A 72,089-nucleotide genomic window follows, 5' to 3' on the forward strand; every position below is an offset into this window, starting at 1 on the left:
ACCGCGTGGGGAGAAACGCAGGCGAGGACGATGCTTGGAGGGTTTCCACTGGGTTTTGGGGACTGTTAGTTGGAGCTTCACCTGTTGCTAATAAAACGAGACTGTAGGAAACTCTGCTCTGCGGCTGGAGCGCCCATGCCAGCTTTGGCTCGGCTGGCTGGGGACCACGCAAAACCCAGCCCAGCAGCAGACGCAGAAAACGAGGAGAAGCAGGAGGGCTGCTGGGCTGGAGCGGAGGGGAAAGGGGGCTGTAACGCCCTCCTCGGCCAGCTGCAGCGCCCGGCTGGGCGCCCCGGGCCCCCGGCAGCGCGGGAAGCAGGGACGTGTTGTTTGCAGCCTTACAGGATCTTGGCTTATAATAGCAATTGGCGCGGAGTCATCCTTATCAGGCAGCACATTAATCTTAATTAACAGATCGACAGCAGCAGTTCCTCCCCGCCGTTCCCCAGGGCATTCGCAGCCTCTGCCGGCTTCCACGGCGCAGGGCCACGGCACGAACCGCACCGCTGTTCCCAGCGCCCGGAAGGCCAAATCCTGCGCGGAAGGGGAGCGCCGGCTCGGCACCAGATGCCCCACAGCCCCTCGGAGCCGGCCCTGGGACAAGGATCCGTCCCAGAAAAGGGCAGAAGGGGGATTATTGCAGCTGCTCCTTATCCCCAGCCCGAGGGAGAAGGGACAGACCCGCCCTGCCGTGTTTGCCTGTGCCCAGAGCTTAAAAAAAAGTGTGTGTGTATAAATATGCACATGCAAATGCACATATACACGCATACGCATATATATATGTATATGAAAGTTGCTCTATGAACACGTGATGGAGCCGCTCTGAATCAGAGCTGCACATCGCCCTGCCGCCCGCACGGGCCAGCGGTGCCCGTGCTCCCACCCCACGTGCTGCGGCCGGGGCCGGAGCCGTCCCTCACCCCTTTACACCGAGGCTGGGTCTGGTCCTAGCTGGGGAAAAACAGAATCAAAACGAGCAAAGCCTCTAACTTTGTCCGTGCAAGTAGAGAGAAGCAGTTTAGGGCCCCGTCCCGCCTGCTAGGTCAAAGGAAGAGCCGTGGCTGTGCCTGGTGGGGGGCTGTCTAGCCCGAAAGCAAAGCCCAGACAGCACAGACCTGGCAAAGCCGGAGCAGAAAACCATTTTTCCAGAAGGAAAAACAAACAGGCAAACAAACAAAGCAATTCCCTTATCGAGGTCAGCACATCCCACCAGCTCTGCCGGGATGATCTAGCTCTACCCGGTAGATCCAGCAAGGCGCCGGTGTGTCCCAACCCCTCTGACGGCTCCCCAGGACGGCCCGGAGCCAGGAGAGGGAGCGGGGGGTGTCCAGGGCCTGCACCGGTGCTGCAGCCCGGCTTCAGGCTGGAACTGGAATAAATAACTAATTCATCAGGAAAGGCCCCAAGTTTGTGCTACGGCCCCTTTGCACTCCTCCCCGCCCCAGGTCCCCCCCGTTACGCCCGTGCACGCAGCGAAGGGGGATTAGGAAGGCACCGCTCACCGGGGCACCCAGGCAGCCTCGTTTGGTCGCCTTGCTCCTCGGCACGGGGCTCGAGCCGAGTGTGGGGGTTCGGGAGGGAGCCCGGCAGAGCTGGCCCGGCTCCTCGGCCCCGGCAGCTCGGAGGGAGCCCGGGCAGAGCCGTGGAGGGGCTGAGTGTGGCACCAGCCCAGGGGCCCCGCGGAGACGCCCGGCCTCGCCACGCCACTCCGTTGGAGCCCGAGGAAAGCGGGAGGAGGAAGGCATCGACGTGACCCCCGGAGCGAGAGGCGGCCGCGGTTCCCGTCCCGCGTGATGCAGTGATGCACTCGGCCGGGGCGGCCCCGCTGGCGTGACGGGGGCTCCCACGGCCGACGCTCGCTCCCGCGTCCGAGTCCTCCTCGCTTCCCTGGGCACCGTGCGCTTTGCTAAAAGAAACATGCACCAACTCTTTAAGACAACTTTGTTGCCAAACAAGAGTTTTCTTTCAAAAAGTCCTAACGTAATAACACTGTGATGCACTCTGAGTTCAAAATATTTTAAAACATGCTAACCTGAAGGTCAGCTCCTGTTTGCACCTACGCTGCTAGAAAAGCAGCCTGGTTTTCAGAGGTTACTTTCAGGGAGTGCTTAATATTTGCAGAAGTCAGACCACCAAGTTAGGGCAAGGAGGTGAGCTTTAGACATTTACTTTAGAAAGCACTGACCTAAGTATTTTTCCAACACGGGGGGAAAAAAAACATCTCAGCTGAAATACCAAGGCTTTAAAAATTAGTTGCTGTTCATGTGCAGTAGCTCTTGTTATTAAAAACATCATAAAAGTTTTACTGTGCTGACTTAGGGTGCATGTTAAGAATCTAGCTTGTCTTGACAGACCATAAAGGAACTTTTATGACCTATTGGGTCAATGATTTGTGAAGAAGGATTTACACAATAGTCCATGGCCGGGATGCACTGCAGGAGTAGTAACGGGCCAAAATAACGTTCCGGATGGAGAGGTGGACCCGGTAAGGTTCGGTTGGGTAAACAATATATATATCTCCAGCATAACTACTTGTATCAGCACACTTGCTTATTGGCTATATAGACTGCGTTGGATCAGAAAGATGCAGGATTATATGCTGAGTGGATTTAGCTGATTGAGTTTTATGATTTTTGGGTCACAAATGGAACTTTAGAAAAGAGTTTTACCAATGCACCAGTTCAGTCCTTCTCCAGGGCTAAAGCTTTGGAAATCAAGGTTGAATTCCCAGTTCTGTGGCTGCTTTATGCTCTATTGCAAGATGTCGGGAAAACATCAGCTTCACCAGGCCAGGGTCCAATCTCAATTACGCTCCTGGAGTAACTCAAGTAAAAGGAGAGTCTGACTCAGTAAAACAATATTAACTTGGAATGACTCTACCAGATTTGTTCTGCATTGATTAAATGGTGCAAATGAAACCCATGCCAAGCTGGTGGCCTTTTACGAATGACAAGGCTCATCTGCCTTCATAAAGCACTTACATCCACGGACTGCAGCATGCACAAGCGCAGAGCACAACTGCACATGGAGCAGTAGCAAAATCCAGATGCGCGATGCAGCTCTGGACTTTGGAAACTCAAGAGAGGGACCCAGCCCCACACGTGAGTGACCAAAGATGCCTGGAAACCACATCAGCAAAGGGAAGAGACTCGTCTTGCCACCATCACGCGCCTGTCCAGACAGACACTGGCTGCCACGGCCGGTTGTGTGGCTGCAGCTCCCATCTGCTGTCATGGCTGGTGTCCCCAGGGCCACCTGAGCGCTCACCATGGCTCTCAGTCCCTGCCAACCCACGGCCCTTGCCAGTACACGTCAGCCACCCAAATTCACTGCCCACGTTGGAGCCAGCCCCAAGGCCGTGATGACTCCATCAGGAGTCGAGGGCACCAAACCCACCTCCAGACCTCCCAGGACCCGGAGCTGCTGATGGCCTGCTTGGCCGGTACAAGGTAGCTCCAAGCATAACCAGGGACAGAGCAGGGCAACGTCAAGCCTAAAAGCAGCCCGTGAGCAGCTCGTCTCGCCTCCCTTGCACGCAGGGGGAGCGCTCCAGAGCCAGGTGTCTGCGGGAGGGAGAAGGCAGCCCAGAAAGATCAAACACTTCAAACGTTTCACTCCCGAGTGGCAGCGTGGGCTGAAAGGAAAATCGTAAAATCTTTCAAGAGCTGGAGGTTGAAGGGCTCTTTCAGATGTGTTCTTACAGCCCTCACTTCCAGTCGGAGCCGCTCGCACTCTCACTGCTCCCTGGTTCAGGCATCTGAAGTGCTTCAGAGGGCTGGAGAAGCTCTGTCCTGGCCCTGACACGCTATCAGAAAGCCTCAACTCGCCGTGGGCGTTCGCACTCCCGCTGGGATCTTCTTGCCTGGAAACACATGAAGCTGGACGAGACCCTTCAGGGCCTCCTCCAAGCACCCTGCAGAAGACCTTCCTCCAAGAGGCCCTCCAGATCATGGCCCCTTTTACCCAGACGAGCCAGCCTGGTGTTTAATGGGGTTGTTTTACTTTGCACACTTCCTTCCCCAGACCTAGCCCCTTCCTTCAACCCCGGCTATCCAGATGGATTGAACCAGATTTGCTGCACACGTGGCAACCAAATGAAATGGTTTCTTTGGCAACAATAATGAAGGCTCTGAAAAACCCTGCTTCCTCTCTCATGTGACTCCAGCAGCCCAGGTAACGCAGCCTGGGAAGCAGAGAAACTGCAAGCATCTGATTTAAATTACTGCCTCTGATAGGAATCAGACATGCACTCCAGCATGCCTGCTGCACGTTTATTTATTTATTTGGGGTTTGATTGATTTAAAGACTCCCTATTGCCCGAGCAGCAGCATGGCACGATAATTCACTTGATCTCTGATTTATATTTCATGTTCAAGTGAAGCAGGATGCTTCTGCCCAGAGCAGGACTAAGCTGCATATGCCAATATTGTGCATCTGCAGCTTTGGAGAACTTACTTAAGCATGTGCCAAAGTAAAAACTGAGGCTGTATTAGAGGGAAACAAGCACATAAAAGCCCTAATACAGGGTCCAGATCTGCACTGGCCAGGGTCACAAGTGGAACCAGGGACTCGCAGCTCCCAGTCCCTACCCGCCTGATGCTGTCTGCAGCTGCGGTCCTCTGCCAGATGCCCAAAACACTCCCGTTTCCCGTTATCTCAGATGGGAATCAGGAGGTCAATGGAGTTAAGCTCCTGTGTTTTCCAGCCTTTCAGGGAGTGGTACTTGGAGACTTGAAGCTTTTTATAACTCAGCAGAAGAGCGTGCCACAGTTAAGACATCTCCCCGGGCTCAGGAGACCTACCTACACTTTCTTTCCCCCGCTGTGCCCTAGATTTCCTATTTGACCCTACGCCAACCACTTAGCGAGCTCCGACTCCAGCGGGTGAAGTAATTGTGCTTAATTAAGTCCCTCTGTGCTTCTGTCTCCCATATGGAAAAAGGATCAAAGAAGTCCCCACGGTGTTTCGACGGTGAGACGAGCGGGGTATCCCGAACCGGGGAGGAGAGCCCTGGAGCGAGCGGCTGGAAGGACCCGGCACCTCTCCCCACCAGCGGAGGCTGAGCCTGGTCCTCTCCCCACGGTGCCGGCTCCGAGGGGGATCGCGGCTCTTCCTGGGAGAGGTGGCTGGAGGGACCCCGGGCGTCCGAACGCTTCCCTGCGGTGCTGGGGGTACCAAAACCACATCTGGTATCGAGCTATTTCCAACCTTTCTCCCTACGTCTTTTCTACAGAAATTATTAGACTGAGCGGAGTTCAAATCCCCTATTCTCTGCTCTGCTTCCCACCTGGAAATACCCTACAGAATTTGAGGAGGATAAAAATAGTAGCATTCAATGGAAACACAAGAGCGCTCTTTAGCAGGTACTATAATCAGAGCGAGCCAAATTCGGAGACCTCGGTCGCCGTGAATAGCACAGTCAGTTGATTTCTTTGGCGGTATTGTTGAATGAGGTCTTAGCCTCATAATTTAAGGGGATGAAGTCCTCTCTAAGGTTTTGACGATTTGAGGTTTTTAGATTTATTACTTTCCAGTATTTTTTTCCTGGAAAGCCTAATTAGACCAGCGGGCAAGGGCTGTTCCCTCATTCCCCATTTTCAGGAGCCTTATCCCCCCCGTAAGAAATTTTATTTGTGCCCAACAAAAGATTTATCAACGGCCTTCATAGCCTTCACTGCACTAAATCACACTCCTAATGGATCGCCCGGGGTAAAAGCAGCACTGTTTAGTTTGTTGTTTTTCTAATCCACTTAATAGCAGGGCTACGTGTAGGCAGAGCTGCCGGGCTGGGCTCTGCCTCCGTTCCCGTCAGGACGGCACAGTCGGGATAAGCACGGCTTCGGATATTGGGACACTTCTTTGCCAATGGCCTGGAAATCACCCAAATGCAGGGGTAAGAAATCCCCACCCTTTCCTCTAGCCCGGATTTTAGCAAGGTTGTTAATAGTATTGAGCCCACGGTGAGAAGAAGAAGAAATGTGATTTAGATTAGGGATGTCTGAGACCAGCTCCCCCTTTCCAAGGTCGGGGAACACCAAGGCCCTTTGGGCAAGGCTGGCAGAGGCACCGGCAGCCCGGCTGGCAGAGGAACCTGCCAAGCACCCGAGCAGTCATCAATTTGCTACGAATAAGCGTTAATCTGCTGCCGGGGAAACATGCCCTGCAGCCCAGCCAGGCACGGTTCAGCCCCCGGCGCGTAACCTCTCCTTGCACAGATGCTTAATTCAGAACCGTGTGTAAGACACAATAGCTGGTGCACAAGCAGCAATAACGCAAGCGCCTCGCTGCCAGCTCTTGCCTGCGACTAGCAAAGGTGGCAGCTTGACTTCTGCTGGCGTTCGTGCCCGTTCCCCCTCCCCGGGGCCGCTCCCCTCCTTTCACCAGCAATTCGCAGATTTTGGCTGGGGTCTAGGAGGAGAAGGGACGCTCACCTGCGGTTACCCTTCAGGTAAGGCACGCTTCTCCGCTGCTCGCAGCACGCTGCCGCCCTGGACCGCTGCATCGCGGGGAACGTCACGCTGCGGGGACGGGCCGTCCCCCACGGGCAGGGAAGCCCCGGCGTGGCCTCCCGCTCGTCCTGACTCATCCTCCCCGACGAGCTGAACCTTTTGATCTATACAGCCCTTGGGCGTGTAAATCTGCAGGATTTATAACCTTGCGCAGAAGGAAAGCGGCGCCTGGCATCTCCCTTGGGCCTCGCGACGGGGCGAGTGGAGCCTGGAGGGCCCCAAGGACGGCTGCCCTGGGCGGTGGGGGACCCGCCGCAGACCCCAGGGCGGCACGTGGAGCGGGGCAGCGGGCGAAGGGGCCACCTCCCCGTCCGCACCCCACGTCTGCAAAACTCGGCTGCTCTCCTGCTGCTCCGCAGCCCTTCTGGCCGCCAGCTGCAGCGCCAGGACGGAGGCAGCCGGCACGGAAAGCACCGGGCAAAATACCGTGCAGGTAGGTCCCTCCTGCCGCTCCAGAGCGGTGTCGCTCTTGGAATGGAAAGAAGCTAATTTAATGGAAAATAGCTTTTTTTTTTTCTTCATAACCCTTTCTCCATCTTATTTTTCTAAACCACACTGGGAATTAAAGCACACGAACAGAGAGGTGCAGCCTACTTGCTGCAGAAGTCAGTTTGCAAAGTAAGACAGTAATAACGGTTTAGAAGGGGCAGGAGGGACTGTTGGACCTGTTTATACTTGGCTCAGTCCGGCTGTTCCTGGAGAGTCAGAGGTAGAAAAGCCCATCGCAACGACTGCTTTTAAGTCACGTTTTTAGACTCCACTATGTTTTACCCTGTCACCTAGGAGATCTCCACAACCTACTTTAAATCTTATATATATTTATGTACAAGATTATATCTAAGACATATGATCCCTAATAGAGATATTAACTTGAAGGTCAAAGTAGAATTCGAGTCTCACTGGTTCTCCTGCGTCTATACACTAATCTGAGCTTTAATCCCTATCTATCTCCTCTGCCCAAAAAATATGCACACACACAGAAAAAAATCCATCCTGCAAGCGACATGCAAAACCGCCCAGGTGGCACGGATCACATACCCCGAGAACGTCCTCCAAGGCCAAAAAATACGTGCTTTATCCGTTCCCACCGCGACGTGGGCAGCGACGTGCCGTTTCTGCAGCGTGCCAGCTTTGCCTCGTCGCGTGGGTATTTCATACCCGCACGCGGCTCCCAGACTTGCTTTCCGCAGCAGTCGCAGGCGGCTCGCGGCAGCCGATCAGACGCTCCAGACTTCCCCCCGCCGGCTCTGGCCGGCTATAGTAGCTGTGGCCAATTAATGTTTCCTAAAAGCTTTTGATGTGCTGTTATCAAACGTGTATTACACCAGGAATTTCACGGCATTTAAGCGAACGCTATGGGCATTACATGCTTCGAACGTTTCTGACTCACCTGCTAGTGGGAGGAAGCGAGGGCTGCCAAAGCCAGGGAAGGCAGAACAAGGCGGATTTTCACACTGCAACTTTCTAGTATTTAATGTGCGGTTTTAAATCCTGCTCATAATGCTTTTGTGAAGTAGGTGATCTGCATGCTGGAACATCCTTTCGAGTAGCTCAGCATAGTTTTGATAAGTCCAAATGCTGAAACAAGAAGTTGGAAAAAATTAGAAATATTAACAAGCCATGAAATCTTCAGGATCTTAAAAGCGATAGACGGTCATGGTGGAGGGTGATTTTTTTTTTTTTTTTTTTTTTTTTTTGGTAGGGAGACAAAGAAGCACTTATTTCTCGATTCCTCACCTAGGAAATGGTAAATGGCTTCTGCCCTCAGCATTTCCTATGGATCCAGGACTACTGGATTATTCACTGTTCTGCAAAAAGCGAAGAGCGATCCCAGCTTCAGGAGCAAGAGGGGGCTTCAAAAAAGAAGTATGAGATTTGCAGTAAAACAAGAACTGGCAACACTTCACAAGCACAATTACTTTCTAGCTGGGATATTAAGTGAAGAGCAGAGTTACGTATAGATTGCTCTTTGCTGCTGCGAGCTTCCATACTGTTCCTTAAGAGAGTTCTGTAAGTGGGATGATTACCCTGGTTTGGCTGGGAAACCTGAAGTGCTTTATTTAGGCAGAGGCTTTCAGTCAGGAGTTTCTGAAATAGCCTTTTGATGTTATTGGTGATTTCTGTATGCATCTTTTTCTTTGCAGAGATGTGTAAATAAACAACGAGAAAACATCCTGGAGGTTTCCAATGTCTTTGTATTAGATGGGTCCGGGTGGGACCAGCGTTAGCTTCAGTCCCGCCTAGAAAAGGAGCCTTCATCAACGCCAAGCAGGCGTCCATCGTCAGGGGAGAACACCAACACAAGCGCTGCTGCACCAAACAGCAACAAAAGCAGGAGGACAAGCAAGACTTACGTGCCTGAATGTTATACAAAGGAACAGCTGAGAGAACGGTGGAAAAACCTGCTGCTTCCCTGGTTGCCTTACATCTACAGACGCCATAAATAGAATCCAAGTCTCGTAAGCGGAGGCGGTTCTCCCTCGACGCGCCCGTGCAGTCACCTTCGGGAGCCTGCTGGTTCCCTGCAGCCCGGCACCGCCGCGCTCCCGCTTCACGGGCCCCCGAGCTGCGAGGGACCTTGCCGGCCCCCGAAGCGGAGAGACGTTCGAGCGAAGCGCTCCAACCTCGCAGCCGAGGCGGCGATTGCATCGCTTGCAGCTCCCTAGCCCTAACACGGCACGCGGAGCCGGATTTCTGACATCGCGCTGACGATAAATCAGACCATGTACCCGTAACGCGAACTATTCAACGTGCAGTAGCAAGTGCTCCAGCGCGTGGCACGGAAAGGCTGTACGGCCACGGGACCCAAACTGAGAAACTCTAGAGAGAGACGTGAACTGCCAGAGCGCACCGGTTCTTCATCCGGGGTTCCTGCAGGTGAGCTCAGGCCCGCAGAAACAAGATGCCCTCAGGCTAAGTAATAGGCCTGGAAGAAAAGCTTTGAGACATATACCTGACTTACTGAAAAATGAGAATGCTGGTCAGCCTTGCTCTCTGAACTTACCCAAATGTTAATAAAAAGAAAGGTATTAAAAAAGAAGTCTTAAATAGCTCATGCATTAAATCCAATCCCAGCTGCTTTTGCTTAAGCAATTTCTTTGGTGCAGGGGGAGGGAAAAAGGCACAGGGAAAAAGAAAAAAAAAAAAAGGTCTGCAAAGCCAAAGAATGATTCATGCAGGAAAACCTAAATAATAGTTTCACAATATTTTTCTTTTAGGTTTTCAGTTCATCAATCAAAAGCTTTGCAGCTCCGCTCCGTGTGTACACCCCAGCCAGAAGGTTGCATCTAAACAACCACGTAGGTGTTGCATCAGTCCATCCGCGCTTTAGCAAACCGGGGTATTTGCCTGAGGCTGAACACCGAAGCTGTGGAGGGATTCCCACCCAAACAGGACAGCAGTACACCATCCTCGTGCCCCTACGCGAACCTCCATCAAGCAGACCACAGCGTTCCCCACTCGGCCCGACGGGTCTTCTCCCGGGTGTCCCCACGCTGCCCGGGGCAGCCGCAGCCTCCGCTTCCTCGCACGCGGGGTGTCAAAGCACCGGGGGAAGTGGGTGTTTTGTGGTCAGCGTGACCAGGAAGGATGGGACGTAACCGCCGTCACCAGGGCGATTTCAGCCTGACGTAGCCGTCCTCGTGCCGTCGCAGAGCTCCCCTACGGTCCGGATCCGAACGCAAATCCCGCGTCTGGCATTTTTCCTGATTTGACACGGTACTCAACAGCCTGCATTTTCGTGTAACCTAACACCTGGATGCAGTGGGGCTGGAAACAGCCATTTGTCACATCTGTCATCTCTTTTGTGGACAACTTTCAGCTTTGGCCCCCGGAAACTCCCGCTGTGACTCCGATGCGGTGCAACCGCGGCTGGACACGTACGATTAATGCACGCGAGGGCTGCGTATCTGCTGAAGACCGACCACAACCCCGCTGTGGCTTCTTAACACCCTTTCCAGGCGGTGAGGTGTTAGTTCATGTCGGTTGTCCCCAAACCCTGTCAGAAAGCAGATTTAAGCAGCTGGGCCAGCGCTGTGACAGTAAGTGCCAGCCTCACGCTCTCTCCCGCGGTGCTATTGATCCCAGCTCCGACCCCGTAACCAAACCGCATGGAAACGCGAGCCAGGTAGGTCACGGCCAGACTTTGATCTTCACGTGCAGGGACCGAACACCAGGCACGGGCTGCTAGCCGGCCCCGCGGGGCTGCAGACCGGCGGCGTAGGCGCCGGGAGCGGATGCTAGTTTGAAAACACTGAAAAACGGTGAACTAGCGTTCCCGCTTCAGATCTCCCCAACTTCTTCTGCGTTACATATAGGTAACAAAACAAAACCTTTAAATATAACAGTTAAATGCAGCACATACCTTAAAAAAAGAATCGTGCCATCTTATTACTGCAGCCTCCATCCTTCGGCTTCCCCCGCGGCCGTCGCGAGCCCGGCTCCTTCGCTGCGGCGGCGGGAGGCACCGGCTCGTCCCGTTACGGCTCGGAGGCGAAGGCCGTTCTTCGACTTCTCCACCCTGCACGCCGAGCGAGCGCCTTTCGGGGCTGTACGACAACCACTGCCTTTCCTGTTTCTTCTTATTCTTGGCACAAAGCACTTTGAATCATTTCCAGCTGAGGTTAAAAGCATTTAAGAGTCTGTTTGAGGTTGCTTAAAAAAAAAAAAAAATACACTACGCTAGTTGTAACACATGCTTCCCCCCCCGCCACACATACAGAAATATCCAAGCTACTTTTAGTTTAATACCTGGCCTCATATTCCTGAGCAACAACTCCTGAGTAAGAGGCTTTTCTTTGCATTTTACCTATTGCTTCGTTTCTCAATTTTCAACTCTGAATTTTGAACAGTTGCATCAAGTGTTTTCAGTCTCATATGGGAAAAAAAATCTGAACTAGAAGTACAGTAATCTACATTGTATCAGCATCTTGATTCCTAGGCCGAGGAAGGAAATACTGTTTGCAAAATACCAGTATTTTTACATTACAAAAATGTAATTAGACTTTCAATTAAACTTCAGTAATTTTACTCCTGGGAGTCTGTTAGCACAAGACAACACAATGAACTCCCACGGGCTCTCGCTGAAGTCCTTGGCACTAAGCTTCACCATTTCTGCAGCCACAGAAAGGGGGAAAACGATTATTTCCAAGTAACAGAACCCAAATTCTGCAAACACATCCAGTACGAGCTTTCCTCGCTGGTTAGTCCCAGAGAACAAAAAGGATTTACCCACGGCTGACGTATCTGTGTTTGCAGGACCGGGGCAGGGGAGCCGCGGCTCCCATTCAAGATGTACGGGAATGACAAATTGCTTCAACGACAGGACTCTTCACTTCTCTGAATACTGGCATCTCCCAAAAAAGAGAGCTTGCAGATTTAATTAAATTTTACTATTTTATTTGTGAAAAAACTACAAGCAGAATTCATAAATAGACATTTCTATTTAAAGCAGGAAAATGATAAAGTGGCTTCTAATAACAGTCGTGCACATGCCAGTAACAGGAATATATTAACATCTTTTATTTGCTAGACAAAGAGCAGTGTCCAATATAAATTTCCCGAAAACATTTAAGACCTGTGAATTTCTGACCAGTTCACAAAACCACCATTGACACTTTAGCATGAAGATTAAAACAAACCTAACAGGACTGTCAGCTCTAAAGACTTTACAGAGCGGGAAAACTTTCAAAAGCGTTATACAAGCTGTCTTTCTGGGCAAATGAAAAATATAGCTCGTATAATACATTAACATAAAAATCCACAAGATAAGATTATGTTTTGACATACTTAAACAAGCATTCTATATTTGTCTCCAACAAACAAAGCTAAGGAAATAATGTAACCATCTTTACACAGTAAATTAAGGTTACAAGTCATACACAAGAACAGAACTGCTTGCGCATTAAAAACTGTTCAGCTCCATTGTCATACTCTAAATGTTGGCTCTTAAAACCATTCGGTTACATACAAGCAAAGGTTATTATATAGTCAGCAATTAATAAATTTTCAATAATTTAAGTTTATGGTAGAGCTTAAAAAAGTAGACTGAGAATGATCTTGATAAGGCAGGTGAAAACATCTCAGTGGAAATAAACTCACAGAAGCTACTGCCAAATTTTAGATCTGTCCAATTTGAAACAAGCAAAGTGTCCCAATTCAAATAAATAGCCTGTTTGTGTAAAATGCTTTTATTCTTCCTTTGCATAACTATGTCAAACTGAGCAAGTCAGGCAAGCCGTGTTGGTGTCTGTGTGTGTCTGTGTGTGTGTCTGTGTAAAAGTTGAAACTTCGCAAACATAACACTGTGCTTTACTTACCTGCTTTCTGTGCCACTGAATACCAAGAATCTGGTCCTTCCTCTAAACTAGTGTTTTTGTTCTTTGATTTAGTTAAACATGCTCCCCCAAAATAGCAGGATAACCTAAGGATGCAGCGTGAGAAGGGAATTCCATTTCCAGCCATGCCTGGGGGGCGTCAAGTTCAGAAATTAAGTGTAGAAGTAAACACTATCCTTCAAATCCACAACACAAGAGCTAAGAGTGAGGCCCGGTTAAGTCCAACGCTTAGCGAGCAATTTCCATTAAATGCAGAATTCCAGGTCACTTGTTCCAAAAAAATTTTCCCACTTATTTATAGTAAGCTATTTTATCAAGGAGGCACACCCAAAAAACAGATTTTACTGACTCAATCGGCAGCCTATGAGTAGCTGGTTACTGTGTTAAAGCTTTTTCAACTAATCTACAGGTCCATTCACTTTATAAAGAAGCAATTTCCTGGTACACACAATGCTTTTTTTTTTTTTTCTTTTTTTCTTTTTTCCCCACAATTTCCCAGATTCAACACAGAATGCAAGCACGTGGTTGACTTTAAGCACCAGAATTAGTCCCACTGAAGGCAGGGGGACTGTCCACTTGCTTACATGCTTTGCTGGATCAAGGCCAAAATGCAGGCAAGCCTAATTAATAATGCATCACTTATAAAGCAGTGCAAAATATACAAGTTCAGGGGCATCTTCAAAAATCTCTCTTAAAAAATTATTCCAATACATTTCAGTAAAATAAATAAATATGGCTGACCAGTTTACCCTCCCTGAGACCCATAAAGGAACAGTAAAAACTGGAAAAGGAATGTCTTTGCAATATCCCACTAATGTTAAAATGTGGATTGAGAAATTCATAGTATTTAAAACTATGTATAATAAATTGTCATGATGCTCACAGGAAGCATCTGGTTTCCTTTGGTTCTTTAATAAATACTTTAAAAATGCTTAAAAAGGTAAAGACAGCCTATATGGTGAATATAAGCAGAATTAAATCGGGGTGCCCATGCTAACGTACGCAGAAGAAAACCACAGCCGCAAAGGCATTGCCATTGCACGTACCTTCGAGCAGAGGTCGTAATGGGTTAATCACAGATTTCTGTCACCAGCGTGAAAAGAACCTATGTCTGCTACTCAAAACCACACATTTTAAAAGAAATTTTAGATCAGTCGCCTCCACAAAGAGAAATTTTTCTTGCTAAGCAAACAACCAAATAATTCACAACATAACATGCTGGCAAAAAGTTGCCAATAAGTGGCCCTCTTCTGTCATACCCAAAAGTTATGTATTTGATGTCAAGTAAAGCCACAGTCTCTGTGCCTGAAATTACGGCAAAGCACCCTGGGGCCACTAAGTAAGGACGAAAAGCCAAAAGAGGTTATTAAAAAAGAAAAAAAAAAGTTTGTTTCACCTCTTCAGACTAGTGTTTTAGCAGGATAATGCATGGAAGGTAAACTGTAAAGGAACACTAACAGGCTGGAGGGGGGGGTGAAGGGGGGGGGGTCTGAATAGCCTTAGAGCAAGAACGAAGGAGATACTGGTTGCAAGTATGAGCTGCACTTGTTGCTTACTTGCCAGCACGAAAGCTTTCACAACTTTTGTTTCCACAGCAGGATATCCAAAGTGTCCAAACGCTGACAAGCCTAACGTCATCAGTGGGTGATAAACTGTACAGGAATCGCTCTTGGAAAACAGATCAAATTCAAACAAAAACGTAATCCCAACAGCATGGAAAATGCAGGAAATTCATCAGTCTAAGAATACCAAACCTCTGTGGGACTGGCTATGCAAGACACAGCAACGGCTGCGTCACCAAAACGTACATCAACCTGTGGCACGCTGAAACCAGCCTCGCGCTGAGCGCTTGCCCTCCCATCGGACCGGGGCTTGCAAGCCGTCACTCTGAGCTGCCCTACTGGAAACACAAGCTATCCGGAGCAATCGTCTAATCTCGGGTCCCAATGCGGAAAATTCAGAACCGTCTGTCCAGTACATTTTTGCTGTTAATTAGAGAAGAAATGGGGAAGGAACAACAGAGAGAATGGGTCCCACCTAGGTTCAAACCTTCAGGAACGCACTTCTCACCTAAGACCAGTTCCATTTCGGTTTCAGCACTTTCACAGAAGGGGACTGTCCCAGATCTTTAACTGTTCAATATTTTTTTCACTTCACAGTGTTTCAAGCACCAGCGTTTCCATGTATTGGTTTCAAATAACCCTTTATATATATTTATTTATATATATATTTATATATAATTTATATCAAAACTGATAGTACACAGTATAACTGGAAGAAGAACTGAACTTAAAAAGGATATGTTGAAAGAGGATGGAGTTTGTGAATGCAATAAATAAAGCCCCCTTCCCTTCCCACCCGCTCCCTACCCCAAAACAAAAAGTTGTAATGTTCATGGAAAATTGTGCACAGCAGATATTATAAAAAAGTAGATTCAGGAGCACATCCAATTATAAATGATTGTTAGGAAAATCATATAAAACAATGGAATACATAAAAGTGTCAAGAGTAATCGTTAGGGTGAGAAATTCCTTGGTGGCCAGATGCCCATGGCAAGCAGAAATTATCCTGGTTGCATCAGTAAGAGGTCGATGTCCAAGAAAGTGTGTGTTCAAGCACAGAAGAGGCTCTCCAGGATTTGAACAGCATGGGCAGGTGGAGTGTTTGAATTTCATACCCTGATTCATAGTTTCCACAACTCCATGTGCAATTTTTCAGAAAGACTCATCGTTGACTGCCGACATGTCCCCCTTTGGTGTGGAGGAGCGGGACGAGCCCTTGTCTGTGCTCTCAGAGCCAGAGCTGCTCTGATTCTGTTGTTCTGATCCTGCGCTGGAGGTCACTGTAGAAGACGACGTGGACGAGGAGCGAGTCTTTTCTTTAAAGTCTGTGATAATTACTGTGACATTTCCCACTGTGACTGCCAGCTGCTGTGCAGTACTTCTGTCCACATTTTTCAGTCTGGGTCTAGAAGAAATTTAAAAAGTATTTAAAAGAAAGGAAAAGTTTATTATAAAAAAAAATTCAATGACAAACTTGGTGACTCATCCTCCACTCGCCTGCACAGACAGCACTAATCAGGGAGAGACTCTAGGCAGTAGCAAATGCTGCACAGCACAGTGCAAAGGACGAAGGTTCGACCTTCTGCTCCCTGCAACGGCACAGTCTGCGAGGGCTGCAGCAGCCTGCTCGGTCCCGGAGGAAAGACCTGTCTTGCAGGGCTCTGCGAGGAGCGCTGGGCTCCAGGCTGCTATCTTTAATCCAGCTCAGCCGAGGAGGAGGACACTACAACAGAGCCATGCAGACAGGAGCCAGAGAGCGCGAAGGATCTCCTCCCCACGGGGCAGATGAAAGAATTCTCTTATCTGAATCCTCCATCTCATCATGTGCCCTGATGTTATGAGACAAGGCTGTGACTCCGCAATACAAAACCACATGAAAGCATTTGAACACGGCTCTTTCATTCCCATACTGGAACTCTGCAGCTGCAAACAACACAGGCACTGGGACAGCTTGGCTTCTCTTTCAGCTGCTTGGAGTTTATACAAATCAGATGCCCAATCAGCCCGTGTATAAAATTGCTCAAAACGCTCCCTCTGGAACAGGGCTATTGTAAATAAAACCCAGAACGTACACTGATACTTCTTGCAGCTAGCTCTTTCAGCTAGGAGAAAAAACAGGAAAGAACACCCTGGTATTTATAGCTCAGGATTATCTCAGTAATTTGCATGCTGTGCTATCATTCAATTAGTAACGTAGCTAATAAGGGTCTAGACTCCGGGAAGCTGACATTCACGTGCATTTCAGGGTTTGGTCCAAAGCTCTGATGCAACAAAGTTATTTTAAAGACAAACTTTAAAGGCAAGTACTGCAAATACCTTGGCCGTTCCTCTACCAACAAATCCCAAGTCAGCTGCAGCGACTGCTGCAATTTACCAATTTTGCTCCTAATTAAGGGTCAGACCCAAGAGGGATATTCCCAATAGGGAAATTACAAAGGAGAGTCTTTATACATCAGTGAGAAGTAGCTTGCTGAGAACTAACTAATTTGAGGAGGCAGAGGGAAGGACAGGATAACTCTGGGATCAAGCTCTAGCTTTTAAATCAATCATCCTTTTCTCTTCTGTGTACGCTGCATATGAAGCTAATACGACCTTAAAAAAAAGGAAATTAAGCTGGCTTCATATATGCTATATTTAACCAAGTGATATTCTAGAACTAGACAGAAAGAAGAAAATATTAATGAACAACTATATTTCTGCAAAGCTTCCTTAACAAAAACGATGAAGGAATTACTACACCAAAAATAGTATTTTCACATCTAACCTAGGAGGCAGTTTCAGGCTTGAAAAAGTACAATAGGAAAAGCATTTCTAATAGGCTGAAAATATAATTAAAATATCATCGTGCTGGGGTAACTACCACTAAGACTTCTGTCTTGAAATGGCCCCGCCGTTTACGGACTAGCCGTTTCAAAACAGTAGTTGTGCTTAGTAAATTCCAGCATCAGCGACACGCACACCCCTGTGCGTGCGTTGCACATACGCACTTGCGAGAGTTAGCAATTTTAACACGTAACCACAGACTTGGACGAAATCACCGCATCACCTTGTTTGTGGGCAACAAGCAAAGCCAACTAGCTCAGCAAATTCGCAGGCTGTCGTCAGCTCTCAGACACTGTCGCAGCAGATTACGACCGCCCCCAAAGACTCGGCAGCAAACAGCAGTAAACATGCCAGGAAGTGTAGTAAGCGTATGTATTTTCCTCCTTAAGCTCCAAGTTCCTCTAGGAAACCCAGTTCTTCCTGTAATTTGATGGGGTCATTTGTTTTCTCTTGTACTCGGTAACAGTCAAAAAATGCTGGCCCAGATACTGGAAGCGACCTTACTGCCTGCACCTCTCCCCAGCGTTGGACACGCACTTCTGCTATTGCTTGTCAGGAGCCATCGCTCAGAGTTATGCGTTGTGAAAAAATGAGATGACATTCAACAGAGTTCACATGGCCCAAGCTGCACTAAACTCTGCCTGGAAAAGCTCCTGCTACTGAGACCCTTTGAAAGAAACCATGCATCAGTGCATGAATGAAACTTTCTATGCCTCCTCGAGCATAATGAAAAAGGAACATGGAAAAAACGGAGAGAAGCAAAGCGAAGAGGTACAGGATTTCTGAACAGTCCTGCTCACACAGATTTTTTTTCCAGGTCAGTTTTAGAACGGAACCTTCCAATCATTTCGGCAGGAGGTTTTAGGTGGCCTCCCCAGTACAACAGAGCAGATTAAGTACAGACGGAAACCTCGAGACAATCTCTCTAGCACATGCACACAAATTTTTCTTTCTACAGAAAGCGAATGGATTGGCCCATTTACAGATTTTGCAAAATTAAACGTTCTGATGCTCCTCGTCCCCTTTTAGAGCTGAAAATGTTTATGGCCAAATGGGAAAAGTGTTTCCAAAAAGATGCTATTCCTACACAGCTCACATAGGCAGAGTACACACGTGAATTCTGCCTCTTGTAGCTTTACACCTTCAACAATACAAAGACTACTTTGGCCCAGGATTTGACAATTTAGGAAACAAAGCACAAAGCATTACTTAAAGAACTAGCACGGAATATCAGTACAGGTGAGATTAGGACTCTCTCCATAGATAGCTACTCATTCAAAAATACCTATTCAAGCAACCAGTGCAAACCCAGACAAAATACAAAACCACCATCCATATTTTTTGTTGATGCCAAGATTCTAACAAATTTGTTCACGCAGTCTTAATTCCAGAATATTCAAGAGAATTATCTTGATAACTACAGTGTTTGATTTCTAAAGGGGGGGGGGGGGGGAAGGAAGCAACCTTCATTCACTGCTACTGAATGTAAGGGAATGAAGTTAAGAATTTGATAAGGACCATTATAATTGCTGGTTAATTTTGATATTTTTTTTTGCACAGTGTTTTGCAATCAAAAATTTTACTACCCAATTCACAGATGATTCTTTCAGCAGAGAAGCGAAAACTGAGTGGCTAATATGACAAATATTTTCAGTGCTTGAATCTGCCCTCACCGGACAAGTGTTTGAGTGCTTACGCATGGAGGAAGTTCATAACCACTGATGGTCTCGTCATGATAACGGACAGTGTTTTGTCCCTGCCGGTCCACCAGGGAGGGGGGGGAAGTGTATGCTATTTAACACCATTCTCAGATATCGAGAACTTAACTTTTTGATAAAGTTACCTTGAAGTGTGATTTGAGTCGCTGGTCTTTGTTGTAGTATTCCCAGACTGTATGCTGTTTGCTTCGCTAGGAGGATCTTTCACAATATCCGACTTTGGTCTGCAAGAGTTGGAAGGGAGAGGAAAGATTATGATGTTAGATTAACCACACTTAATCAACATGCAGTACTACTTAAATCACTCCACATTTAATAGAGTATCCTTGAAACTTACTTAGTCTTCTTGTTAGTGTTCTTCTTTGTAACACTTGGACTAATTTCTTTTTCTTTGTCAGGTTTTTCTTTGTCTTGTTTTTCCACTTTCTCCTTCTTCTCCTTCTTAGGTGGTGGTGGGGTTGCATATTGCTGGGCAACTTGCTGTGCCACCAACTGAGAGTTTATTCTAGGTTTTCTATAATGAGAATGGAAAAAAAAAAAGATTCACAATCAATTTTTACACAGCAAAAGTGACTTTGGCAAAAGCACTGTGAAGATCTATTTCAGCAATCGGGAAAGAACCGAATGGATGTCCTTATTTAACGTCAGGTATTATTGTTGCTACCAAACAAGTGTGAAATTTTCAAATTAAGAATTACTCCAAACTGCTGTTTCATCAGTTTTTAGCCTCTTAAGTCATATAAAGCTCCCTTTTTTCAGCCGTTTCATAAAATCACAGCTCACAGTTTTGGGAGAATATTGAAAAGCAGCTTTCAAGAAGTTGCCAACCACATAGCGTGGCTACACTTTAAGAGGTAACAATAAAAATAAGTTTGCTGATAAAAATCAGTCTCCTTCATATCTTTCAATTTAATTTTTCGAATGAGGTCTTGTTCCCTGAAGCAGCGAACTTAGCATGGATAACAAAGAACAACAGAAGGTAACTGAGATTACTTTGTCCCGAAGACCGAGATTGAAATTCACTGCAGAGAAAACAAACACAAACAGGCATTCACTGCTCCGTCAGGAGGAAAGGCTGTGCCAGCCTCCGACACGCTGTCTTCACACAATTGTCTGCAATCTCCGAATAGTGCTCAGTGATTTATACAATGTATATTCAGTTAAACTGAAAAAGAGGCAGAAAAAAGAGTCAGGCTCTTCCAAAGCACGAGGCGAGTCTCAGAAGCCCTACTGACTATAGGTGCGGGAGGATGTGCCTGCTGGGCTGTGGCGTGGGAGAAAAAGCACTGCTATTCCTACCTATAGCAAGTGGCAACACAAGACAAATTGGGACAAAGTGACCCATTTCTGCTAGGACCAGCAGCAGCAGCCGCCTTGAGTTTGAGTGAATTAACAAAGTCCAAAGGGCAGCGCAGGTACGAAGCAATTCCTAGGAATAAAACTCAGAGGTTGGAGCAAAAAAAGAAAAAGGGGGGGACCAAATACACAAAAAACCCCTGTCTTTCAGAGAGTTTTCATTTCAAATTGTGATTTATACAAGAAAACATACCTTGGCATATAACTAATAATTTGGTCCTCGCATAGTGTCACAGAAATTTATACACCTTAGTGTCTTCTGCACACCTCATCCAAACCTGCATCTCCTCTTAGCTTAACAACGTGAGATCTCTCGCTGTGGCCTGGCACGGTGGCACGCGGACCACGTGTGATCGATCCAACCCCTTCACATGCCAGACAGATCTAGGCTCCCCACGTCCACACAACTGAGGAGGAGAAGCAAACTAGGTTTTCAGCCATCTTAGTCTTCAGTTATGGGCTGAACACTAATTGCGACAGTTGGTCACACTTGTCCATACCTGTTATATTGGTTATAAATACAGTTCCAATTTTCTGCATAGATTAGACCATAACAGGCTGTTCACGAAAGCCTTTTGTACGCAGTAGGCAATTGCCTTCCTAAAACTACACCCAGCACATGGGAATCCGAGGGTTAGAGCTCTACCTGTGCACAGAGGTCTCAAGTTCATCTCTCTTCATATAGTCGACACACAATTTACGCTAATAGCGGTCATGCCGCTCAGACACCCGTCCAGGATCTGGAGAGACCAGCCACCTTCACTGAGCTCCTCACTGACACAGTTACGCTTTAGATTTTAAAGCTGGCCGAAACGTGACTTTCACACTGCAGTTACATCCCTGACTACATTTGAAATGTACCCCGGAAACACAAAGCACGTGAAAACCCAAACATCTAACAAGCCTCTCTTCAGACTGCCTTTCTGTACAACGGCACCAAGATGCTCCTACCAAAGCCACGTATATCCAAGGATTTCACTTTGCTGTGACACGTTGTTAGGGTTAAGTCTCCGCGACAGACCGGAGCCACGTTAGGGAGCAGTTTCGGGAACAGCGATGCATTTTTCACCCAGCGCAGAAGCTCTAACACACGTTACGCGACAGCCGGCACACACTTCCCAGGGCACAAAGGTGCCCTGACCCTTCCACCTTCCAGGCTTCGTTAAAATAACCCTGGCGCTGAGAGGTTTTACGGATCAGATCAAGAAGGCAACGGCTGCACAGAGCAGCTCCCAGGACACTTCTCATACAGCGGCTTCAGCCCAACACGGAACCAGAAAATCCTCCCAGTCTTCAGCTCACGCACCAACATAATGCGAATGCAACTCAAACAGCCTTTTCGTTTTGCTTTGTTTTCTGGGGAATGGGGGGAAGAAGGGAAAAAGTACGAGACAGTGTTTTGCTCTGCAGAGCAAGACTCCAGTTACCAACACCTCTGCAGAAGGACACCATGTATCAGCTGACTTCCACAAGCATTCTTCCCACGGAGGAATCACCATAAAAAAGTAACAACTTGCTAAGTTTTTCAGTGGCATACTGGGGCTATTTTGCATCCTTGCATTTAAAAACCCAGCATGCTGCAACTTCTGCCTGCATGACAGTGAATGGACAAATAGAAAAACCAAAATGTTCTGGTTGCATGGAGAAGATTTTCGGGTCGATGCAATCGCACTAGGAGCCGGGTAGAGTAGCTCACGTAAGGCGACCTGGCCATCTTTCACTCCTCCAGCAACGGCAGGATCCGGAAACTTTTCCTCATCAGCTGTGGATGCTGTTAGATTAAATAATAATAATAAAGGACACTGACACCCTGTTTCTTGATCTTCATGTCCTTTTGCCTATAAATATCGCATATTAAAGAAAATGTTGAGAAATCTTTGGAGAAAGGGCAGATACCATCTCCCTACATGATTAACCTTAATGCTTGAAGCTGCCTTTTCTACCCTGGCTTACGCTTATTTGCTGCTTAGGCAACCAGTTAAATGGGAAACTCTAGCTGTTTGTGCTTGAGCATTTTATCTTCGAAGTGTATCGGGGAATCCCACTGCAGGAATCGGAGAACACCTCCAGGGAAGCTTGCTGCTCGGTACGGCTCTGACCCGCTTGCTTGGGGCGTCACCTCCACGCACGCTGCGACTTCAGCCACCACCACGCTGCTGCCGCAGCGTCGCAGCAGCACTGCGCTTGCTTGCGGCAAGATGCACTTTGGGAAATGGAAACTTAACTTAAAAATAATAATAATAATAATCACATTGGCATTTCAAAATACTGTTGCTTTTCCCCAGAGAGGGACTACTACTACTACCAAAAAAAAAAAAAAAAAAAGAAAGAAAAAAAAAGGCACCTCCCCACACTTTGTGTGGTTTTGACAGCACACTACGTTTATTAAGCTTTATCATCTTCTGGAGAGTCACTGACGCGACTAGCGCAACTTCTCCAGAAACCACGTCTGCATATCCCTTCTTACGCCGTAAGATGACTACAGTACCAGCAAACAAAACTGAAAGCGAGGAGGGAGCAGGAGGAAGCTCGCACTGAAAAGGGGACCTGCGGGAAAGGGGAGGGCCCAGACCTATCGATAGGGCTCCTCTTCCTACGCAGCGCCAGGGAGCAGAAACGGCCCAGACTCCTGTTAATACACAACATGCTCCAAAGTCTGCTGTACTTGAAAAAGCAGATTTTTTTTTAAATAATTCCAACAAACAATAGCTTTCCAATTTGGCCATTCCATCCACATTTGCAGCGATCTTAGGAAGGTTAAAAAAAAAAAAAAAAAAAAGAAAAAAAAAAAAAGTTAAGCAACCGGCATAACAATAATAGTGCAGTCTTCCAACAAGGCCTTACGCTACTACTACAGCCAGGATTCACTGGCTACAAGTCCTTTACAAAAAAGCCAAGCAAAACAAGTGCAGCAGTACATTTTTAACCACAGCAAACTATAACCATAGTAACCACAATCAAGTAAAGCATCTGCAATATCCAAAATTTGCTCCACGTTTCCCTGCCTACCAGAAACACACACACTTCAAGGGCTAACACTGATCCAGCCTAGCACAGATTCATGTGCCACTTAGCAACCTTCTGCCTACACACACGTGTATATACACACATAACACACACGTATATACATATATATCATCATATTATCACAGTTTGTCACAACAATGACCCTTTTCATGAGCTTTGTGCATTCTTCTCCAGCTGTTGTAGCAGACAGCTTACATTGCTCTCTAGAGATGAAGAGCGAGCATAAATACACTTTGTAGTGGATCCTATTCCTTTTTCTTTGCAGAATAAGAGCAGGAAAAAGTCGAGGGAGAGAAACAAGCCTCATTTCTACTTGGACTACAATGAATTAACATGCTCTGGCTTGTGCTGCAGAACTCAGAGTCACAAAAACAGGATTCCTTTTTTTCATCTCTTCAATACCACACTGTGTCCAAGTCTCCCTGCCCCTAGTTTTGTTCCCATCTGGCATTTTTTGCAATCTCCAGAAAGGAGATTGCTGCTGCAACCCAAATATGCTATTTTTATTTTAAAATAAGCTAACATTGCAGCAGAGGAACCTGAACAGAAACTTGCAGCCCCTTTTCACATTTTTTATAAGAATAAACAGCCCCAGAAACAACTATTAACCATTTTTACCCCAAATCCTGCTGTTCAACTTACTTTCTGTAACACTGAAACGATTCACGTAACCAAGAATATGGCTAAGCAACAAAACTAAACCCCGCTTAGCCTCTATTCTAAGCTTTCCATCCAGGGCTCAACACTTCAGGAAAAATTGTCTTGTCACTTAGCATAAGGTAGAAGTAAGAGCATTCCACACAAACCACAGCTAGCGAAACTCAACTTCCAAAAAAATTATTTGGACAGATGCAACACTTAGTATTACATCATCTCTTTCATGAATTCCTAAGCAGACATCAAACACCGAGCTGCTAGTACTCTGCCTCTTTTGCAGACCACCGAATTCCTCCCAACCTGAACAAGAAGATGCTTGACATGGGGGGGGGGGGGGGGGCAGTGACAAATGGGTGACTTGCAGCACTTTGGGCAGAAGAGACTCCACTTGAATTCCTGTCCTGTCTGGATCCCTGTAAACTGAAAAGTGCTATGACACGTTGGCAGCCACCATTAAGCCTTTTCTGCGTCCAATACTTGGTGAGTGCTCTCAAGCACAGAGAAGATAATGCCATATTACATAACACAAAGTTGTGCAGGGTTCCTGGGCAAAAGCATTCTGCAAAGCCAGCACTGCTCATAGGCAGCCTCGAAACAGCAGCTGCAGCGCTCAGCCAGCCAGGTCCTTCATGCTAGCCCAGATTTTAGATCAAGGAGTCGTTCCTCAAACAGGAATAAGAGTTACCAGGCTGGCTCAAACCAAGAAGTGGGGAAGGAGAGCATGGCAGATATTTTTCCTCTAGGAGTACTTAAAGCAGCAACATGCCACCTCTGAAACAAAAGCAACTGCCCAAGAAACAAAGCTTTGCTTCCAGCTACAAAAATCATCTCCACAGTGGTCTCAAAACACACACAAGCTCTACAACATGAATGAGAAAACTAAGATTGCTGTGATAATGCCAATGGATGAACATTACAAGAATTTTTCTGCAGAAGTGTCTAAAATAGGCAGGTTTCTTTTACCTGAAGTTATGCTTTGCTTGCACAAATTTCTATTAAAGTAACAGCCTGGGTAAAGACTTAACCATCAAGACCCAACCCTGGAGTGACAAATAATCAGCAAGATCTATTTTCTTTTTTCAAAAATAAAGTGAAGAGGATAAATAAGTCTTCTCCCTCTCAAAACCTAAGAGCAATAAAACTAAAATCAAACTGTGTTTCCAAAGCTATAGTTGGACCAATAAATTGCTTCAAACTAGTTAAGCTGTTAAACTGCAGTTTGCCTTACAAGAGCGGATATTTGTGAAAGAAAAACAATTAGTAATCTTTGCAGAAAGGAAATACTGATGTGTGAAAAAGATGAAATATATCTATCCATCCACAGTGTGGTTTTGACACCTAGGTCTTTACCATGAATACTGTAAACACTGCACACAAATATTCTCTTTATTACTTTCCAGGCTGGTCAGTTAATAAAAATGTTATGCCTGCAAAGGACTATACCCCACGACTGTTATGTTATTTGACACTGGGAAGCTGAATTCACAGGAAGTGGAATAAATGCAGGAGCTTTTAGGAAAGGCTTGCTGAATACGTGACCGTGTTCCTGAAATCAGAAACAAGGCGGCTCTTTTAAGAGTCTCACGATACCTCCCAGTGCCTCATCACCTGCATTTTCTTCAATATCTCAAAGTGTCCCTCTAAAACCTGTTCCAGGACTACCTCAAGAGCACTAACTGCTTCTAGCGCATCCAGAAGCGGGAATTCTGCTTCTTTATTCCTCATCCTTCTAGGTCGCTACAAAAAAAAAAAAAGGTCAAATCACACATTCATATGTTATTTACTTGGTCCTGGATTTAAATAGGGATATAGAAGGATAATTTTCACCATATTTTTCATGTGACCTTAAGTTCTGTATCTGTTTGGGATTTCTTTGGTCCCACTTACTCGAAAAAAATGCAAGCCATCCATCTCACAAAGACACCGGCCGAATGGAAACCGCAGCTTGCCTGATACCCACGGCGACGCACAGGGTCTTAAGGGACTCTAGCAATCCCCAGAAACGTGGATCTAATTATAATTGCTCTTACTTTCCTACAACTGTGTTATCAGAAGAATGAAAGTAGCATCAAGTGGGATTTCAGAGTCAAAAGCCTCATGTAACACGAAGTGCTGCGGATTTGGATAATTTCACGCTGTTCCAGCTTTGATGCAAGCGGTGATACAGCCAGAGCTCTGAGCGGCTCTGTTTCTTTGACGAAATGCATTTCACGTGCAGCGTAGTGTAAAGTCCAAATACACGATTGTTTTAATAACCCTAGTAACATATGAATAAATGAGTCAAAGAAAAAACAAAACTAAAGGTATTTCTGTGAAAGTGTTTATAAAACACTCAGTGCCAGAACAATAATACAAGCAGCATATTTCTGAGAGGTACCGGGAAGGGTAGAAAACAACCTACGAGGACATTAAACAGGGGGGGGAAAAAATCGTCTCCTTAAGACTTTTCTATCTAGAAGAACCAAATCTTCAGAGAAATTAAGCCACAAACATGACAGGCTGAGCACTCATTCTTGTGTGCCTACTTTGCAGCTCATCTGTGATCACCACACACCCTTTAGCAATGAGAAAATAGATGAATGGACAAATTGTCCTTGGTGTACAATTGCACAGCGCTATGGAAGCTGCATACATCCATCTGAGAAGTTCTCCAAGTAACGCAAGACCACAAGAGAAGCAGGCAGTGACAAAACGCACTGAAAAGGCTGTAAGGACAAAGAGTGACACATATGCGATGGAGCAATATTTTGCTGAAAGAATGTAATTGTCATTTAACACAGATATGCTACTGCTGTGCTTTTATTTAAAATAGAGATGTCTAGAAATGAAGAAGTTAACATAGGAAACATCCATTCCTGGGTTGCAGATTTTAGTTTTTCACTACACCATCAGCATGACACAATTATCTCTCAGCTGCAAAGAGAGGAGTATCTGCTACTAACTCTATATCCAAAAACACAGCAAAGGGGCTTGAAAGACTAGTATTAGTGTTAAGCCTGAACATTTTGGGAAAACGTGAAAGATAATAATCACTCGACACAAACAAAACAATTGCACACCACAAAATAAGCTAATTGCATTTCAAATCCATGGCCACCTCCAGAAAACCTCCACGCTCCTCAGCGTGCTCTGGCCTGATGCCTCTCCCCTCCGCCGAAGGGCTAAGAATAGGCAAGGCACAGATAAAGGCTCCTCCGCTCTGCGATAGCTGTTCCTAGCTGCGACAACAAACCTTGAGCTTTTCAGATTCCAGAGGAAAAGCACTGCAAGCTTTATGTTTCTCTGCCAGACACTTTTGGACTTCGGGTCACTTCCCACACCTTGGACATTTTCTGCAATAGCTAAGTTTTCAAACTTTTAAAAGTTTAAAATGATTAACAGTATTTAAGTTTTTAGTGGTTTCACAAAGCTGGGTTTTTTCCTCCTTTTTTTTTTTCCTTTAAATTAAGAATAGGAGAGTTATTCAATGAAATGCAAGCTTGCACCTGCACTTAACACATGTAAGAGGCACTGGAGAAGAAAGCATTTGCTGCTCCCTGGCTGGTCACTGCTCGCTCATCAGCGGGATGCCATCCGAGGCGCCTTCAACCATACCTGCAGAAAGGATGCTCACTTTTTTAAAAATAAAAATAGCGTAAAAAAAAAATCCCAAAACCCATACTAAGCAAATTGCAGGATTCATCTATGAAGCTATTTCCACAGGGTTGGTCAGCAGGCTAGTCAAGTAGTTTTTGAATATTTTTACTGTTACTTTGAGATATACAACATTTGATACAATCCCATTATAAAATACTTTAAAATCAGCACCGTAAGATTTTTCTGGAACTGATTTGACCAGAATTTTGCCATGATAAAGCTGTAAGCAGCCACATAATTTGTCAAAATATTCATTCTACTACAACGTCAAAATCAAAACTGTAAATACAGTTTCTCTTAACTGGTAGCGCAGGCACGACCGCAAATCTAAATGGGAAAGCAAGTCAGGACCATCAGCCTCAAAGCAAACCAAAAAACCATCTTACACTGTGCTCCTTACCCTGCCAAACTCAGGGCCTGGCAGACACATCCCAACAGGAAAGGAGTCCCAAGGCTCAAGGCTTCTGCTGAAGCTGCCTGAAGGGCAGGTCGGATGCCAGGACCAGAGCACACCAGCCGACCCGCTTCCCTTACGGCCGCATAGCTAGAGAGAGCATTTTATATAAGAAATGGCAAAAGGCCTTAGAAGAGTCAGCAAAAGGAACGCGTGCATCTTCCCATCAGGTTCAGCGTTACAAAACGGGCCGAGCTCCAGCAGAGCAGAATCCCACGCGCGCTCACACGATTCCCGCTGGAAGATCCCCCACTTCCACTTACGGCAAAGCGGCAGAAAGCACCACACCGTGCAGGTGAGACAGCACAGCAAAACTCAAAAAAAAGCTTCCTTTACATAAGAATAGAGAGCCTTTACAGGTCTTTTGCAAAACAGCACTTCTCTAGAGAGAAAGGTCCTCCCCTCTGCAATTATTTAACTGGAAGTGACAAGTGGGCAGGAAGGAATAGTCAAAAGTTATTCTTCAGGCTTCTCGGTGCCCGGACGCGCAGGCAGAACAGTGGTGATGATGAGGAATGATGTGCAACATTGGTCACCGAAAGACAGCTTGAGCTTTACTTAACACTAACACAGTAAAATTTAACTTATTATCTCTGCAGTAGGTAAAACAAAAGTCACATCGAAGGTTAAAAGAAGTACCCAATCTTTATCTTTCCTTTTACAGCACAAGCCTGCCGGGAACTCCACGCGGAGCTGGCAGTCTCACCCGCACTCTGATCTGCGGCACCCGTGTAAAGGTGAGGCAGAGGATTTCCCACCTCTCGCCCGCGGTCGCCACGGAGCATGCGGCGAGCCCCCAGCAGACGCTGGCCCCGCAGCTGCTTTCTGCGGCCGCTTGCTGGAAATCCCTGGCCCGGATCCAGTGGGAGCCAGGCAGCTGCTGCCGGCCCCTCTCACCTCCACCCTGCAGCCACGAGCAGAGGCAACGAGCCCCTCGTCTGCCCGCGCACACACGCGAGACCACCGCAGTCCTGAGGAGCCGAATGCGCTGTCCAGGACGAGGCCTGTCTTAATTTGCTGATCTCCCTTCAAATAAGACCTAGGAAAGACGAGAATGGTGAAAAGCCTGAACGATCCTTCTTCTTTAGTTACAGAATAAAGCACACACATTTTAAGCATCTCTAAAATAAATGCACAGAAGAAGGGATCACAACTTCATTACACTTGCAAATACAATAAAGCTATATTAAAATTATTCGGGTCAATATAGGAAATTAAGACAAAACTACACAACCAAAATTATAGTTTTTCAGATGCATTACTTTATCTTTCAATTTACACAAAAATAAGTCTCTAAGGTTAGAATTTAAGGACAGAATTAAAAAAAAAACCCAGAAATTAAGAAAAAGAGTGCGAACAATACATCTTTCCCCACTTAATACAAGATCTGCAATACATAATAAATTAAAATAGCATCAGTTCCAAATTGCAGCATGACCCTAAGCTCCAATTCAGCAAGAAAAGCTTTACGATTCCCCCTCTCCCCGCCTCAACATGTGCTTTCCAATATTAGCAATTAGCTCCATGGCAAAGCATTCAGGGGAAGAAAGAAAAAAACATTGTCTCATACTCATTTGTTGTATTGATAGGGAAGCAGTTTTAGAGTAGTAGACAAACTGAGCTAATAAATACAGAAACCAAAACTGAGTTTTTAAGAAGTGATGAGGTGCAACTGTAAACATAAAGGTCAAATCAAGCCTGAACTCGAAAAGATGCCCTTTAGATTACTGAATCATTTTTCTTAGGTATGCAACTTTCCTTGGTCACCAATACTCCCAGTTTTATGTTGCAAGCGCCTTGCAAGCTTTATTTTTGCAACTTTTTGCAACTATCACCACACTATTGATACATTCACTGATCCATTCTTTGAGGTACTTGTTAATCCATCACTGAAAACTCAGATCAGTATTTCATCAGACTGTACACCGAAACAGTACAGTTTACTGTGCTCCTGGTGTTTTCATCCACAGACACACCTTACCGCAAAATGGCAAAATACCAAATGAATGCTTCATGATTTACAAGCACTTACAAAATTATCCTGGAAAATTCACTAACCTCAGCACAAAATATACCTGCCTACCACCACTGGGATGATGATAAAACTAAAGCGATTTTACTCACTTGTCAAAAATAAGCTGCTCTCAATAGCAAAAATTTGAAAAACTGTTCATAATGCTGGCAGCAACCAAGATGAATATAATAAAATACTCTGATTTCCAACACAAACCATTATTTAAATATTTCTTCCTTTTTGACTGTTGATTAAGCTATGTACAATCCTGAAGAAGGCAAACACCCAGCACCAGACCTTCCCAATTAGCAACGAGGTATATTTGGCAGCACAAAGATAAGCACACGCTTGACATGGGTTTAACGTGCAGATTCCCAAGACCAATGCTTATAGCTATCGTATTAGGAATTAAAATAGTGAAAATCTGAGGAAACCACAATTTTTACAACATTAACTACAGCTGGAAAATAAGAATACCAGACTTGATGTTACAAAAGCATTTTATAACTGCTGCTAGTATATGTTTCAGTTTCAGACACTGAAATTTTGAGTAGAAAGGGAAATTGTCAAGTATATATCACCCTTTAATTCAGCCTGACGTGTCCCATCGGGGAGCATCTGCCTTAAGGTTTCGAGACACTTAAGTTTCACACTAATTTAAAAACAGCTTTAACTTGCTGTTTCTTTAGGCTCAGGTGGAGACAGTTGGAGGCCTTTTTGGAAGCAGAAGAGCATCTCATCAGCTCCTGGAAGCACAGGTGCCCCGTTTGCAAGCAGGCTACAGAGGCTGCTGATGAAGCAGGGCAGGGCTGCGCGAACGGCACCTGGCTGCCCGCCACCTCCCAGGAGACACAAACTTAGAAAGCCACAAGGACGGAGAAATGCTGAAAACGTGGTCCCTACAAAAAAGGGACTGCAGCTGCCAAATGTACTGCTTGAAAGGCCTGAGACATGATTAACTATTCTTTCAAGCTACTATAAATATACACAATTCTAAAGTCTCTATTAAGTCTATATTAAAGCTAATAAGGAAAATATATTTCCAAAAATATCCTTCTTAAAAGCATGCTATTGGGTTAGTGCAAAGAGTAACTTATCTTCCTACAAGGAGAAAGAACAGGTTGAGTTTTAAGAGCGTTCTCTCTTTCAACATGCCCAAGCACCTCCAGATTTGAACATGTGTCAGACATACAATACTCAGTATTGCAGCATCATAAACAGTGTCACCGCTCAGAGAGCCTCCCAGTTTTTATTTTAAACAAAGGCAGAGAAAGTCTAACATGGTCTAATCTGTATCTGCAAAATCAGCACTTCCGCAAGGAAACTCAAACCCCACCTGCCATATAACAAGCGTTGACTGCGATTTTAACATTTTCAAGTTACACATCAGTATTATTGGTCCAGAGTTTGTACTTTGACAACACATGTCCCCAATATCCATAATTTTTATTAACAAATGAAAGGTGGATTTTAACTCTGAAATAAGGTGAATTTGTATCAAATTCACCTTAAATTTAGAGCTTGGCGCATACCTTGTAACTCAGCTCTGATCCAGAGAGATCAAGAGTCATTTTTTGCAATCACTTTGTCACCCATTTAGATGCTGGCTGAGGACCAGCACCGGCAGGACTGAAACAGCCTACGGAGCTGGCAGTGACGGTCACTAGCACGAACTACTACGTAACGGGGTTTCTAGTCACTCCTGGGAGCATAATGGTTAAGTCTGCATAATACTTACGCTTTGAGAAATGTAGATGATTTAAATACCTACCCTTCAGACAGGGAAGCATGACAGTTTTGCTCAAAAACAACTAAGAAATTTCTACCGAGTATTTTTCCTGCAGAGCTGCTTTGCAGCCCTGGATGTGCCTAGTTTATCAGAGCAAAGTTTCGCTGTACTCGCATGACCCTGGAGCACCGCACACATAGAAAGAAAGACTTCTCTATCATTTAACAAGGCTAAATTCACACAGAAGCAAAATAAGAAACTACCTATTCTACAACAGATGCCAAATAGTCCTATATCCCCTACATCTCTTTGGATGCCATTAAAAAATAAATAAATAAACAAGCAAACAAGAAGCCCACGGAGCAAGACAATTTTAATTCAGCTACTTCAGAAACTGCAGGCTTTCCTCAAATGAGAGAAATTGAGTTTTTCTAGCAAGCTAAAACGTATTTTTAAAAAGTAATCAGTGGTGGGATTTCCTTTAATACGTTCTAAACAAGGTTTGGTATCTTCACGCAGACATGCGAGCGTCCGGAGGCCTGGCCACAGCAGCAGCAGCTCCAGCCAGGTGGCACAGGGCGAAGCAGTCGCGGACACACGTGCACGTTTCCGCCTGTGAAAGCCCAAACAGAAATCAGGTGCTCAACTGCAACCCATAGCTCCTGTTTAAGCAACTGTGTGAAACACAGCTAATCACAATACAACCCAAGAAGCACAAAACCTTTGCTTTCAAAATAACTGCTACTGGGCTTGGGGAACCGATCCCGAGGCTTGCAAAATTTACCAGGAATAATATTATGATATAAAGTTCAGACGCTCTAACCAGAAACCCTCAGAAACCTACTTAGTTAACAGTCAGTTTCTTTCTTAGGGTACTGATTATCGGCCTAACACATTGTAGGGTAAGAAAAACCAACTACCTTTCTAAACAAAACTAGCAGCGAGCGTTATCCTACATAACAAAAAGCATCCTCTGCAAGTCCATTTCCGACCTGTAGATAACAACGATGACTGTTTGTCCAGACACAAAACTGCCAATATTTAAGAACATTCTTAGATAAGGTAATCTTAAACCTAAAACATTCATTTTATTATATTTTCAGGGTGTACGGCAAGCATGTTATCATCCTGGTGATGACTACCTTGCAGTTTTAGATATGCTCGCATGGCTTGTACGTAGACACACACACATATATATGTATGTATAGGCAAACAAACATATATAGACAAAATCCTGAATTGCCATCATGCAGGTCCAAGCTCTCAGGAAGGGAAAACAAGCAAATCCAGACAAAAGTTCGTTCTTTCAAATTCTTCGAAATCATTCCGGTGCTCCATCCTGAGAAAGCGGTTAGTCTTGCTGAAAACTACCAGTTAAACTATGAACCTGTGCCAGCTGTAAATCACTCCAACCATCCTGGCACCATCATTTAAAGTCATTTTCCATTTAAAGAGTCTCACATCAATGCCAGAATAGCCTTTCATTACCCATCCCACTTAATACCCACAATCTCTCCACAGCTCACTTGCTCGGTCTCCACTGACCAAGCAGCACACAGAGACTGATGTGTGGATTATTGGGATTCCTAATGCCTTTTTTCCCTGCTGGCTAAACGCTGAGCGCTTGGCAGCGCGCCTGACCCACAACACGTGTGGAATTGTCAGCCTAATACAATATGTCATCTGGAGAGTCTCAGGCTGAAGGAGAACGAACCGACGTCTGCTTAGCAACAGCCCTCGGCTTCCAAAACTTCCAGCTATTACAGTTTCCAGCACTGGTAGAAAAAAGATGGATGAGCGAGTGTTTGGGTGTTTTCCATCACTCGCTCTCTAACACAGGCAAAGGCATTGATAAGAACAACAACAACATTCAGCATGTTCCTTTAACATAAAGCTGCGGAGTTAATGCAGTGCATTCCCCTGTGAAGCACCAGTCCTCATTTCGTTGTCGTCTTTCCAACATCTGCATGTAGATTCTGGATTTGAGGGTTTCTAAGCAATTCTTTCACATAACCCATCAGGTGTTAACTAGTGACAGTAAAAAGTTCAAAAGTGAGTTGTGACCAAATCAGGCATCAGTCATCAATTTAAGAAGTTGCTATTAAACTGTTCCTATAACAGGCAGTCATGAAGGGCAGAAAGAAATGAGGCATAGATATATTTTGTACACAAAAGATAAACTGACATCGTATCAAGTGTGAGGCAACACATCAACCCTGTAACTCACACTGTAAAGTCTTACAGGATAAATACATAAAGGGGGCCAAATAATAGCACAATGTCAAAAATAGCAAATAAATGCATATTTAACATCACGCCTAACTAAGAAGTGTAATGAAAGTGAAACTGGCTATTAGATGAATGAATGAAATGTAGAAGTGGGTGGATATCTTCTCTGGAAATGGAAGAAAAAAAGTGAACAAGATGTTTCTGAAGTTTCACTTCCTCTGTCAAACAAAATACAACAGAAAGCTCAAACGCAGCACACAGCATGTCCTTTACAACCTACTCAGGCATCACACGCTGTCCAAACACTGTGAGATTCTGTACATTGTATCAGATGTCAGCTTACAGATTGTTTATGAATTATCAAATAAGCACAGAAAGATAAAGGTTACCAACTACGTAACTAAATACAGGCATTTCTAGACAACATACTATAATCCTGTTTTTCTGTTAGTAAACATACCCTAGTTATTTCATAATAGAGAACACAACACCAGAGCAACTAAGTAAAGGTCTTTAAAAACGCTGCTAAGACCGTTTTGGTTTCATTTCCACCTCCACACACTATCTAGCTCTCACTACCACATTACCCAAGGACTCAATCTCAACGTGGCTATCAAGACACCCCTTCGGTTAGGTTTATCTCCATTTAACTACGGGGAAACTGAAACCCAGCGAATGGCTTGCTTGGGGAGAACTACAGTGGAAGAAAACAAACAAAAGTTTTCCGAGAGCCAGGATTATACCACGTTGGCAACATGCAACTACTGGATTACAGAAATCACTAGTTTCTACAGATATTTTTTTGGGGGGGGGAGGGGGGAAGCTACCAAGATTGTACTATTTTACATTGCTTTCTCTTCCAATTTCTTTGTGGATTTGTGCAGCTAACTGCTTATTGCAATTTCCAAATAAAAGCAATCTAAAAACAAAACCATGCTTTTACTCAAATACACTGCTGAAAACAATGCGGACTGAGTTGAGCAACCGTTTCCTAAGGAGTTCATATCCTCATGCTGCACCAAAACTGGGGAGTGAAAGAGAGCAAAGACCTACTGGGTTGTTATAATTTTGTGACTAATTACACACATACAAAGCATCCGAGAGAAAAAGCAGAAGATATTTCCTCATTATCTTCTCCTTTAGTAGTCTCAGGGGTCACTTTCGGCATCAGTAAATCACAGGATTCAAACCAACATAAAACTTCCACGTTAATGCCTCCTCTTAGGCCATAGCTCCATGAGACAAAGTCCCCGTCAGTGACACCAAAGCAAAATACTCCTGCCACGCTTCCCGCGAGGGCGGCAGCTGTCTGCAGCGGTTCTCTGATCTGACCGTGGAACTCATCCAGGTTTAAAAAGACATGCAGGGTTTTTAAACCAATCTATTCTCCTTCTTCAGTTCATGCTGCAGCCACAAAACGAGTTGCGTCTATGCAACTGAAGCAGCAGCTCCAGCAGCTCGGAGCGGACAGCAGCAACAGAGCGAGGAAGCGCAGCTGCAAAAAGCTTCACAGGATGGAGCCACGGCACAAGGTTTTCAGCCTGATCTGGAACCCACAAAGTCTATACAACATCTCTTCAAGAGTCAAAGGTAGCTTAGAAAAACAAGTGGGCTTAACTTCACTATGCAATTCCACTCTACTAGAAGATATGTGGGTACATAAATTAAGAAGGGTTAAAGCAACAACCATGAGTAAACACTCCAACAGCACAACTGCAAAAACACTTTTTTTTCACTTTTCCAACAAGTTTCCTCAAAAGAAGTTCCAAGGGCAATGAAGTGACACAGCAACATACGTGGAAATGATCATTATGGCACAAAAACAAAAGCAGAAAAGCTTTTACGCACCTCATTTTAACAGAAAAGCCTGATTTTGAAACAGCTGCTTCACTTAAGCACACAGTCCGCGATGTAGGGGCTAGGTTTGGTTTTGTTTGTGTTTATTTCACAGTTTCCCTGTTTATTCAGCTTCTTTCCTCTTCTGGTAGCAGGCAGAGCAGCATGGGCTTCTTGCTGCTAGCTCAAGTGCAGGGCAGGCTCCTTCATCCAAAAACAACAAACATTACTCTCCGCGGACAGGGACAGACGCTCCGTAGCACTGACATCCTCAATTCACACACAGCTCCCTAACTCAGATACTACTCCCTCCTGAACACGTGAAAAGATTCAAATAGTTTTTAAAGGAAACAGTAGCAAATCATCTCAGAATTTGCTTTAAAATTCTCCTTCAAAGCGTCGGATCAAGCTGAAAGAAGGTAAAGAAAACAAAGAGGGAACAGCTAAGGAGTTATATAGGTCTACGTTGCACCTAGAGAGCTTAAATATTACTTACATAAGTGTTAAAGAAGTTTGAGTTGGAACAGGAGAAATTGTCTACTCCTTCTGTAGAGGCTGCAGACATTTCCCCCGAGACGCTTGAATACTCCCTAAATGTTTGGGATACACGTGATTTCTCTGGTTACTGACAAACACACTTGGGCTGCGTGTTTCAGCCCATCCATCGTATGTTTAGGTTCAACCTTAGTGATATCAACTCCGCGGGCTTCGACAGAACTACTCTTGCCTTACACATTAGCAGGATTAGAAATGAAACAAAGAGTAACAATGTGAACCTCTTAAACGTACAGACATATCTGTAGAAGGAAACCCAGCTACCGAATGTCCTTTTTAAAAGGATGCTCGTTTTTACACATAGAGCTCTTCTATGGGGACTTCCCCTGCAAGCCAGCTTTTTGACAGATTTTTTGGTACAAGCCTTGCTCTACCTCCTTTGGGATCTGCACGCACCCATCGAGGTACAAATCCAGATCAACAGCTCCCCTCAATCTCAAGTACACCTACCTAACGAAACAAAACCTTACCTGTAACGTATATACAATACTTGTGCTACTCCCGACACAGCAGCATGGCTAACAGCAGTGGTGCAAATCTGAAGTGCTGGGATTTAACACGTCTGACATCAGGACAGGCCTGCAAGGTTTAAACTGACTGTACCAGAGCCTGTGCTACACCTTCCCTGCTAGGGTTAGCAGGGCTGCCTGTACCGACAGCACAGGTAAGCTGTCAGCCCTGTTAGCGGAGCATGCCTGACACTCGGCAGGCTGCCGTCCCGGCTTCGGTTTCACAGTTAGGCTGTGCACAGCAAAATAAAGCAGCAGTTGTCACACGGGGCAAAACTAGCAGCGAGGACTTGATGGAAGGGCTGCAGCACAATCTTAATGGGAACTGTATTAGCAGGAAGGCATACACAGCTTCACTGCCAGCCTGTGCTGCTCTTCCTTCAACATTTTCAGTATTTGTTCTACAAGCACGTTTTCATTTGGCTCCATAGACATACCTTCAGCCTAAACAATACTTAACCGTCAACCATACTTAACCAACAGCCCCACCAAGTCTGGCATACATAATACCTTTCACAGTGAGAGGAGCTGAATCGAGCCAGAAACATTTAAAGAAAAGTTACCCTGGAACATAACTTGGCATCCTGTTTATCTTATCCGAAGTTCGGCCATGCTGCAGCGATGGCCTCGAAACCCTCAGACCCTCCCGACACCCTTGGCAGGTGTCTACGCGCCAGTTCACTTCCAACAGCCAGACCTCTTCACTCACGCTCTCATTTCTTCTCCCAGGCTCATGAAAGCTGCTGATGTAAATCGTCTGGGTCTAGGCAATAACATGTTCAAAGCTAGCAGATACGGGCACTCTCTCAACTACTCATCTTCTCAAGCGGAGGCTTTTCTTGAGCCATTGCTTCTCCTCCTGGTGATTCCATTCATGCAATAAACATCCCAATAACCAGGTCAACGTTCAGCAGTAACAGATGGAAAAGAAGCTCCAGTTCTGCCATAGTGGAAAACAAGCTGGGAGAGAAAAGCATGAGCTTTACTGCACTATGGCTCAGGCCTGATGTAAAACGTGGCCTCACTTTACCAACAGCCTAGTGCGAAACTGTGTTACAAGGGCAGTGACACAAACAACTTCTCAGAGTCCCCATCCCCGTACAGACGCGCTCTTCAGCGGTCACATTTTTCCATCTTTGGAGACTTCTCCCTCTCAAGAAAAGGTCTTTAAAGAACAGCTATAACAAGAGTTTACCAAAACAGATGCAAACTCCTGTCAAACTCCGTAATAAAAAGAAGCCATCAAGTTAAGGTGTTTCTCTGATATAAAAGGCTTTCAGAAAGAAGTGGCTTTTTAATTTAAACAGATGTTGTCCCTTAAAAGCTATCATTTTAATGACTGATGTGTAGTAACATGAAATAGCTGAAAATAAGTTTATAAAAAGAACGTTAAATCGTCAAGTCTAACGAAGCTGGCCTGCTAATGAACAGCAGAAAAAGCATGCCTACGCATGCTACCCACTGAAAAACCAGGGCCCGGGCCTTTTACAGAGTCATTCATTCACTGCTTCATAAACGCACAAAAACACCGCAGTAGTTTCACATGTTCGTCTGTTGCTTTTCTAAGACAGGTTCTAATGACAAAATTGCCTTTTATTTTCCATTTATTTTACATCAGCCAAAAACTTAGGATCATTTCTCCCCCTCTGGTCCACTGAAATGAGGAAATCATTCAAATAACATCGAGTCTATGTTTTTTTCAGAACTCTGCGGATCAGCATAGCAGGGTCCTCTCTGCAGTTAGACTATTTCCACCTTATATCTACACGGCTACGCAGCTGCACAAACAGCCTGCCTGGACTGCAATACTCAGCGATCACTAAGCCTTTTGGAAGCCACAGTACCACCCCGCTGGCCGACCCGAGCTCCATCCTCAGCAGTGCTCCCGGGGCCTGGGCCAGGGGCAGCAGCCCGTTACCCAACCAGTAGCGCGCAAGCCACGTGAACCACATCCAAAGATGCATCCTCAGCTCAGAAGATACAACTTTCCAACACGGGTTTCCCAAAGTCAAGACCCATGTGTCTGTACCAGTTAGTGACTCCTGACTCTTACCGGCATTTCTCCTGCTGTGCCTCACTTCACTTCTGAGTCCTTCTGCAAACAGACTTAAGAGCATCTCCTGGGCAAAGATGGGCTTTTCTTACTTCTGTCATAGATACCAGCAGCATTAAGAGATCTGTACATATTTGTAAGCGAACAGCCCTAGGTATACGCATTCTGCTTGAATGTATTCCTAGAAGAGTAACAGGGAGTAAAAGAGCCTGTGAATAACTAACACGTGTCTACCTACTGAAGTAAACTAATTATAGAAAATAACTGAATGACTGGTTTCCTTATTCAGGGAGGTGCAGATAAGAGGTACAGGTCTTCTCATATCTCAGATGCAAGTTTAAATGCTCTCAGTTGACAGCTAAGCAAGGAGGAAAAGTCAGTCACTGGCTGTGACAGCTAACATCTTTATTCTGAGCCTTTTTTGTTCAAGCAAGCAAGCAAAAAAAAAAAAAAGTCTTCTACTCAGACATATTAAATGAACCGCTACAAATTAAACAGATACATATTAAATGAACCGCTACAAATTAAACAGATATATCCAAGGCAGTAAACTAAAACCTGGGTTCAGCCTAAAACCTGCAAGACCCCCAACGTCACAGAATGGTTACAGTGTACTTTAAGTAGAGGTGACTACCTAGCACTACCTTCTGTAGGGAAGCTAACTAAATCAGACATTGATCAGCAGCTCCTTCCTTATACGCTGAATTCATCCAGCAAGACACCGGTTAACTCAGTGGCATCCCAGTCTCACCAGTCTCCCCAGGCAGAAGGTGTTGAGAGGACAACGGCTCCGGTGTCCTTCTACAATCTCAGCAATACTCCATTACCTTAACTCAGAGAAACCTGAAGACAAAACCAAGCATCAGCTTGCAAAGAACGACGAGACACACACACTAGGTACCCTGTCTACAAAGTGAGTTATTCTAGGACAAGTGCAGGCATGCAAAAAAAGGACCCAGAACTTAGTATAAGCAGAAAATCCTTAAATGAGATGTTGTAAAGTAAGGTATGGATATATTTTGTGTAAGATGTTGTTTACTAGAAATATTCTAGGAAAAAATACAGATCAATTTAATAGGCCTACGTTGATTTTATCAACATCACAGTCTTCCCATTTAATAACCATTTCTCAGAGCCGGATGTATGGTGGGAATTGAACTTCTTTGTGGGAACAGGTGTAAAAGTTAGGTCTGCATTCAGTTCTGCCTTACTTGTGCTATAAATAAAATACAACATTCATTGAAACCTCTCTTCAGTAAAACATTTGAGTAGTGGTTTTTATTCTGTGACACTTGCTGCCTGAATTATTTTTATATATCTCCATTACACTTCTTTTTTTTTTCCTATAACATACTTCACACAGTGGATGGAAAGAGACTGCTTGCATAACAAGCATTATGCAATTTCCCAAATAAATAATACCCTTGCAGGGAGGGAAGATTACCAAGTCCTGAAGATTTTCAAGGCTGCAGATTTGGCTTCAAAAGCCAAGAGTCTGTAAAAACTGCACGTCATCCCAAACTTTCCCAATAATTATCAGCACTGTAGTAGCACCCGAAGATCCAATCAGGAACAGTGTCCCAGGGTGTGTAAACAAAAGACATCTCAACAAAATACACAATTTACCACCACAGTTCTCTGTTGAATCTTAAGGATGTAAGGAGACTGACACCAGCTAAAGAACCCAGCATGGATGCAGCTACACAGCAGTGCTGTGGTTTGGATATTTTCTTCTTGTGCCAGGATGGTTTTATTACAGCAGAGAGAAGTAGATAGAGTGGAGAAAAAAAGCTAGCCATCTTCATCCCTGGAGCTCTTTGCCAGTGCAAATGCAGCAGTAGGGCATCTCAAGCGAAAAAAGCCACACTAAGAAAAGTCCAGCAACACCACCATACAAACGAGTGATGTTTACAGCGGGAGTGCTTTTTGTTTTTTAAGCACATACCTTAAGTCACAAAAAGTATAAGTAATTCATAGAGTGCAAAACCAGAAGTCAGAAAGGAAGTCAACATGGCAGCACAGAGGAAAAAGGAGATAGGAACCCAGCAAAGAGATTCCAAGGCCGTTCAGTCCTTTATCTTCAAATTCAGAAAAATAACTTTCAAAGGCCTGACAAAGAAATTCTGATTCTGCTCAAGCTCTTGCTGCTCTCCTGGCTCTGCCGTTGCCCTCCACCAGCACTGCTCTGTTCTCCCTTTGCAGCCCAGCGCAGAGCACTGGCAGCACCGGAGCTTTCCAGCCCCCAGCCCTGACGCTACCTCTGTCCTGGAAAGAGAAGAAATCCAGAAGACAGATTCAGTGCACAACTAACAGTAACCTAGGACTTGCACTTAAAACAGATAATTGGTTCAAAGAAGTAGCTTGTATTCACTTAAATTCATTTTCACTGGAAATAAAAGAGGTCCATTGCAAGTCCAAGATTACCAGCATCTTCAACTCAGTACAGCAGAGCACAAGAGTAACAAAGAGGGACACTAAGTTTTACAAAGGCAGCATCCATCGTACCTGAAATTACACACTTCCACAACACGAGCCATACTCCAAACACAAGCTGCATTTATCTCCTCTGAGCAGCAAATTTTTTTTTCTGAATTATCCACGGTCAACGGCAGAGAATATTGAACAAACTGACGCTTATGGAATCCACGTACATACAGAACTGGAGGACAGGCTGTACCAATTCACTTAGCGCCAGTTTTACATTTTAATACAAGTTGCTCTTCTTAGACTGGGGAATTACTTTCTGAATCAAACAATACATTTGATTAGGTGCCATTTTTAGAAACAAAAAATAACAGGTTATGCACCTGCGTAAGTCTCTCTTTCTCTTTTAACTAAGAGGGAAAGAAAAAATCTTTATCAATGCTGGAGTAAGGTGCAATGGTTTAGACAGCTGAAGCATTCAGTCAGCCAATGGAGTCATAATTGCATTAACCTTTTATCAAACTTGTTCAGAATTACAGCAACTTGAGAAATTTTACCACCATCTCTATGTGCTTAAGACGGTTATAGAAATTAGTATCAATAATTTGTGGTAACTGACACCGAGCGCATCACACACCCAGTTCAATGCCGACAAGATGGCAAATCTTTGGTGCGCAGTCTTACTTGCTGCCTAGCTGAAATACATAGCTTTTCCAGACAGGTTTGAGCTTGTCATGAAACAGCAACTGCTTTGGAAATCTCAATAACCATTTCAGCTTCCCTAAAAACACAAGTGGTAAAGTGCCAACCAAGTTCTACTAACGCTGTATAGCAGAAAGTTATTGCACAATTTCCCAGAAACTTCTGTTCAAAAAGGCAACAAAAATGTGCATTATTCTCACAAACTGAAGAGTCATTTCACAGCGGATCCACAATTACACTGTAATTGAAGATTCCAGGAATTAGAGAAGCAAAGAACAGATTCAACCAGTCTGCGGTGAACAGGATCCTTGATTTGATACCTGTTCTGATGAGAAAGATATCAAAGAAAGAGGTGGGGGGGAAAGCACACAGAGATGCTTCCACATATATCTTGATGGAATCAACACAATAGCAATAAACCTGTCCGGCAGCTCCGTTTCCTGAAGAGTTACCACAGTATCTCAGTCAATACCACCAAAGGTCTTTGTTAGATTCATAAAAAGTCACGTGTGGTGGTTGGTCTCGTCCATATGCCTTTTCCTGGAACCAGCAGAAAGCAAAGATCACGTTGGCAGGACCACATCCTGCTCTGAAACCATAATGACCCTGGGAAGAAATACATCATCCTCTAACATATGGTGTTCCTTAGAACATGTAGGGATTGCATAGGGCTGCAAGGACAGTTTCCCTCAAGAGGCTGTTTCTTTTCAAGTTATGTTCTATTTTCCTAAGTTTATTGATGACCTCATATAACACAAGTATTAATTACACTGTTCAGCATAATTTTAACTGAAATGATTCAAACTGCTGCCAGTAGTTCACTGCTTCAGAGTACAATACTCTTGACGGAGATTGTGAGACTCTGAGCATACAGTTCTAACTGAAAGGAATAAAATGGAAACCCTCACTTGTCCACTGAAAGGTGGCTGAAAAGAAAAGGCTAATATTCACACTGATCAGATTCATAGTTAAACCAACCGTGATTAAACTGCTGATGGATTTCCAAGCAAATGCTGCGAGTTCAGCCCCATATCTCTGTACTGAGCAGCTTTCTTGACCAACTAAGAGCAGACTAGAAGGAGCCCAAACCTACAGAATGGTGAAACACTGAATGCAGACGAAACATATATAAGTTAAGAGAGCACACCAGTGGTGGGCCAGACGAAATGAGAGCACTTCAGGACACACATGCATCTTACAGCGGGAATCTGCATCCTGAAGCCGTGCAAGCTCAGGGGTTTCCTACCCTTCAAGACCACCTACAAGAAGGCAGCAGCAAAGCTGGATCCAGCTGGTTGCCCACTCTCTTACTCTCAAAAGCCCTCTACACAAACCAGTATCCTGCCCTAGTTCAGCACGGATCGCCCACCCAGGGCTAGCAGGGCTCCTGGCAGAGAAGCAGCAGCACCAATACACTGTTGCAGCACGTAGTGCAACACGTTGTTTCTCCATTGCTTTTGGAGTTGAGCAGGTATTATCCTGTTCCTCCTTTATGGGCCATAGAGCTGGCATGAAGCACAGGCAACCAGACAAATCCCAAATATATTCTGAACTAAAACCAGAACCCAACATTGCTTTCTTTTTTTCTTCTTCTTCTTATTTCAATGCATGTTTTATTTTTTCCAACAAGCCACACCAACACAAAGGAGGAAAATTGTATCGCCATTAGCTCATTTGTTAGCATGGCAAAGACAGACCTCTTCCTATAGGCTATCCTGAAATCAAAAAGGACAAAATAGAAAATTGTCTCTCTTTTGTATCTTATCACTGGCACTAAAGATTTTAATAATCAGTGACTATCGGATCCAACAGATCCCCTCCTTGGAAGCGTGCCCTGCGTTCACCCTTTTCATCCATTCTGCCAGCGTGAATCTTCCTTGCAAGCTCCAACACAATTCTACATGCATTATTTATCTCTCTTGCTAAGTCATACAGTGGGATAATTACTTAACTATTGTAATGATATTTTGCAATGGCTGTACTCTATTATTCTAATTGATTTTCATGGGATTGCTTTCGCTGCATGTTTTGAGCACAAGAACATTTTATTCCCGGAGTATAAAATGAATGTTAAAACTTAGCTTTTTAAGTCCATGAGCTGGATGTCAAAATTGAATTTTTTAGGGAATAACAATGTATTTTTATAAAAGCGATGTTGATACATTACTCAGATTTTCTGGCTAACAACCACTGATAATGTGAGATTTTTTTCAGAAATCCAACGAAATAGAAAAGAGTTATTAAATAATTAATGTGGTTAAGAGGAAAGTTTTTTTTCTTTACAGTAAGGCTTCATTTTCCTTATAAAAGATGTTTTCTTATAAGACTTTATTTAGCATAATTGCCAAATGTTTGGAAAGTGAGCATTCTGAAACATTTACAGACTAAAAGGTGAAGTCAAAGCACTTTTGTATGTCTTGCTTAACAGCATACTATAAATTTCACCAAGATAAACGCTCAACTTAGGACTGAGAGAATTCTTATAGAAAAATGCTAAGTAAAATCAGTCTTTCCATATACCTAACATGATGTAAGTTACAGACCAGAGCAGTCCAATTAAACAGTTATTTATGTCTCCCTCCCCCTAAGACAGTCCTCAGGCTATGCATGATTTAAGATGAACTTGTAGCAGTTTTGTGAAGAGATGAATTGGATTTCAAAAAAACATAATAGTCCCAGTAGTTCCAAACAGGTAAGAGAACTTACCACTTTTTGTGCCCCAAGCCAGAAATTCTTCCAGAAGTAGCCTACTTTAAAGCTACTTAAAATAAAACTCTGAAATACAGCAGAGAGGAAAAGCAGCATGCAACTGATAATCAAGCCACCTTACATATTAATAATTTGTTGGCTAAATGAGGAAAGGTATGGATACAGTTCTGGAGAAGAAATACAAACTTTTTGATCCAAGTGAGCACACAGGTATATGATGATATATTTTTTACACTAACATCAAAAATCAGCAGAAAGAATAAAGACAAATGAGAGCCTCTCATCGAGAATTATGATCTTGCTAAATTTAATGAATATATTAGATTTACTATGTATTTTGTTTCTTCCCACTTAAAAATACAAGAAAATGTTTAGTACTGGTTTGGTCACCACCTGTGAAATTTATTAACAAAATACCAAGTTTTATCAGTCTTGACACTGTTCAAACTTGAGGCTACTAGCAGAACTGAAAGCAATGAGAAATCTGGAGAATTCCTTTGCTTAAACAGACACAAATAGAGTTCTTCCCTAGTGCCTCATTTAGCGCTTTATACAATGCAACGCATTTCTCAATTCTTTTTTTATCCCTTAAAAAAATTATTTGAAAAAAACAGTCTTGGAACAAAGCAAGATCACAAAACTTAACTGCGTTAAGTCTGAGTTCAATTTATTCCCTTTCTTCTTGATGCATCAGCCTCAGAGGCCTGATTCAGGTTTTGCAGTAGACAAAGTGCTGCACTGACTTCTGTAGCCTCTGGACATGATTCGGAAAACATCTGATACAAAGAACAACAGACAACGTTATCCACAGATGTCAACTACCTGTCCAACCACAACGAGATTTCAGATGCTAGAAGATTTGGAAAAAAGGGACCAAATGTTATTAAACTAATTTCTTAGAGTAGTGTTCCTTATTCCCATGCCCATGACTAAATAAGCATGTTCCTTATGCTATATGCCTCCATGTAAAAATATGCCACACTTCTTTATAATGACATGCTTTTAAAAACAAATAAATATAGTACATAGTTGTACAATTTCGTAAGTTTGAATTCACAGTGCCAGCGGGAAGTCCAATCTGGTTTACAATGCAAAAAAGGCAACAGGGAAAAACTAAAGAAATGGAAATAAAAACAAACTACTGCTAAGTGTTATCCCTGACTCTCCCTACGCATTAAAAATAAGCCAGAGAACTCTAATTGTTGGCACAGAATTGTAACAGGTACCTTATTATGGACCGTTTTCCATGACTTGCTTGACGTGATTAACAGTTGGCAACAGTATGCTCTTTTTTGAGGGCAATCTCACCACTTGTGCTTAAAGTTTAAATCTTCATAAATCAAAATGCTGAATACTAAGGTGTGATCTCACACACATTTGCAACCTAGGTACATGGCATATGGGCTCACCGTTCTACCTCTCTGTTGATTTTTTTTTTTTTTTTTTTGCTTTTATATGAACTGGTTTATTTGTAACTGAAAAAAAATTCATCCTCTTTGTACAAACATGGCAGCTTTTATTTATTAAAAAGTTTCACTGTCACATCACTGAATGATGGCTGAATAGTTGTGAAACTCAGCCCAACTAGCATCTCGTGCAATACAGGAGAGAGAACCTGCGAATCTGAAAGAAAGAATCACAGGGCAAAACTTCCAAATGCAAGTGTGTGGTCCCAACCTGCAGAGGTGCTGTGAAACTGCCACTGCAAATAAATCAAAATTTCACAGTTTGAGCCCTGGTTTTACAGACCATCCCTGTGGACAGCCCTGTAGTCTCACGGACACTAATAACATCAGTCTGAAATGCATGAAATCTTCTTGACCTCAAGAGTTAGAGCAACTTACAACTAACTTCAGTCACAATCCAGTCCAGTAATAGATATTTCTAATTAATGATTCTTAATTGCTCCTAGAGTACTGTATTCCCACACCTGTGATTAAGCACATTGCTTACTCTGCTAACCCACATGCAGAAGTATGAAACTCTAATAACCCCATCACCTTTAGCACCCGTACAGTACACGGCTGTGCAATTCCACCAGTACCTCACCAGTGAAAACATCCCCATGCACGATACCAAAATAAAGCGTATAAAGTCTAACCACCATGCCCTTCCAGAAATCATTTCATAGCTCTATTATCATTTGCTCTCTCGCTGCCCTTGCTCTGATTTTTAAGAGATTATCTACATGGTTCAGAGAATGGAAGGCTGAAATACTGTTTTCAAGTCTAACTTTCTGTGCAGATTTTTAGAAGACACTTGAAGATTTCAAAGTACTTTCCAAAAATTAACTTGACCTCCCATAAGCCATGTGCGCTAGGGACCTATTAGTACATTTGCTTTACAACCAGGGAAACCAAAGCACAGAGGTTACGCAACTGTCCAAAGTCACAGCGAGTTAAGAGTGCCCGAAACACTGACTCAGCTCCCACCACCACGCTCACCACACTTACTGTTCCCACTCACTGGAGCCCTCTGCTCTGAAGGACAGAAAAACATCAACTGGGCAGCTTGAATAATATTTTTCTGTCACTCTTTTTGCCATTGTTTACAGTTTCCTTCTGTGTCACTACGAGTCATCTCTCCCCACTGGTGGCTCAAGGATGCCAACCACCCAGAGCAGATGACGTTATCTTCCAACTAAGCCTCTACTCGGATCACTCGGCAGAATACAGCCTATCTATCAGACAAACTATCCTCCCTGCCTACAAAGCATCCCCCCTCCGCCCTACAACAAACCCCACCGCCAGACCATTAGAGTAACTTCTGCGATCTACAGGCCTCTCTTTTCACTTTTTCCTCCGATTACGATGCATCATCAGCTGAATCCAACACCGGCCACCAAGAAGCTGTTGGTCTTCCCTAAGCAAGATAAACTAACAAGTATCACAACTACTCCAAAAAATAACTGATTGGTCCCTGATATGTGAAGAACCCACAAGTTTAACAAAAGGAGAATGCACACAAGTAGTTCAGCTTGGCGGGGAAAGGGAAAAAAAAACAGCCAGCGAGCCGAGATATTCCCTGCAGCACTGGGGAGTTTTGCTACCAGCAAAGCTGAGTTGAGATTAAGGAGAAGAGACTCCTCCTCACACCTAACTAGAGAGTTTATAAATAAAGGAGTATCTACTCCTAGCAGTTTGGCCCACTAGAAAAACACACAAGCTACACATGAAGAAAAAAAAACACATGCAAAAGAAAATACATTCCAGCAGCTGCATTTTTCTCGAAAGCTGTAGGTACACTTCCCTGATGTGGGAAGCAAAGATAGCTTTTCTGATAGTAGAATAAATCCCACGTAAATATCTTTCTCCAAAGACATTTTGGTGTTTATAAGGACTGAAACCAATCACTGAAAAACACTGTCAATTTGTGCCACCCATTAAAATCAGGAAAGAAAAAAGAAAAAAAAGACAAACAACAGGGAAAAGCAGCTTGTAGTATGCCTGTACTCACCGAGGAGGTGCTCCATGTCGGTCGCCACTAACTCGACTGTGCTCGCAATTTTGAGGTGATCATCTCTTCCCGGACCAGATCACTAGAGTAACGCAGGCTGCAATCCGTTAGTGACACAGTAAAGCTTTATGGGGACTTAGCTGCTCCGCGTTAGGGACGGGTATAATTTTATACCATAACTCCATATGTAAGCAGAAGACATGATATTTCATTGACCCATAAAATACCACGCTTATTGACAACAAAAGCCTTGCTGCAGAAGACTTATTTTAAACTGATAAATTACTCCTGCTTTATTTTCTTGCAGCAATAAAAGGCGAAACACAAAAACAGTAACTTTTGACAGTCTTTATTCCTTCTATATTTCACTTCCTAGACAAAAGCAGAACCACAGTCCTAAAGTTCTTCCAAAATAGGTGTGTAAAAACAATAAAACGAACATAATTTCCCCCAAACAACTCATAGTTTTTACAACAAGCAGTTCTATGCAACGTGGGCTTGCCTATAGCTAACAACATGCCGAATTGGAAACATTTCACAAAGCTTACTAAATACGCCTGGTTAAACCGATCCACGCGCCCATGACTGTTACAGATCACAAATGAAAACAGTTTTGTTTCTCCGTAAGGCACCTGTAATAACTCAGTAATAGCAGCAAAGGGGCCGCCAGAGTATTAGCATCGCAGGGGAAAGCCGCCCCTCCTGCCGCTAATGGTGTCTCTACACCAGCATCCCCAGGAGACGACGACTGCGCCGGCTGATGGACTCCATCGCAGGGCCATCGTCCATCAATGTATTGCCTCTCTTATTGAAATCTCATCTCAGGAAGGGAAAGTGCTCAGCACCGCTTCCGAAAAAAACAGTGAAAGCACTTTCAGAATAAGAGCTCCTAAATACATAATTAGAGCCAAATGTTTCAGCAGAACCTCTGTGTGTATTTCTAACAACATGAACATATACGTGTGCTTTGTTCAAACACGACAAATAAGATTTACGTCTTTAGGTTAATCCAGATTTTTTTTTTTTAAAATAAAGGAATGAAACACCTAGTATAGGCATAAATTACTTGGTCAAGCTAAAACAGAGAGAGGAAACACAACCATATAGATTAAAGAATGGTAATTTGAGGATAATTAAACTAGTTGATTTAAGAAAATGTGAATTCCTGCTCCTTCTGCACAGGCTAAAAATCCCAGGGATGTCATATTATCCCCATTGACACCCGTGACTGGAGGTGAAAGAAAATACAAATCCTTCAATGTATTTATTATATAGTTAACAAAATACAGAACAACATAAAAAAATGGGAGTAATCCTATTCAATTAAGACCTACCCCTACAATTTCAGAAATGTTGCACATTTTGTAATGGGAACAGGATAAGAGTAGTAAACCCATACTCAAAAACTAATCAGTGTTCTCATCAACTTTGTAGTATCATCTAAGCTACCAAATTCTGGTACCTGTACATCTCCTGTCCACTTCTGCAATTCAGTATGTTAACTTTTACAGGAATTATGCAGACATAAACAGTTTCACCCATACAAAAATAATTTACTTCAGAAAAAAATATTTCAGATTATGCTCAGTCACATGTCTGTCTACTCAACAACATAAATCTGAAGAAGGCAGTTTTATCTTAGGCAAGATAATTCATCTCACTTAGCACTTCTACATGTTACAAGCAATCCATCATAACTCTGAAATCCTGAAGAACAACCTACTTGAAAAAAACCATCTAAACGCTTATTCCTTGTTTAGCCCTAAACAGAATGTAAAACCGACTTGTTTTACTTCCATTTTACTTTAAATTAACCAACCTGATGAGATCCTCAAACTAAAGTTTCTTCAACTCCTGAACATACTCAAAGGCAAATCGTAAACATAGTTTTTGGAAGTTTGCACCTACATATAGCAACACCAGGCATGAGGAAAGCAAACACTGTACTTACTTAAATATGGAATATTTCAGCTCTCAGCAAATTATTATAAAACGTATGCTTTAAAATGTATGCCAGTCAGAAGGTTAAAATCAATTCAACTATTACAAAGACTTCCATTGTTGTGGAAAACAACATAATTACACTTTTTTAGTATTTTTTGATACCTGTTTTATATTATTCCACAATCAGATCAGTGCCTTAGTGCCCTAGACATGAAGATACATCATCAGGTCTCCTGGTTTCAGGATCCATATTTCAATTCCATCTAGCCCATTCTTCTTACGTATTTCCAGTCTCGCTTATTAATAGAAAACTAACTCTGGGTGCATTTTTTTACTTTCAGAAACATGCGAACACCATCTTTAATAAAATACAACCAAAACAATGCCTAGTTTTAACTAGTTCTAAGTTAGTTTTGTTGTTTTCTGAGAAGAAGATTCACCTGACTCTGTGAAGATACTAAGTTACTGAAAAGCCATATAAAAAACATTAGGCCAGCAAGAAGAAAGGATGCCTTTCCCCTCAGTTACAGCTGAACCAGTCAGAATTACAATCTTTCCAATGTTTAACAGACAGAGCAATTTGTTGATATACCAATTAGCACTTTACTGCAAAGAATATGATCCCAATTAATAGCTGGCTTATGGGAAGAATGATGCTAAAAATTTGCTCGTAACTCCAGATGTACCAAAAAAAGTGCAAACGGAGCCCTGATTGATGTAAAAGAAAATATGTTTGCACAAAAAGCTGACCAATGTATTTGGCATGTGTCACTATGTAAAGGGAACTTACGTAAACGAAATACTGGGACATTTTCACAGTACTTCCGTCATATCGTGTAATCCTGGGCATCCGCTTAGAGTGGCATATAAGGGATATTCAGTATTTGTGGTCTGGGGGTTTTTGCCACGTCCTCTGTAAATGCGAAACAGCAGTATTTTGCCCTTACCTGTCTGAAACATGCACACTTTAAATAAATACTCACAAACCCTCCTGTAAAAACACTTCCCTCTGAAAAGGCCTAAATCCTTCCTCCTTCTTTAGGAAGCAGGAGGACAGTACAAAGACGGATGTGAAGTACCGCTACAAAACACAGCTGCATCTATAGTCTGTATGAATCTTATTTCAGGTCAGAGCTACTTGTTATGAAACTCCGGCGCACCTTGCAAGTGACCTACATTGTGCAATGGAAACCCACTAACCTACAGAACCATCTGAAAGCCCACAAAATAGGTCAGCGGGTTTCCTCATAAAAAGAAGTACACAGACAAGAAAACACGCACCTAATAGAGAACAGTCAGAGTACATCCTTTGCCTAACTAACGTAGGAACACACTGCAAACTGTATTTTTCACCCTGCGGCTGCATTCGTGCACACTGTCAGGGCCACCCAAAAGGAAACCGAGCTTCCCTGATTCTTACCAAGGGACCGGGGAAGAACTTGTCTCTTCTTCCAGGCATGAGAAGTAGGAAGAAAAGGAGAAGCGCTTCAGCAAGAAACCATAAGCCTATCAACAGCAAAGCTCTTTAATTCACGTTCCCGATGCAAACATGGCCTTGCAGCAGGCAGAGCGAGAGTGACACCCGGTTCACAATCAACAGCAACCAAACCAAAGGCTGGACACCGCCAGCCACAGGAATTCATCTAGCCCACAGCCCATTCCCCGACATCTCTCATCCCTCCAGGGTCTTCAATCACATGAATTGTTTTCAGAGGCCTAACAATTCAACCAAAATAACCCCCCCCCCCCAGCATCTTGGGCTTTGGGGGGGAGCATTAATAAGCAGTGTAACGTTAAGACAAGACCCTACAGGAGCCAAGGGTGCCCACCGAGAACTGCTCTTTGCACCCACCACCTCCCTCCTCTTAGCTATTACACAGGGCAACACTGCACAAACTTTTCTTTCTCCAGCTCATACAACACAATACTTATTTAATGAGTCCCCAGTAGGGTGCAAAATACACATGCCAGTCTTACTAATTTCCCAGCCTTTCCACAGCCAGCTGACAGCAACATGAAACAATCAGGTCAATTTAAGAAAGGCACGCGGAGAAAGTTGCTCTGCATTCCTCTGCCTACAAGTTCTCCACAAGGATCTACAGAGAAAGAAGAGGCCGGTATCCCAGTGGATGTAACGTCTGTTTACAGCAATAAAGGAAAGCTGCATGCCCCCTCCTCCCACGTGCACACACACACACTTTGATTTAGATTCCTGTCTCCAAAAGAAGCAAACTGTGGAGGAAGGGAAAAATGAACAACATCCAGGCTGCATATTACCGGTAATAGATTAACATACTCAGCATCACAGTTCATCAACGAGACCTTTTCACAGTCGCCAACAGAAGAAAGGAACAGATCTTTAAGCCCTACCTTCTACCATCATTTAACCCAAACAGGTAATCTGCATGACATGCATTATCCACACCAAGATTTTAGTTTCTTATTTAACATAATTTTTCCTAATAAGGAAGCACCACAACAGGTATAGTCATTGATCCTTAATAGGATCTTCAGAAGCAAAAAGCAGTAGAAGAAAAGGGAGTCACAGCAGCCAACACAGTACTTTGGGTACGCTTGTCTCCTACAGCACTTCAGCTACCCAAATTTGAAAGCTATAGCTAAGAAATACTCCAAGATACTGCAGGTCAATATTGAGGATACTCCCTGCTAAGATTTATTTCCCAGAGGCACTGAGACCCAAGAGGAAAACTTGCGGTCATGGTAATGAGATCATTAATGCCAGATCCAAACAGTAGCAGAGAGCAAATAAGGACACAACTCCGTTTCTTTCAAACAGAAAAAGTACAAGATACTGATCTTATGCCAGTTTACGCTCACAGCAGGATGGCAGATACTAGCTGGTCAGATTAAGTCTTACAGACTAACTCTGTCCTGGTAAAAAAGCCAATGTTTAAAATGAATCTGTACCAGTAGACAGCTTATAACGGATCATTACTTTGAAGCATCTGGTGTGACATTTTTGGTCCAAGAATACAAATCACGAAGGCAGACTTAGCGTATTGTCAAACCGCAGCCTCAGAGTTCAGGTCTTCCTGTGAACAATCAGCATTTTCTCCTTTTAAACACAAAATTTGCAGAAGGCTCCACCTAATTCTTAGTTCCCATGCAGCAGTGTATTTGCCAAATTTAGTAAAAAATGTCTTCATCTACAATTCAGTTAAGTGACAGCTAATCACTTTCAGACAGTGCCAGTAAACAAGATAGGAGAAAACAAAGAGCTCTAAAGAATTCCTTACGTGTGGACAAATACTTTGTAAGTACTTACTGTGATCTTCAGTATTCAAAAATACCTAGGCAGAACTACCCTGTTCTCTTTCATTAACGAAACCACAGTCCCAGAGGGGCACAAACCCATGATCTGGACTATGGAGCACCCCCACAACTCCAGGCTGGTAGAGACCATGTTCCAGTACTATCCAAATGCCATTTAGGTTCAATGGGGAAAAAAAAGAGGGCCAATTTTACCATAGTTCTAAATAACCAATAAATAAAACCAATATTCTGGAGTAAAAGCCCCAACTTCACTTCCACAACGCCTTTTTCCAGAAGAGTCACATACTCCATTTTTATAGCTTAACCCACTGAAAAGATAACTAAAATGATAAACAAAACATATGTTAATGCAGGTCAAAGATATTTAACTTGAAAGAGCCGAATGAAGCCACCTTGTTTCCAAACTACACCACAACTATAAACAAAACAAGAATTTTTAATAACAGTCCCACAAATAGATGGCAAACAGGCTAGGCACATTCATTCTATAGAGGTCAGGATCATGAGCTTGATTCCTCATTCCAGGAATAGCAGGACTATCTAGTGTCTATTCTGGTCAGCTCAGCTTGGATACGGAACAAGAGAATACTTTTCAATAGTGACATGGACAGCAGTTTATGTCCTTTAAGGCACTACCTTAGATACCGCAAACACGCGAAGAAATTTTCTGGAGAACAGAGAGAATGAAGACTGGTATCTGAGACACCTGTTCCACGCAAGAGGATATTCATTTCAAAATTATGCAGAATAGTTTCAGTTTGGCCTTCTCCCACCTTTAAGGAAAAACAAGGATGCGAGAAGAGTGAAACACTGATGATGTATATTCCCTGAACCCTCCAGAAAGAAAGACGTGTTCAAATCACTCAGTGGGATCTCCAAACCACACACGTTGGGTCTCTACAGCTAGCAGTGACAAATACAACAGAAATGCTTACTGGTAAACATATGCCTTGCACAGGACATACGCGCTACAACTTGTTATTTTTACACTGAGAAGTCCTGGGGATTTTTAATTTGCATGTCAGACATCCAGTTGTTGCTCTCACGCCTTCCACTGACGTTCTTTCAGTACATTTCTCTGTAATCAAAGCACATTGATGGTAAAGGACATGAAGTTTGGACAAGGAAAGCGCTTATCCTAAAGTTAAAGATACAGAAAGCACAACCTCAGAGAAGTTCCATCACCTCCCACGTTTGCTTATATATCCAGACAGAAGACTTCAGAAAATTACAAATATCATTGCTACATGCCAGTTCTTCTCCAGAAGTATTAACTCTGTGAAATCAGGGGGTTTATTCTATTTTACAATGACATTTTAAAGCAACCCCACTCAGAAATATTCTGAATGGCCATGCCAGGAGGAGAGAGGAAGTTACAAGAGGCGTGCAAGAACACAACATACAGAAACCAAAAGAGAAAAAAAGAGGGAGGGGAGCAACAATACCATTAAGAAAAACAAATGGAAACAGAGAACCGTAGTCTACCTTCAAATAGGAGCATGCAACTCCCTGCAGTATCAGGAGGAAATACAAGGCCAAGTTCTGCCCTAACATTCTTACAAAGTCCAAAGTAAACTTTCCTTCTATGTTTGAAGAAGTAATGGATATTGGAAGGGAATATGTGTTTGTGGAGCAAAGTTCCCAGCAGAAGTCTGAATTCAAGCCTTCTTCTGCGTTCAGGAACTGATTGAGCTCTACCAGAGCAAACCACTAGAGCAACCACAGGACACCAGTGGAAGCGGTGACTAGCACCAGTTCCCTCATCCGTTACACCAACACAAAAACATCTAGGAAAGAAAAGCACTGTAAACCCCAGCAGGCACATTACCATTATTCATTCCCGAGCTAGCCAGTTAAATTGCCATCTCGCTGAACTGAATGCTGTGCAGAACACGGCTTGCGCCTCTCACAGAAGGAAAACCTCAGAAAAACTCAAAATGCTCCATACTTGATACACTTGCCTGAACAGAGAGGAATACAGTTTAACCATAAAAAAAAGCCAAGAATAGAGTTGGGGAAAGTGAATGAGTGACATACTATAACAAATCTAGCATTAATATAATCACTACAGGTTTAATGCAGTCTTCGCATGGGAACTCTGAATTCTCTTGAGTTGGATTTGACCTCATTTTTTTAAGAGGTATACCTGAAATATTTACCAACAGCCTCTTAGAGAACTATTCACGTGCAATTTAACTGTTCAGTGTCTACAGTGATTTTTGATTTGCTGTGCCAACTGTAAAAACCATTGTGTTTAAAGCTCCTTTCATGAGATCTGGAGGATAGTTGAATAGAAAGGGGATAGTCGGATCCAAGAAAGCAAAACCTGTAACTGCTGCCAGTCACCCTCCCACACATCACACAAAGATTCTGTCAAGTCTGTAAAACATACAGGGAGAATTAGCTAAAGTCCTAACTAGTTCACAAATCGGAGAACATTTATCAGCCAAAGTAAATTCTACAGCAAATAACTGACTTCACAGCTGAATTAAAAAAAAAAGTAGGTCATACCAAATCTTAATAAAAAACGGCATACTGTAATTGCACACAATAATTTGATGCAAAAGTTGCCCCATCATATCTATGATGCCTTTTTCAAACTACTACTTTTTTAAATAATGGAGATAAATTTCCAATAAATGTCATCTAAGTAAATCTTAACCAGACATGGTAATTTTAAGTGAGGATAAGCATCATCAAATCGTCAAATTAGAAGTTAAGCTGTTGATGCAGTATCTTACAGATTTGATGCAAAAACCAAGATCAGAAGTCGCGTATTTCAAGTAATAAATTATGAAACACAAGTCATTAAGTTTCGTTACGTTAGTCATTTATAAAAAGAAATTCTGAAGAATTTCCCAGCCATTGACTTGTACGTCACATACTGTAACACTCAAAGGAATACCACATCAAAGGGCTCTGACCTCCGAGATCTTCTCAACACACAAAGTTCACTCACAACATTCAATCGCTCCTACTTTCAGTTATATTTATTCATAAATGATATTAATATGCAAGAAGAGATGACAATATTAAGTACTTTTTCAAATTCCACAAACAAAAGTAATCCAAAAAGCAGCAAAAAATGAATAGAAAGCTGATGAATTAAATGAATTAAAATCAGAAGCCATTCACAAGAGTCCATTAAAAGCTAAACAGAAGTACAACGTTCTAGACCCAAGGATCACATCTGCAAACAAGGCTACATTTCTTAACCTGAAATCATGAATTGCCGTCCCTCTTGAGGACCCTCGAAGGGACAAAACATCCCACGATCCAAACAACTGTTTTAAAATTATCATTAAAAACAAAATAAGAACATGTGAGAGAAAGCTTCTGCTCGCAAAATGAACATCAGTACGGTGGCCAAATGAAAATGATCCAGTATGATACAAGATATGATCCATATGGACTCCTACATCTCATTAAGCCTCTCCTCCCACAAACACTTATGCACATGCTTGACATTATGCTGTGAGAACTTCCAGCGACTGCAAGACTACATACTGTAGTAGCGCAGCTAAATACTGGGTAACTGCAGGATCGACATCTTTTACCTGAACCCCGCAACCGGGAAACCACGAAAACAGAACCCCAGAGAAATGAACCGTGCTTTGAAGGTTTATCACATGACAAAATAGGATTTATCAAAACTAATGAAGATTCAGATCTACAAGCATATACAATGCTACCATCCTGAAAGTCACACCTCACTCAACAATATGTATCAGTTTTATATAAGATAAGTAAGTTCAATACCTCAGGATATTCTGCAAAAAACATACACATACTTGTAATCAACAGGCATCATAAAATACATAGTTAAGTACTACCACACTATATTGCTATAACCGATAGAGTTTCAATGGCCTAAACGCATGCTCCCCATTAAAAAAAAGTAGGCACTTCACAATGTTTAAAACACTGCACAAGTAGTAACTAACCAAATATCCTGCTAACCTCCTTTGTCAACCAAGTCAAGACACCAAGTCATGAAAACAGCCTGCCCATGAGAGTATCTCAATGCACTGTTTCACGCCAAAAAGGAAAACAATGCTTTTCACAGCTGAAATCTTAGGGATACTTCCTTGACAAAGAAAAATAACGTGATCTCAAATTTCAAATGCACGGTACTTATACAAAGAAAATCAGAAGTCAACATTTTAGAATAAATCAGAAAAAAAGAAACAAAACGCAGAGCACTGCATCCCTACTTTACCACCAACCGGTATTTCCAGGACAAACTTTCTGAATCCACTAGCTTGGAGAGCGCAAAAAAAAATTTTTCTTTGATATTAAATTAACCGCTCTATGCCAGCTTCACCATCTTGTACAGACTTCCACTGCTGCTCTGCACAGGGTAATCAGCAAAAACCGACAGCTAAAGCTTTCGGAAATCCGCACCATTCCCACATCGAGTATAAAGCCGATCCCTTTCGGGCGACAACAGACATGGAGAGACCAACATTGCAGAAGGGAGCTGCTGCTCTTGTGGCATCTCTAGTCTCATCCACTTCCCTTCGCTCCCTAATCCTCAGTTACTTCTACTCTTGTAGAAAAACATGGGTAAATCTCTGCCCAAAACACAGAAAACTGTCCGCCCTGGAACAAAACTGGGACAAAACAGGAACATTCCTGGCTGCTTGGAGACCTCCAAGAGATCTTTCTTAAATTATGGCCAACACAGAAGGCACAGAGCAACAAAAAGATCCCGGTCCCTGCCACGTTCACAAGACGCGTTGTCCAGGTCTCATTAAGCGCTTGAAAGGGATTTTTTATAATTCATGTTTTTTTTAAATGGGGCAGAAGGGACTACACCTTGGGGGGGATCAACCAAGACCTGGGCAGCGGTGAAAATCAACAGGTCGGCACGAGGGGCTGGCGGGAGGGCGCGGGGCGGCAGGGCGCCCGCGTACCTGGTGGAGGTGCCTTTCCGGACGTCGCAGATGCTGCACTTGAAGGCCTCCGCGCTGTTCCTGAAGGTGCACACGCTACAGTCCCAAAAGCCTTCGTCTGCCGCGGGTTTTGCTTGCCTTTTTGGCCTTGAGGAGGGAGAAAGAGAGAGAGAGGGAGAAAGTGAGTGTGTGTGTGTGTGTGTGTGTGTGTGTTTGGGGAGGAGGAGAAAGAAGCAGGAGGAGGAGGAGAGAGCAGGAGGAGGAGAGAAAGAAAACACACACACACACACATTAGAAACCATATTATAAAGCCCCGAAACCCGGCGGCTTTTCTGCTCCCCCCCCTCCACACGCAGAGGCACCGGAGCCAGGGCCGCCCCAGGCCCGGCCGGGCGGGAGGCCGCGTCCCCCGGCAACGGCCCCGGAGGGGGGGGGGGGGGGCTCCCCCGCGCCCCCCTTTTTTTATTTTCGCGGCGGGGGCGGGCGGCCGGAGTTTAAAGGCCGGGCGGGAGGCGTGTTCCCCCCCGCCCCGGCCGCCTCCACCTTGTTAAATCTCCCTTTGTCTGGCAGGAGGGAGTGCGCGGAGAGGGAGTGCGTGCGCCAGCCAGAGAGGAGCCGCCATGGCTGCTCCGGCACCCGATCAGCCCTGGCACCGGCGGCGGGGGAGACACAAACACTTCTCCCTCTCCCTCCTCCTCCTCCTCCTCCTCCCTGCTGCCCTTCCACGCTCCCTCCATCTTAGCGAGCTCCGCGCCGCGCCGCGGAGTTTCTCTACCTGCCGCGCGGGCGGGCGGCTCTTCGCCCCCCCCCCCCTCCCCTCCCCGCGCGCTCCCTCCCTCCATCTTAGGCGCCCCCGGCCGCCCCCCCGCGCGCGCCGCCGCCGCACCGGGCCTAGCCGCCGCCATCCGCCCGCCGCCGCCCCCCGCCGCGCCGCCTCCATCTTGTGCGCCCCCCCCCCGCGCCGCCGCCCGCGCCGCCGCTCACCTGGTCGGGCTCTTCTTGTCGCCCATGACCATGGATCGGGGCCGCCCCTGCCCTGCGCACAAAGGGAGCCGCGGGGGGCACGGCACGGCGGGGCACGGCACGGGCGGGACGCCGCTGCCTCCGTCCAGCGGGCTCCGGCTGCTCCTCGGCCGCCGCCGCCGCTCCTGCCGCTGCCAGGCGCCGCTCCAGACTAGCAGCGCAGCGCAGCCCGGCGCCCTCCTTCCCTCCCGCCCTCCTTCCCTCCCTCCCCGCGCCGCGCCGCGCCGCTCCGGCGGGCGGAGCTCGCCGCCGCGCCGCCGCCAATGGGGGCGGCCCCGGCCCCGCCGCCGGCCCCGGCCCCGGCCCCGGCCCGGGGGGAGCCGCGCGGGCAGCGCCCCCGGGGCCGCCGCTGCCGCCGCCGCCGCACCTGCCCCGCGCAGCGCGGGCCGGGCCGGGCCGGGCCGGGCCCCGCGCCGCCGCCGCCCAGGGGGGGCCCCGCAGCCGCCCCGCCGGCGCCTCGCCGCCCGCCTCGGGCAGGTCGCAAGCGGCCGCCCAGAAACAGCCCCGCCGGCCCGCCAGCTTCCGAGGCGGCGGGGAGCGGCGTCCCGCCTCGGCCTGCGCCCGCCGGCAGCCGCCCCGGGGGCCCCGCGGGGTGCCCGGCCCCTCCTGCCGCCCCGAGACGTGCGGGTAAGGACCGGCTGAGGAGACTCAGCCAGTGGCACAGTACCCCCAAAGTCACTATTCAGAAACTAAACACGAGGCGGGACGTGCCCCCATCATGACGGGACAAATGCACAACCGTGCCCCGCGCTTTAAAGCTCTAGTGATCGGACTCGTCCATAAAGAGGCTTTTTCCCTCCTCCGCGGCCCGTTTCCACCGTCGAAGCGTGCTGCTGGAGGAGCTCCTGTATCTAACAGCTGCATGTCACCCTTCTGCCATGCCCAGCTCTCCCACATACGAAACACGGCAATTTAACCCCTGCTCGTACCTCCGCCCGCCGCCCTCGCTGCGGTTTGAGCAGCTAAAGTCCTCGGACGGCTTTGCCTCACTCCGCGCGAGTCCCCGACCGAAGCAGGGAGAAGCAGCCATACTCCGAGGGCAGAGTTAAGGTTGTGCAATTATCACATGTAGGAAGTGTCATTTTCCGATTGCATCTGCTGTTTTCCAAACATTTTTGCTCTTTTAGATGATAGCAGTGGCATTTGCCTAAGGAATCTGTGTGGGAACAGTAACTCCGTGACGTTCACCCGGGTGCACGGGGCACAAGTCCTGCTGTGCCGTTGCAGCCGGACCTTCGCTGTAACCGCGTTTCTGAGCACGAGTGTTTTGGGACCACGTCAGTGGTGAACCTGGAAAGAAACCCAGAAAGGCAGCAGGCTCTCGAGCGCTGGATCGGGACGAGGTCTGAGCAGCGGCTGACTCCCATTTTCTGCTGCAGCATGAAGAGGCCACAGCTGCCTAACTTAGCTCTCCGTCACTGCATTAAACAAAACAGCCGCTACAGGCACACAGTAAGTTATCATGGAAACACTAAGGAGCTATGGCACATTTTTAGAAAGCAATTCATCTCCCCAAAAAAGTTTCAGGGTTGCTGTTTTCTTTTCATAGCAAAACTTGCTTTCTTTCCAAAAAACCTACTACATCCTTTATTATCAATTCCCCTGGAAACGCTCCTTCCTCAGCAAATAATGTTTTCAAAGCCACATGTTAAAAGTCTGGCAGCCTACGGAGAGCGTGACTTGGTGTGAGCAGGTCCGTGCGCCGGGAGGTGATCCTCCCCGGTCTGTCGAGCGCTCTGCGGCGGCGGTTGGGTGACCGTGCCCGCGCGGGGCAGGCGGCAGGGCCAGACGGGCTCGCGGAGGGGCGCCAGCCCTGACCCCACCGAAACCGGTGGAAATTAAGACTGAAAATACAGCCGGACTAAGTTATACTGGCAGCAGGGTGTTTATTTCATGCCGTGTTGCTAGTGCGGTGCGCTATCCCGCCTGCCTCGGAGCTCGTGGGGTGCCGTGGGCAGAGGACCCCGCGGGGCGTTTGGGGACGTTGAGCAGGGCGCAGGCTCCCGCAGGCGCAGGGCGGGCGCTGAGCATGGCCGTGTGCTCACACCAGCGGTCCCGGCTCGAAAAGTGAAAGCAGCCGACGTCGAAGCTCGTGCGTGCATCTAAGCACCGGTTTTAAAACCCAGCTCTTTCCAGCTTAATATTTTGGCCTCCACCTTGCCCTTCAGCTGGTGGGGAATCCAGTTAAAGAAACTCCCAAACTTCCAAACAGAAAATACTGCTTTCTCGCTTGTGCCCGCTGTTTGCCCGCCTGCTCGAGCGCCCCGCAGGCTGCAGGAGCCCGCTGCTGTTTGCACCTCTCCTGCCCTCCCCTACCCCAGCACGTGTGCTGTGAAAAATAATAGTAACAAGCCGCCGATGGCAGAGGCGCCCAGGGCACGCTGCAGCGGGCGGGAGAGGGCCGCGCCGGAGGGGCACGGGGAGCCGCAGCCCCGGCCGGTGCCGCCTCTGTCGCCTGCCCCCGGGAGCTTTGGGATGCCCTTGCCGCCGCGCGGGACCGCGCCACGCTTGCTTTCCGAGCCCAACCTCTGCGTGTCCCTCGCGGGCGCCGCGGTGCCGCTGCCAGCGCCGGCCCTCAGCCCGGCGAGCACCGCAGCTGCTCCCGCCGGCTCAGGAAGCGGGCGCCGGGCCAAAGCGACAGCCCGGGCCTCTCCGCGGAGCAGCTGGCACGGGATGCGCGGCAGCGCCCCGGCGGCTCCCACCCCCGGCGGCTCCCACCCCCGGCACCCCCGAGCCAGGCACCCCGCGTGCCCCAAGCCCCCCGACCTGGGGCACTGGGAGCCCGGGGTTGCTTTCCTCCACCTGGACCGCGGGTATAAAGGGATTTAAAAATAAAACAGGACACTACCCCCGGCCAAAGTCAGTATTTGTGCAAAGGGTCCAATGCCAAATGTAAACATTCACTCGAGCTCCTTGGCCTCGCTGGTCACTGTGGTAAATATGCATTTTTGTGATTTTGCATCAGATCTGCGCAACTTCTCAGAAGTGACTGCTGTCTGGAGCAGCCCAAGCTCTAACCACTTGTAAACGGCTTTTCTGGGGCTTTAATAAGGAGGTTGTTGCCCGGGAGCAGGGATCAGGCTCAGGACACAGCTCGCTCTATGAGCGTAGCTGGAAAGGATCAGGAGCGATGCCACCGCTCTCCGGGACAGGAAAGTTGGGTATCACCACACGATTAGCACCTCTCGGCAGAAGTGGGAGGAAATTAGCAGCTGAGGGTAGCAAGGGCGAAGCAGCTACGCCGGCGCGCGTTAACAGCCAGCCTCCCCTTCCCTGCAGCCAAGGAACTGCTGGAGGCGATTAAACACGTTTGGCCTCTCCTGGGTTTCGGAGAAGGGAGCGCGGGGTGGGAGCCCACGGCCCTCGCGCAGACCAGCACTGTGTGTGCTGCCGTGGGGCAGAGCGCCCTTGGCAAGGGGCGCAAGAGCCTGGAAGCCGTCGCTGCAAAACAAAACACCAAACCAGAAAGCCCGCGTTGGCTAAGGACGCTAGCGTCCAGCTCACCTCACCCTCTCCTGCTTCCGTACGCTTCCAAAGCGCGGCATTAATTCCCGCTGGCTCTCGGGTGTCGATGCCAGCAAGAAGCCAGGAGGAAACTACTCTTGGAAATCTCACTTGGCACTTGACAGCATCTTTAAAAATGTGGCCCAGGCTTAGTTTGTAAGCTTTTGGGGAAAAGTGTTGTGCTAGGAGTTGTATAAACATAGAGCTCGCTGATTGATGGCCCTGGTGCACAAGGGAGATTTATGCATGCTCTTGCAAAACGTACTGGAATAACGAGGGTATTAGACTCATACAGAAACACTAAGAGACGTTCCTGATAATCACGGCAGAGAAACAAGCGATAAGGAAGGGTTACTGCCAATAAGCCATTTTGCAGACTGCAGTAAAGCCTCTGACACAGTGTCAGAGGGGATGCTTTTAGCTAAGCTGGGAGGACCCGAGTGGTAAAGTAGTAAGGGATGAAGCAAGGAGACCCATGGGGCTGGAGGAAGATCATTCACAGAGTTCCTCAAAACACTGCCCCCGGATGAACATTGCTTGCTATTTCCATTAGTGACCTTCTTGGGAAGATGCAGGATTGTGCTGATAACTCGAGATGAGGACCAGAATGTCACCTATGAAGAACAGAAAAACTTTGAGCAAAAGCAAAACAGAAATGGGGTGAAGTACAGTGTTACCCAAGTTGCACAGGTGGGTGCTCGTAACTGAAACTTTCTGACTTGGAGCAGAAGCTCATCATTTTGGCATGGGGAGGAAAAAGACCTGTCGCAGCACTTTGCGTGCTGCTAGCGTGACTTAGCTCTTGAAAAGGCAATGTCAAGCAGAGGGTACCGGGAGTACCACCAGCTAAGGGAGGCTTGGACACATAGGACGGCGTTGCTCAACACGCAGGTGGGATCCTGGTGGGATTACCAATCTCCATACGACTGGAGATGTTGGAGAAGAAACACATTCCTGCTGGAACAAGCACGGAGAGCGGTTTCATGGATGTTCAGAGGAATGGAAAGCCTATTTTAAGAGGAAAAGCCTCTAAGAGTTTAACTTGCTCAGCTTAGGGAAACAAAGGTGGAGAGGGGACACGACTGCTCTAAAAACACCCCGGGGAAGCGGGGGAAGGAGGCAGCGCGCAGCAGCAGTAGGAGAGCTAACAGGCAAGAATGAGGAGCACAACTGATCTGCGCTGGACATGTAGGCTGGAAGTCAGGCATCTGTTTCCAGCCTCCAGAGGAGCAGAACAGCCTCGCGATGGGAGTAGCGAGGGCAGTCGACGTGGAGATGGAGCTTGATCGCTTACAGAAGGAGTCGTGCGGTGGGACGGGCAGACCGGGACAGCTCGCGGGGTCCCTCCCGCACCCGGGATCCCACAGAGATCAGATCCTCCTCCTCCTCCAGAGTCCTGTGTCCCCCCTTCACACCAAATAAGCTTGTCCCACTTATTTCCAACTGACAGATCTCAGTAGATGCTCTCACAAGGGAAGGGGAGAGATACAGGGAGAAGAAAACTCCTCATTCAGCACTTGTGACTAGGAAAGGATTGCTCACACTAAAGTGCCCAGGGGGTTCCAATTTGCTTCTAAATTTGGCATGTGTTTTTCTCCTTCCAGAAATCTTAAAGCTTCCTTTGTTCAGCAAAACAAGTTTGTTTTTTTAAAACTTTTATTTATATATACATATACACACACATACATGTATGTGTATATATAATCTATTTATAGATGGTCTTTCACGGGTCCTTAGGAAAATAGTTTTAGAACTGAATTAGCAAGTGATCAAATGCCTATCAGAAAACTTCAAACAGCGAGCCAAAAACTTTCTATCAGAAACAGCCTGCCGAAAGAACAATTTAGTAGAAAAGGGATCTGAAAGATGAGGAGCAATATGCAAGCAGCAGCCGGTGCCAAGAATCTCCAGGGTCTGCAAACCCTTAAAATGCCAGAGAGACAGGAGCAGAAAGCAGCCTGGAAAGGTGGAGAGCATGAGAAACTCAGTCTGCAACAGCGTTAAATAAAAAACTCGGCTGAGCGGAAAAGAAAGCCAACGAAAACCAGAGGCACCAGTTAAGCATCCCGCGCGCTGTATTCCTCAGATAGTGAAGTCTGCGCGATTTAAATCCGCGCTCCCTTCCCAAGCGAAGAGGTTTCTGCAATCGTGCAGCCTGGGTGTCACCAGCATATGAATAGGCGTCTGGGGACCACTCTGGAGAGCAGAGGTCAAAGTTTAGTGATGTATCTAGTTGTCTCCCTAATGGCTCTTATTGATTATTATCCATAGAAACAAGCAACATCTCAAATCCGCCGCCCGCTTCGTGCTAGCCACCGGCGACCGAGGAGAAACGCCTTGATCTAGCGTTCAAGCTTGCAATAGGGAAAGACACTAAGTTGCTGAATAGATTTCTGAAACACAGTGGGTGGAAAATGGTAAATAGAGCTATCTAACTTCTGCAGAGCTGCGATAGCTGGGAGCACAGTGCTGAGAAATAATGACTAATAAAATGCCCCCAAAATCAGGAGAACGCAAGGGGAAAGGGAGGGGGGAAGAGAAGGGGAAAATAACCAGATCAGCATTGCTATTTGATCACCTGAGTAAATTATCCCCGGCACGGTCGTGTGAGCAGAGCCGCCTCAGCGAGGGCACCGGGAAGCCCCTCCGGTAGGGACGAGTGTGAAGGAGCCTTTCCGTAACAAGGGAACGGCTCCAGGTTCGGAAAAGGAACCCAGGGCCAGGATGGTTATCAGACCTCTTCAAACTGCCTGAGTCTGCAAGATGGAGCTTGAGGAAACAGCCTTGCCCTCGAGATTTCTGGTACTTCCACGTCTGGAAACTGCTAAAACTGGAAGTATTTTTTTTAAAAAAAAAAAAAGCAGCCCCCTCTAATCTGTTGCAGAAGTTTGGAAGAAACCCTGCTCGGGTGCGGGTGTGGAAGCAGTCTCAGGTGGGAAGGAGGTCCCTGCTCCCTCTGAAGCCATCTCCGTACGGCAATATCAGGCCATTTAGGCTGGGCACATGGATGTGCTGAGCAGGGCTGCTCCGTGCACCCTCGCCCTTGCCTCGGCTCCCAGGCCTTAGTGCCGACTGTTCTGCAAGGCCGCTACAACACCCCTCTTTCTCCGTAAAGCTGGGCGAGAGGTTGCAAAGGCAAACACCTCCACAAGGCATTTGGACTCCGTGAAAGCTTAATGCCACAGTTTTAAACACAAAAATCTGGAAGGGAAAACCAGAATCCAGGTGAGGGCACTTGCCTAAAAGCAACCTGATGCCATCAAGCTTGTACAAGCCTTATTTATTTTGGTTTAGCATTTATATCATCCTGATCACCTACCAGCAAGTCCTCACATTGACAAAGATGGGTCTTCACACCTGAAAAACAAGAAAAACACAAGTGTAAAGGGAAATATAGACTGTGTCACCTATAATAAGGCCATAGCACAAACCAGATCAGCAGTAACTGCATTTACTTCACTGAAGCTGTAACAACGTGATCCCAGCCCCTACCAGGGACGTCATTATTGAATTCACAGCCAAGTCAGAGAGCAGCAACGAGCCTGTCGTACGCCGAGTTTCCGTACAGGTACAGCACATTTGCCTTGCTCTGGGATCCATGAGGGGAGCAGCTTCGGGAAATCAGGGCTGCCGTGCGCCGTGCAGCTGGCAGGAGGATCACCAGCATTTGGTGGGAGTGCAGCTACACACGGCTCGCAAAAAAACCCCACGCACCCTAAAAAGCCTCTCTTTTCTTCCAGAGTACAGCTAAATTCCCTTCCTCCCATTCTCTTAACAGATGTCAGCCAAGCCATGAATGGCGGCAGCCCCGTGTTTGACTTGCAGCTTTCACACTCGCTGCAAAGCTGGCCTGCTGCTTCTCAATTCAGCTCTGAAAGGCGTTGCTTTCTGAAAAGAAAAATAGAGGGAAAGAAAAAAAAAAACCCCGCCGGCCTTAAACGCTTAATAGTAAACTCCTTCAAAAGAAAACTTGCTTCAAGCCAAAAAACATTTGCCAAGTTCCAAGTAAATGTGAATTTTCACGATGCCGTAATAAACACCTCAATATGAGGGGTTCAAAATGAGAGTGCTGAGACAACTTTGCTCCAAGTAACTTTTTATATATTATATGTATATATGTATATATTCTTACAGAAGAGAAATCAAACTATCCCAAGGAGACATTTTATCATGCTTCAGTTTAAATAAATAAATATATATGCGGCCCACTGATTTCCGAGAGCAAAGCCCCGTTTTCCCTACAACCCCGACGCTGCGCGTGCTGGCTGTAGGCATTGGAGGGGCTGCAGCGAGGTCCTCCCGGAGCTGGTAGCAATGGAGTGAGACATAAAACGGTCCCACGAGGAGCGAGTGCTTGTGCCTTCGCCTGGGTAGCCGACCTGCCCCGGCTGCCCGGACGCTGTGCACGGCTTCTCGCTGCTGGGGCCGGTGCATGAGGTGGGGTGGGAAAGCAGAGCTCTGGGTGCAAAGCAAGAGCACATCAACGCTTTCCCAGGGTCAAGTTTGGCCACTTGTTTTGCCAATATTTGGAATATTCAAAAATGCTCTGAAGTCCAATTTCGGCATTAAAGGGAAAATAAAAACCCCAACCACCGTATAGTAGCTTCACAGTAAAAACACAAGAACAGCTCATATATAGCCCACCTGAATTTTCTCTCCACCAGCTCCACAACAGGCCGAGCCCCAGCATTCGCCCTGCTCACGCCGGGTCTCCTGCTGCGACGCAGTGGGAAGAAAAACTGGCAGGAGGAAACGAGCAGCCAAGCACGCCGTCCCACGCGGGCCGGGCCGGGAACGACGCTCGTTGCTCTGGAAGAGCCTGTGTTCAGCACTGAAGCCATGAGTTGGCTAAACTCATCCAAATAAAGACAGAAAAACCACTTAGGTTGTTTCCCCAGCCTAGGAGCAATATGTTTCCCTAGGATCAATTTGAACATAACAGGTTGCCGTGTTCAGAGCTAGAATTAATCTTCCACCAGGAGAATGAATTAAAAAACAAACAGGTTGCTGCATTCATTGCTAAAAATTAATCTTGTGTGGAGAGCTTCCTTCCCTACTTTCCAACTGGCCACCTTGCTTTCATTCAAAGAGAGCCGAGTAAAAGCGTTTCCAGGTGGTTTTGGTTAAAGCAAACAAAGAGCAGTGAGTTGTGTCGCTGTCTGGTTTCGGGCATGGCAGAAGGTGCAGGGCCAGCCAGAACGAGAGAACTGCTGCTACTGAGATACTGCAACTGGCCTAATTAGGTGGAATTGCTATTAGCTATTCCACCTAATTAGATAATTAGATTAATTATCTAATTAACTTAGATTGTTGTTAGACAAAGGCAGGTAGAGCCTCAGAGGTGATAAGGAAGACATCAGGGCAAGGTTATTCCGTGATTTATATTGATTTCTGCAACAGTTCAGGAACTCCCATGGTTCCCACATTTATTTACTCTAGTCTTTCTCCTCCAGGATTGTTTTAAAGTGATTAACGCAGGGAAGAGGGGGGCTACGTTTCTAAAGAGAGAGAAAAAAATTGAAATCCCACCCCCTCAAGTCACCCCGGGTGCTGCTGTGACCCAGCAAAGCGGAGGGGAGCAGCCAGACCACGCGAGGAGGATGCCGTGGTGGTGGGGACCACGCGTGTCCCCCAGATCCTCATGGCTCAGTTTTGCCGTGTGCTCCTCCCTGCAGTCCTTTCTGGAGATCCAGATTGCCTCTCTTTGGCGAGAGGCCCGATGTGTGAACTAGCTAAGCACCAAAACTGAAGGGTAGCTGTGGTCCTGGTGGACTTTTTCCAGTCGCTTGTTCTTCACCCGCAGCGATGGTGGCAACCACAAGCCAGGTAGAGAGGCCTCATGGGGGTGGACACGGCACAAAAGCAGCACCAGAGCATCCTGCCCCGGAGACCCTACGGACCTAAGTACCCAAGGGCTAACGCGGGGCAGAGCTGCAAGCTCAACAGGCCGAGTCCTCCTCGGTGAGCCGCTCTCCTGGCTGGGGCAGGAGGCCGGCGTCAGGCCTGGCCGAGGCGGGAGGACGGAGGCCCTGTCCGCTGCCCTCCGGCTGCCGCAGCCGCGGCCGCCTGCCTTAGGTTTCGCCCCGGTCGAGTCAGACCCGCGGCCGAGCGCGGGGCCGGGGAGGCGCGGAAAGGCGCGTGACCGGAGCGACCCTGCCCTTCCTGCCCGGCAGCTATTGTTGGATGCCTCCGGGAATCTGACCCACTTTGGGAGTTTCTGTTGGTTTTTCACATTCCTTTTGGCCTTGACTAACGCCTCGCCCGCGTGTGTCACCGCTCTGGCTCTGCTCCCTGCGGTGGCTGCTCCGATTGCCGCAAAATGACCCAGCTGTTGCGTCCCACTGTGTTTCAAGCTCCTCGACTCCGAGCGGATCCAACGCAGGGCTTGGAGACGTGCTCTCCACGTGCCAGCCCCACCTCGCACCCTCCCCTCCAGCCAAGCTTCGCCGGCCCAGCCAGCTGGTTAATCCTGACCTTACGGAGGCTGCGCAGCGTGTGCACGCTCTGGCACCACCACCCAGCGCGTAAGCTCTGTAGGCTACAACGCAGTTTTTGCAGAGTGCCGTAACAAGTGCAAACCCAGAGGAGCTCCTCCCCGAGCTGCTGAGCTCAGCTGGTCCCCGCTCAGCCCCGAACACAAGAGCATTTGGAAATCCGGTGAATAAAACACCCTGAAACACCCCAGCTCTCTTGCCCGCCTCCCTATAGGAATCCTTGCACATGTGCTGCGGGGAGGAAGAAACCAGTCTTCGCTCCCTGTTAAGAGTTCAAAGACAGCTTATGGCTGGTTTATCCTCTCCAGCGGGGTTGGTCCCCCAGCCCACCCACCCCCTTCATGCTACAAGTGCCTCACCACCACTTCCCCTCTTTTGCCTACCAGCTCCTGTGCATCTCTGAGGTTTTTCTTTTATATGTCCTTGTAACACCTGATTTCTTTGTTCTTTGCCTTAATGCCTACGTATGATAACTTAACGACTCTTATAGTAGAGTCTTCTCCAGCCTCCCTCCAGAGAGGCACAGGAATAAGCCTGTCTCTCCCAGCTCCAGAGGCTGCCTGAACGGGTCCATCACTGGTCAAAGCAGAATCACTAAAACCACCAGCACCCCTCGCCCTGCTCCACTGAGCGTGTGCTGGTGTCCGTTTGGGCAAGGTGCTCCGTGCCTTCGCAGCATCCCAGCCGGCAGGCTGGAGACCCCGGGTGCCACCTTCACGCTCCCGGGTTGGAGCAGCTCCAGCCTCCTCACCACACACCTGCAGCTCCCCGGGAGTTAAAGGGTCGCAAACGCGAACCAGCCGCATAGCTGCAACTGTCCATCTGTTAAGAGTATTGCAGCAAGCGGCTTTCAAAGCCAGCAGATACTTTTTACTAGAGTTTTTCCACTGTAGAATATCACAGAAACTTCTATTTCGTTATATCATACTACTAATAACTAAGAGAGCTGTTATCATTTCCACCTAGAAGCATCCAAGGAATTCCTCCAGCCCGTCCCGGGCAGAGACCTCTCCGGCCGTCCGCGGCGCGGGCTGTCCCGGGCGGAGGAGACCGGGGCCACGCAGCCGCCCGGGAGCATCGCAGCACCGCTGCGACACCTTTCCCGGCGTTCCTGGTTTTCCTGAAAACCTGTCATCAGCGTCGCCCGTCCCCTTCCGCCGGCGCTTCTCCCGCAGCCTGGCAGCAAACTTTATGAGGGCGAATTTACGACGTCGGAGGTGCGAGCGGCCTCCTGACTGACGAGCCCGCGCCGAGCGGCCGCGTGGTTATTGCGGGTAATTACTGACGATGTCAAGGAAAAAACTGCCGAGAAGCTCCCGTATGCAGCCTGCTCACTGTGCCTGGGTCTCCCACCACAAGTTTTGATAGGCGTAATCCATCAAATCTGTTTTATGCAACTTCGCGGTGGCTGACTAAAGGCCAATTTTATTGCTTTAGAAATCAATGGGAACAGCACCGCTGGGAGCAGGAGAAGATCCAGGCTGCATTTCCCGTCTCCGACGGCAGCAGCCCGTGTCCCCGTGCACACGAGGGGAAGGTGCTAGCTCCAGAGCCAGCGTGTTTTTTCCCCTCTTACTCCCTCCATGTCTGGCAGAGCCTGTATCTCCGTAGTAACTAGGAAAACGTTACTTCTGAGGTTACGGGATTATAAGAAAGAGAACTGGTCTATGCTGCACGCTAACGTCTGAATCAACCTATTAGAGCACTAATCTGCACTTGGTCTATCTCTGTAAACCTGCTCAATATTTCAGTAGCTAGATATTTTTGCCTTCGTTCTCAGAGAGAAAAATACACTCATTTATTTCCCTGAAATAGCATGTTGTGATGGATGCAACTGCCAAGCTATAGCTAATGGATGTAACATGATGGAAAACATCATTATTTAGGTGTGGGAAGCTGGTCCTTAGGAATCCAGTGTGTGCAGCAAGCCCGCACTCCTTGGACCTTGCTGCCACGACATGCCTCAGATGCAGCTTTTCAAAGTGAGCGTTTCTAATTAGTACATCGCAAAACCCTGTCAAAATACCTTCTGCCGAGCGGCAATAATACATGCCCGGTATTTTAAATCGGATCTAAAGAGAGGTCGTGTAACTTCCCGGTTTTGCAGGTTTTGCAGTCATGAAGCACCACAGAAATCCCTCGCCCGGCCCCATCCGTCTCCCCCGCAGCGTGTGGCCGAGCAGCTCACGGGTACACCAGGCTCCCGGGAGGACGCAGGACCCCCGCTCCAGCCGGCACCGCTGCCCTCGCCCCGCAGCCTCCCGTGGCCGTCGGCAGCCCTTGGCACTGGCAGACAGTGCAGCCGGTGGCACCGAGCGGGCCGGGATCACTGCAGCTGCAAGAGGCAGCTCCTGGGGCTGTAGGTCTCCTGGGGCTGTAGGTCTCCTGCAGGCTGTAGGTCTCCTGGGGCTGTAGGTCTCCTGCAGGCTGTAGGTCTCCTGGGGCTGTAGGTCTCCCGCAGGCTGTAGGTCTCCCGCAGGCTGTAGGTCTCCTGTTCCCAGCAGCATCAGTGCACAGGCACCTGAGGGCAATGCTACAGGGAAGGGACATCCAGCACCGCTGGCAGATGCTACCTGCCGCACAGGGAGACTGGGAGCTCCCAGGTGACAAGCGGCACAGGAGGAGGGTTTCCGCTGTTCCCT

General features: G+C 46.1%; 1 protein-coding gene across 2 annotated transcripts; it reads right to left on the bottom strand.

Moving 5' to 3' along the window:
* Positions 1-11,884: 11,884 nt before the first annotated feature.
* On the bottom strand, positions 11,885-59,693 carry RYBP (RING1 and YY1 binding protein). Of its 2 annotated transcripts, none has more exons than XM_064519207.1 (5): positions 59,411-59,693; positions 58,448-58,573; positions 19,285-19,461; positions 19,073-19,171; positions 11,885-15,811 (listed from the first exon to the last, which is right to left on the bottom strand). In XM_064519207.1, exons 1-5 carry the CDS (start codon positions 59,440-59,442, stop codon positions 15,559-15,561), a joined length of 687 nt encoding a protein of 228 aa, XP_064375277.1. In that variant the 5' UTR covers positions 59,443-59,693; the 3' UTR covers positions 11,885-15,558. The 2 variants fall into 2 exon arrangements, with proteins under 2 accessions (XP_064375277.1, XP_064375276.1); XM_064519206.1 differs by lacking the exon at positions 59,411-59,693 and adding an exon at positions 58,970-59,193.
* Between the last annotated feature and the right edge of the window lie 12,396 nt (positions 59,694-72,089).

Source organism: Dromaius novaehollandiae, chromosome 12, assembly GCF_036370855.1.
Source record: "Dromaius novaehollandiae isolate bDroNov1 chromosome 12, bDroNov1.hap1, whole genome shotgun sequence".
Lineage (NCBI taxonomy): Eukaryota > Metazoa > Chordata > Aves > Casuariiformes > Dromaiidae > Dromaius > Dromaius novaehollandiae.

Bases quoted from the DNA above. Each gene is read 5' to 3' on its own strand.
- RYBP (XM_064519206.1), bottom strand. From the start codon at position 59,163: ATGGAGGGAGCGTGGAAGGGCAGCAGGGAGGAGGAGGAGGAGGAGGAG. The intron at 19,462-58,447 runs GTACGCGGGCGC...TTCTCATTATAG, and splicing joins CGGAAAGGCACCTCCACCAG to AAAACCTAGAATAAACTCTC. The intron at 19,172-19,284 runs GTAAGTTTCAAG...CAACTCTTGCAG, and splicing joins AACACTAACAAGAAGACTAA to ACCAAAGTCGGATATTGTGA.